At 40.7% G+C, this 72,089-nt stretch overlaps 2 non-coding genes across 2 annotated transcripts; one reads left to right on the top strand and one right to left on the bottom strand.

The window, feature by feature from the left end:
- Window positions 1-42,836: 42,836 nt before the first annotated feature.
- On the top strand, window positions 42,837-42,943 carry LOC131244920 (small nucleolar RNA R71). Its single transcript, XR_009170688.1, has one exon. It is a non-coding gene; the product is annotated as a small nucleolar RNA R71 (small nucleolar RNA).
- A 13,723-nt stretch (window positions 42,944-56,666) lies between these two features.
- LOC131244707 (small nucleolar RNA R71) lies at window positions 56,667-56,773 on the bottom strand. The gene has a single exon (XR_009170484.1). It is a non-coding gene; the product is annotated as a small nucleolar RNA R71 (small nucleolar RNA).
- Window positions 56,774-72,089: the final 15,316 nt, after the last annotated feature.

The raw sequence follows: 72,089 nt of genomic DNA, 5'->3' as shown, positions 1-72,089 counted from the left end.
TCAGGCAGTGAAGTTAAAGCCCTTGTGACTCTAGCCAAGTTCACTTTTTCAGATAATGATGATTCAACTAGTGAAGAAAATCTGAATAGTGATCATGAAAATGAAGATGATCTTCAAGATGCTTATAATGCCCTTTACAAGGAAAGTTGTAAAATTGTTGTTAAATTAAAACTTTAGAAAGAAAAGATTTTGAAACTTAAAGAAAATTTTGATACTCTTGTTTTAGAAAAATCCCACATTTTAGATTGTTTTGAAAAATTGAAATGCGATTTAGATTTCAAAACCTCCCTTATTGAAAATCTTAAATCTAAAAATGAAAAACTTAAACTTAAAGTCTCTTCACTTTTGAGTTTGAAGGATACATAGAGGTATGCCCAAGGTGATCCAAAGTTAGAAAAGCTTTTATATGGATTAAGAAAAAGTGGTGACCGATCCGGTTTGGGTTACGATAGAAATATTCCTCCTAAACAGAAGAATACTTCTCCTACATTTGTGAAAGGAGCGTCTTCAAACTCAAAAGGGAATAGTTTAAATTAAAATTTTTCTAAAAATAATAAAACTTTTCAATCTTTTAAACCTAAAAGCAACCATATCAACTATAAAAATCAAAACTGAAACCCTTTAGCTAAAAAAATAATTGATTTACTTAAGGAGCTCTTAAAATCTAACTCAGTAGGTCATTCTTACAACAATTACAAACATAAGAAGACCAACTATACTCCTAAACCCAAAACTGTAATGAAATGGGTTCCTAAGGTTACTTTCTTGGTTGCCCACATGGATTTTAAAGCTATAAGCCATTCAAAGTGGTACCTAAACAGTGGTTGCTTCAGGCATATGACCAGTAACAAAGGTCTATTCACCAATCTTAAAGACATGGCTGATGGATCAGTCACATTTGGTAATGGTAGCAACTGCAAGATTATTGGCCAAGGTACGGTTCAACTCTTTAACCTCCCCTTATTTGAGAATGTTTTATATGTTAAAGGGTTAAAACACAACCTATTAAGCATATCTCAAATATGCGATAACCATCATAGCGTAAAATTTACTAATCAAGGTTGTGAAATTTTAAATAAGAAGGGTTCTGTAATATTAACAGGGCGTAGAACTTCTAAAAACTGCTACATTGTAAGTGATTCTAACTCATCTAATCAATCGTGTTACATGGTCCATACCGATGAAACTGTGTTATGGCATAAACACCTTGGACATATACACTACTGCAATTTGTATAGATTGAGCAAAAGAGAACTAATAAGAGGTCTACCTAAATTACAGAAAGTAGACAAAATATGTGGCAAATGCTAGATCGGCAAGCAAACTAGGAGTACTCATAAAAAAGTGGACTCCAATGCCACATCCAAACCGCTCGAACTTCTCCACATGGATCTTATAGGACCAACCAAGATGGAGAGTCGAGGTGATAAAAAATACATACTAGTAATTGTGGATGATTTTACCAGATTCACTTGGGTAGCCTTCTTAAGGAATAAATTAGAAACCCTTGAGGAAGTAAAAAGGATTCTCAAATGGATCCAAATGAAAAAAGGTTCTCAAGTCAGTAAGATCCGTAGTGATCATGGATCAGAATTTGAGAATAGCAGTTTTGAGAAATTCTGTAGCGATCAGGGAATATCACATGAATTCTTTGTGCCCAAAACACCACAATAAAATGGAATTGTTAAAAGAAAAAATAGAGTGCTTCAAGAAATGGCAATTGTAATGTTGAATAGTATGAAGCTCCCTAGAAATCTTTGGGCTGAAGCCGTAAATACTACCTGCTATATAATTAACCGGGTTTATACAAGTTAGTTAAACAATAAAACAGCTTATAAAATGTGGTTTAATAAGAAGCCTACTATCAAATACTTTTGAGTTTTTGGTAGCAAGTGCTATATTTTACATGACCGTGAAAATCTGGGTAGGTTTGACACCAAAAGTGATGAAGGGATCTTTTTAGGATATGCTTTAAATAGTCGAGCGTATCGAGTACTGAATAAGAGGACTGGTGTTATTCAAGAGTCCATCAATGTGGTCATTAACAATCACTTGAATACACCTACTTCAAGTTCAGATAATGATGAAGTTCTCTTAATTGACAAACCAGATACTTCATCAAGTCAAAATAACACTGAACTGAGGACTGTTAAAGATCATCCAACCACTCAGATTCTTAGAAACCCTCTCACTGGTGTGCGTACTCGTAGACAACTAGAAGCTATATGTAATTACGTGTGCTTTACATCTCAGATAAAACAGGCTAACGTAAAAGAAGCTCTTACTAACGAAAAATGGATTGTTGTGATGCAAGAAGAGCTTAATCATTTTGTCAGAGATGAAGTTCGGTACTAGTTCCTAGACCTAAAGATAAACATATTATCGAAACTAAGTGGATTTTCAAAAATAAGTCTGACGAACTTGGTAATATAATTCGAAATAAGGCTAGACTACTTGTACAAGGGTACACTCAAATTGAAGGAATTAATTATGATGAAACCTTTTCCCCAGCAGCTCGTCTTGAATCAATCGGACTATTTATATTCATTGCATGTTTTTAGAAAGATCAACATATATCAAATGGATGTGAAGAGTGCTTTCTTAAATGACAATCTACATAAAGAAGTGTATGTTGAACAACCAACGAGTTTTAAAGACCCTAAGAATGTTGATCATTTTTATCGCCTAAAAAAGGCTCTCTACGGGTTGAAACAAGCTCCTAGGGCATGGTACGAAAAATCGACTAAGTGTCACGCCCCGAACTTGAAAACCGGGCTCACAAAATTCCTGATCGCCGAATCTGGGGCCGACAGCTTCCGTAGAACCCCATTCTCGGCTCCCGACACCCATTTACCAGGTTCCGATCCTAGGATCCTACAAGGAGGATTTCTAATATCAATTTAATTCATAATGAGCATAACCATAAGCATAACCCACGAACAATAACCACAAGAACACCATCACAAAATCCACTATGATAAAAAACTTTTAAGTACAATGCGTTTGAAGGGAATATAAGATAATCCAAAAGATAGAAACTCCAAAAGCTCGTCTGCACGCTCCTGCTGCTACTATGCTACGGCTGCGTCCTAGCGTCACCTGCATGCATCAATCATGCATAAGCTTATAGAATACTTAGAGGGTGGTGTAAGTGTGTACGTAATATAAGCGTGCTCAGAATGCAAGGTCAGAGTAATGCGGAATCATGCTAATGAGTACATGAATGCAATCAGCCGTACCAAAGCTATGTGGTGCACGATAAGAATGCTATTGGCTATAACATGGCCATGCGATGCGAGATGCAACTCAAGCATGCTAATCCTCATCATATATTAGTACAGTTCTCATTCTGGATAATCACCAGGGTTTAATACACTCCAAGTGGCACTGCCACTCTCCTAGCCACATGGTCCAAGTGAGCATAAGAAACCTCACTATCCTCCTAGCCAGTAGTCTACCAATACCTATCCGGCATGTCGATAGCGGACCCATTCGCGAGCTGGTCAAACTCAGCCTAGTATTGCCCCCTACCCTCGGGCGAGTAAGGCCACACCCCTTTCCAATCGACCATGATATAGTTGGAGATGCGGCCTCCTAGTATTCGGCCCTTGTGTGCTCATATATCCACTCGGTCTCAACATTGGAGTCATCCTCTGGTACCATCGGGTTTAGGGATTTTCACCCAGAGACATCTATGGCGCCCAGATGCTTAGTAATAATATTTTTAGTATCCAATCCAGCCACCTACGATGCGTCTGTGGAGGCTATAACCCTGATGTCACTAGGGTTACAGTAATCACAATCACACTAATGTAAGTGTATGAATCATACTATCAAACATGCAATGATCCCGCGCGTACCGAGTGCTCATGTGGGGCAACTTTGCCTGTCAGGGAGCCCATAAACTATTTGCTCGAAGGCATATTCTATGATCAGTCACTTCTCATATCAGGCATACATATGATGCGTATGATCATGAATCATGGATCTATACTATACATGTTATGTGGTGATGGGCTCTGATCAAAATGAAGATGGGCCTAGACGGCCTATATGCTATAGGTATGGGCCTATTAATGGGCCCTAGGGAGAGAGTGACAATGCGGACATTTAACCAACATCATCCTTACAATGTGGACATCAAACCATCATTGCTCCCAAGGCACGGCCTGCCATGAATCACACATTGTAATGGGCCTTATATAAATCTTGTTGGGCCTCAACCCAAGGGCCTAAATGCATCAAATGGGCCTCAAACCATGGACTTATATATCTCAAGTGGGCTTAGTGGGCGGGCCACAAATACATTAAGATGGGCCTCAACACATGGCCTTAAAATAATCTCTAAAATGGTTGGACAGTTTGGATGAAACTCATGCATCACGATAGGTCCATAGGGATGGAAGGCATAAATACATCACATACTTCATGGTGGAGGTCCACACTGATGAAAGGTGTGGACACAATCATACATAAGTGGGGCTCACCATAATGTTTATTTTCCACCCAACCTGCTGATGAGGTCACAAGGACCTAGGGCCCACTAAAATGTTTATTTTCTGTCAAACCTGGGGCCCGCCATAATGTTTATGCGCCATCCAAACTGTTCATAAGGTCACTTGGACCTTGGGCCCATTGTACTGTTTATTTGCCATCTAACTATTCATAAGGTCACGTGGACTAGGGTAGGGCCCACTGTACTGTTTACTTACTACCCAAACTGTTTATAAGGTCACATGGACTTTAGGCCCACCGTGTTATTTATCTGTCATTCAACCTATTTGTAAGGTCATGTGGACCTGGGGGTGGGCCTGGGGCCCACTGTAATGTTTATTTGTCGTACAACCTGTTGATAGGGTCACACAGTCAAGGAGCCCACCATGATATTTATTTTCACCCAATCCGTTGATTGGGTCACATGGACAGGGAGCCCACCGTGATATGGTTCCCAAATCCAATCCGCCCATTATGTGTGTCCCACTTGACTGAGGGTTCAGACCAAGTTTCAGCCGCATCCAAATTTTAGGTAGGCCCCACCAAGTGATTTTATATGTTTTAGGCATGTCCTCACATGATTTTAGATGGTGTGGCCCACCTGAGTTCCGTATACGACTGATTTTTTACAGGGAGGTCACTACCCTAAGGGCCCACCCAATGCATGGCATTGATGTTCGAAACGCATTACGGTGGGGCCCACAGCTGGGGCTGTGAGGCCCAGCCCGTCCATCCACCTGGTGCAAACCGCTCCTGTGTGCGTTCTAACAGCAGCAGTGCTGCTGCTGCTTATTTTATTTTATTTTTTTTGAAAAATCAAAATTCTACAGTTTTTCCCCTGTAAGGCCCACATTAGATAAATCCACTCCAGGCATTGGATTCCACAGTCCAAGACCGACCAAATGAGTCCAATATGCAATGTGTTTTTAGCGAATAGGAGGATCAAAGTGGGTTTCAATGGTAATAACGCTATTTCCTATGGTATGACCCGCTTGGTTATCAGATTGGTCTCAATTTTTGGCTCAACGGCTAAAATGATCTGGGTAACGAGATAGATGGTGTGGATCAGTCCCATATATTAAGGTGGGTCCTACATGAGTGGCCCACCTCAAAAGCACTCCTTTTTTAATTAGCTTAACAGTACACACCCATGTCAGTACACGCACACCATGTTAGCCATGGTCTATCCAGCGTCCAGGGATGCTGGACGACATGGATAGAACACGAGCATCATGGTGGGTCCCACATGGATGTGGCCCACCATGGATGTTTATATATATATATACATATATAAATATAATATAAATTTATTACATATGCTTAGATCTAGTGGGTGGGATTTCCATGATATGTGGTGGGCCACTCCGTCTGATGGATGGATTAGATTTAACACAATTCGGTGGGGCCCACAACATTTAAGGGAAAGAAAGAGAGAGAGAGAGAGAGAGAGAGAGAGAGAGAGAGAGAGAGAGAGAGAGAGAGAGAGAGAGAGATACGGTGATGGAGGGGGGCCTCGCCATTATGAGCCCCTCATGAACACAATACATACATCATAATGGGTCCCACTAATAAGTGGGCCCAAAAGTTGAAGTCAATGGTGGATCACCCACCTCTAGGCCTCCTCCTTGCTCCCTTAGCCTTCTATGCTCCTTGCCTTCACTTTTGGTGGTGGTTGATGGGATTTTGATGGTGTGGATGAGAGATGAGAGGGTGGGCCACACTTGATGTTTTTGGAAAAACTTGGAAATGCTTGGACGTGTGAAGCGTTGCTTGGGAGATTTGAGAAGTGAGAGAGAGAGAGAGAGGTGATGAGAAGGATAAGAGGTGATGGAGTGATGTGTGATGGGTGATGGGTGGAGTGATGGGTTGTAAGAAAGGGATGGGTAGAGAGAGAGAGTTGAATTTAGGTAGCTTGTGTAAGAGAGAGGTAAGGATAGGGTATGGGTTGCTTGTACTTGACTTACTGTGTGATGTGTACTTGATTGATGAGATTGATTGATTGATTGATAGGATAGGTCATAGAGATTCTCTCGAAATTTGTACGCGCGACGTTTTCTTCGAATTGAAAGTGGGCCTACATCTTCTACCTTGGGTATCAGTTCGGTGCGCGAGTCGCGGTGTTGGAACCGCGGCGACGGCACGATCGCCAAGGTACAGGTTTCGGTTCGAGCTGACTTCAGTAAGAGGGACTCAGCTTAGGATTGCGCGTAAATGTCGGATACGAGTTGAGGATTGCCGAAATTCGACTGGAAGGACCGCGGAAGCTAACGGAACGGTACGGACTAGGACACGGGTCTTACATTAAGTTTCTACTAAGTCATAATTTTCTAATGGGAAGTGTTGATAAGACTCTTTTTGTTAAGAAACATAATGATCATATCTTATTAGTGTAGATCTATGTTGATGATATTATTTATGGATCTACCTGTACTAACATGATTGTTGAGTTTGCAGATCTTATGAAATCTAAATTTCAAATGAGCATGGTTGGGGAATTGAACTATTTCCTAGGGTTGTAAGTGAAACAACAACCTAATGGTATCTTTATTTCTCAAACCAAACATGCTCTGAACTTAATTAAAATTTCAAATTTTAGAATGCGAAGAATTTTGATACTCCTATGAGTACAACGTTAAGAATCTCAAAGGACTATACAAGTAAAAGTGTGGATCTTAAATTATATCGTAGTATGATTGGTAGTTTACTTTATTTAATTGCAGGTCAACCTGATATTACATTTAGCGCAAGGATTTGCGCTAGATATCAATTTGACCCTAAAGAGTCACATTTAACTGTTGTTAATCAGATTATGCGACATGTTGCAAGCTCAGCTAATTTGAGTCTTTGGTAGACACATGATACTAGTGTTCAGTTGGCTGGTTACACAAATGTTGATTGGGCTGGTAACATTGATGATAGGAAATCAACTAGTGGTGGTTGTTTCTATATTGGAAACTGTTTAGTTTCTTGGTTTAGCAAGAAGTAAAGTTTCGTATCGCTCTCAACTGCTGAGGCTGAATACATTGCAGCAGGTAATGCATGCACTCAGCTTGTATGGATGAAAAGAATGTTAAGCGATTACAGAATTGCATAGGATTCTATGGTTTTATATTATGATAATTCCAGTGTAATTAATATATCTAAAAATCTAATCCAGCATTCACGAACCAAGCACATTGACATTAGATATCACTACATCTATGAATTAGTGGAAGAAAAGCTAATTTCTTTGGAATATATTCCTACTGAGACTCAACTTGCTGACATTTTCACTAAATTGCTCAATAAAAGCAAGTTTAACAACTTGAAATTTGATCTTGGGTGTGCAATTTAAATTGATTATTCATGCATTTCTGTATTATAGTATTTATATTTGTTAATTTATTTGTTTAAATTTCAAATTTATTTGAAAAATGCATATTGTTGGCTGTGCACGACCAGTCGAGGACGTCCCACGACCAGTCTTGTAGTGCACTGGTGCTTTTAATTTGGGGGAAAATCCTTTTTTCCTCATTTGCTCTTCCTCTCCAACGAGTCTAAGCTTGACCGGTCATACCCAACTTCTTGATTCTTCAAGGTTAGTTCGTTATTTCTATTTTTCTTATAGATTCAAGTGCATATCACTCCATTTTCTTACTTTGAGTGGTTTATTTCTTGTTTTCTTAAAAAAATTGGAGTCTTCTTCTCCAAAATCTATTCTAGAGAAACCCCACTCTATTTCTTTTGAAACTTCTTGATTTATTGTATTCTTAGTTGCAAATGGATGCTAGAGGTAGAAAGAAAAACACTCATGGTCCTTCAACATCTAGATCATCACCTATCACAAGGCACCACCTTCGGCCACCCGAAGATGATCCTCCCTATGTGTGAGATTTGAGGTTGTGCAATGTAATAGTTGAGCGACCTGTGTATGTTAAATATATTGCTCCTTTTGATCTCCTCCCTCTTCTCTAATCTATAGGATGGGCTAACATTCTACATTGGGGTGGACCGGCATACCGGTCTATTGCGCAGGCTATGTTTGCTTGCATTTCTAATTTTTCAGCTGAAAATTTAACGTTTATAATAGCAACTAGAGAAGGTCCATTTGAAGTTGATCGACATTTGATTTCTGGCTTAATGGACATACCTGTCAATGATGAAGGTATTCCAATTAGCTCTCTAGTTGATAAACCTTCTGTATCAGAAAAACGTGTACTTACTAGAGCACTATGTAACATAGATGTGTAATGGAGTCAAAATGGGAATGTGCTCACTTCAAAGTACTTGTTACCCAGATATAGGGTTCTTCACAGGATATTTATTTCAAATCTGTATCCTCGTTCTGGGAACAAAACTAAACTTACCTCTTTTATGGTTCAGATTTTGCATTCTATCATCACTCGTACAAATGTCTATCTTCCTTCTTTAATCTATCATTCCATCATACAATTCTGTATCCATCCTGGACGCAGTGATATCCCCCGTGTATATCTTATGACTGTGTTAGCCACTCATATATTAGTAGCTATGCCTATTGAAGAGGCTCCTATTCATCACCTTATTTTCAACAATTCCAATATTAACAAAATGAATTTGAGGTTGGCTGATGGCCAAGTAGATGTGGGTGATGGAGCTGGAGCAGTGAATGAATAAGAAGGCAATTTACCTCTAGATGATATCTTTAATGAGATTGAATCGGATTTTGAAGCTGACCCTGACTATCAGCCCTTTGATTTTACTGATAGGTTGCATACTCTTATGGAACAGGTGGCTCAGATTCGTGTAACCCAGGATTCTCAATTTGCTTATACGTGCAAATATATGAGGCATATTAACAAGGGTTTATTCCAAATTAATCCATTTATTCCTGCTCCCTCTTTTGGAATTGATTAAGTATTTTCTCATATGGCCCATAATAACTCTTATGATACTTTGCTTTCTTTCAGTTTGTGAGACTGACTTTGGATGAACTTGGTTCATGTTGCTTACTTTTATGTGAACGTTATTTTCTTATATCTTGCCTAGTTTGCTCCCTTATTCCTCTTTTATTTATTTTTCTCTTCCATATCTTAGTTGCTTCCTTTGTCATATTATAACAAAAAGGGGGAGAATATTTTGTTTGTTATGATTGCTCATGGGTATGGATATGGATTGTGAGTAGTAGCATTTATTTTTGATGTGTGCTACTCAGGGGGAGTAAGTAAGAAGGTATTTTGAATATTTCGTGATAAGTGGGTTCTGGTTATTGTTACTGGTGCATTATACTTTCTTGTGTATATATGGTGCATGATTCTTTATTGAGCATGAAATGTGTCTCTTATTTTTAAGGGAGTGTGTTTTGTCACAAATTTGATAAAGGGGGAGATTGTACGTGCTATGGTTTCTTGCTCCTTTGATTGTCAAATTTTGTAGTGCCAAAACCACAATATATTTCTTGTGTAGCACATTGATATATCTGTTCAAGGTAATGCATCACCTGTACAAGGACAATGCTTCAAGTCAAGAACAAAGATCTACTTCAATAAAGGCAAGATCAAGTACATTGTTCACTACTTTAAGCTTTAAAGTTCAATGTTTTAAATCGACATCGAAAGACAAGTCAACTGTTCATACTCAAGACTCAAGGTGAAGTACAACTCATGTACTACAAATTCAAGCTTCAAAAGATCTCAAGTATAAGCTTCATCATGTATCGAGATCTCAAGCTGTAACATCCCAGAAAATTTTATGCAAGGACCCGACCACCACCTCAATCAGGATTCTCTTGGGACTCAAGCCTTTAGAAGTTAAATGTGAATTAACTAGCGCTAATCTCGATTGCCTGTGAAATTAGCACCAATCACTTTAAATTTGATCTGCAAGACCCAAAACTTGTAGAATCATAAGCGCTATGTTACCCTGAAATCTAGGATTCAACGCTAAATCCAGTTACTTTCGGGAGTACTTAAAAACTTTGTATTAGACTTGGACCACGCGTCGAAAGTCCGATAGCGATGATCTTAGACAATTATGATCACCTTGTTGGGCTTGACAATCACCTCAAAAATCAAGTCCAGATGATGTCCTGAGATGATTTGCTTGAGTTTGGAGTAAAGAGTGTGAGAAATGAGAAATTATTTAGAAATTAAATATGAATTTAAGAAATTTGAGTCATGTCGCTTGCGCGGTGATTTTAAGCATTCTGACCGTCAGAATCTGACCCAAATTTACCCTCGGATCAGGGAAGATGGCCCAGACATGTCAAAGTGCCAGTGGACCTGATCGAGTTTCGATGACCGTTGAATTGAAATTTGTCTGCCACAACTGATCTGTAAATCTGATAGGTACAAAAACTCAGCCTGACCTAGATCCATGGTTAGTGAGCTTAAGTCCGACCGCAAGTGGAAAAGGGACCACCAAAAGTGCTCCGTTGGACCGAAATAGACCCGAATTGGTTATAACCTAAGTATACCTTGGCCCTGGGGCTATTTTCATTAATATTAGGCCTATATAAAGACCTTAAACCCTCACTCTCAAATTTCATACGAATTTTCCAAACCCTATCTAAGAGAGAGAGAGGAAAAGAGAGAAAGTGAGAGAGAAGTTGGTGAATCATCTTGAGATTCTTCCCTGTTACTCTGCGTACCTAAACCATCGCATCTGAATCATTATTCCGGCAATTTTAAGTTCATTCTTAGGTAAGTCAATCAAACCATAACCTATTTTGGAGCTTAGAATAGTCTAAGTGTTGATGTAGCTCATTTCATTCATGCCTTAGGTTATCTAGTCGCCGTTGACGAAGACTTATCGTCTGAATTAGATCTATTGCGCACTTTCTAGTTTAAGGTGCGGACTATATTCGTATAGGTTATGGTTTTCAAGGCTTTCAATGTTGGTTAATGGTTTATTATTATTGTGGGTGCAATTTCACATACCAAATGCGATGTTTGTATTGCGTTTCTGATATATATGAACAATATTGAGATTTGTATTCCATGTATATGTAGAAAGTATTGTATACGTATGCAATATGAGCATGTGGTTGCCATGATTAATTATCGCATGTTTGTGCTAGTTGTATGTGTAACAACTCCTTGGCAAGAGGAATCGTCTTATGGTGAGCTATCACCACCATACGTCATGTATGTTGGAATATGTAGCCTAAGTGTTTGTAGAAAAGTCTTAATGAATAAGTGTGTCATATATTGTACTTTTATGGGTGTTGAGAAGAGATTCTCGACTATCTTAATGATGTGTATGATTTCCTCCATGCAATCTATATTCTTTGTCAGTTTAACTTAGACGTTACTTACATGTGAATTCATGTAAAGTTGATATTCAACAAATGCTCACATGCTTGTATGATTGGTATTGTCGATCCATTACTATTCTGAATTGCTGGTATGAATATCTATTATACTTGAATGTGTTTGGGACTATGAAATAGTCCAGGGAATCGGTAGTAAACCTTGAGTTCATGGCCAAGGTTGTTTTAACCACGAAGGACATGTTTGACCAACCCGAGTCGTATTAGGGTTGTCGACAGTGGTTTGGCCACACGAAGTGTTTGCGCACTCTATGTCGTTCAAATCAACGTGCGCTCGTGCTAGTCGAGCTCGTCAAGTAACCCGATTATCCCGGTGGATGTGCACCATGTATGGACGATATTATTTGAATATAGGGTACCAAACTTACCAGTGCAATCCCGTTAACTATGGTACTTCGATCCACTAAGACTCATGAGCTGGGCTTGGTGGTATGGGACACCGTGGTTGAGCTGTCTGCCTACGGTGGGGTGACGAGCCTCCCCGTAGTGACTAGTAAGCAATTCAGACTCGTGAGCCAATTATGGTGGTATGGGACACTATATTCATGCTGTCGGCCTACATTGATTGGTGACGAGCCCTTTGTAGTGACCTCGAGCATACCTTGATACTACGTTGAGGCGATGAGCCTTAGGGTAGTAATTAAGGTATGATAGGCATGCATTGATTGGTGACGAGCCCTTTGCATCGACCTAGAACCATAATATTGTATGAGATTGTCTAGGACTGACGACCCTAGAATGGATCACCGTTTGGAAATTGATATGAGAAACGTAATTTAGCTTCCCAATCCTGTTGTATGAAAAGGACTAATAACAACTTGGTAATTATGTTCATGCACCATATTGCATGTGCTTTGGCGTCGTGGAGGACTGCGGGAGGTTGTCATGCGTACCGTAAGATGAAGACGCTGAAGGAGTGCAGGCGAGAGCATGCATCATTTGTACATACATCCTTACATTAACAAGAGTAATTAGGACATGTTTATCATTATTGCTTAATTGAATTGATAATATGTTAACTTTTACTGTATAGTTCCATTGAGTTTATCACTCACTCCCACATTCTGGGACGGTGTTTCAACACCAACCAGACTCTGTCTTAGATGCAGATGATGATGCACCCTCGAGGCAGAGCAGGAGTATGAGGATGACGAGGACGCATTTTCTTTTATGTAGTTCTCAGGCGAGTTCATGTGAGCCGTGTCCTGAGCTACGGGGATTCTAGATTTATTTTGTAATGGATGATTTCATTTTGATACTTATATTTTGAAACAAACACTTGTAATTATGACCTGGCAGAGCATACATATCTCAGGGACTTATATAGATATACATATATGTTTCTTCAGTCTTCCGCTTGCAGATTTCACTTATCCCTAGATTATGTTTGCAGTTTGGCTTAATCTACTCCATGTTTTATACACTAATACAGACAACATACATTCATCATTTCATATATTGCATAAGTGATGTTTCTGAAACTCGGGAGCTGAGTTATGCTCAACCCCTGAATTTCAGGGCGTTACAAGTTGGTATCAAGGCATGATCTGGATTAAAATGGACCTGGGTTATGGTCACACAACGCACGCTGACGCCACCTTATTGTAGGAGGGTGTGAGATAAATCTAGAATTAGTATAGGTTTTCTAGTTACACCTGTTGGCGAAAGTTTACTAAAAATGATTGTCGAGATCGAGTCTGTACACACTCTTGATTACACATAGCGACCTCAAATCTCTTATAGACCGTCCATCGACGGGTTTAGACCATGTATCATCCCATCCCAACCATTAAAAACCCAGTAAACCTGAACCTGTATCAGATTCTAGTTGAGGTAACCCGAATTAAGTCGAAACGGACTAGGGGCCCAATCGGGGCAATTTCAGGGGGACCCACATCATTTTTGAGCTTAGGGAGGGGGTGGACCTCACTCCACCAGCGATCCATCGCCTGTTAGTCCAGAAACCGGGGAGGCCCCTGCCGGTTCGGTGAGCCCTCGCCACCGAGTAGGCCCGAACGGGCTGGGCGGGTCGGGCCGACGCCGTTGGGGCCTAGTGTGGCCCACTCCTCCATGGTGGGTCGAATAAAACACCTCCCAAACCCTCTTTCCTTCATAAACTACCCTACCATGCTTCCCTTTTCTTGAAGTTTCTCTCAAAACCCCATAAAAACCCATCTCTAAACCCTTTCTTCTTCCATTTTCATGCATCCCCATTCTACCATCTCAAAACCCACCTTCATTACTAATTTCCTTTCCTTTTTCATTTCATTTGAGCACTCAAATCCCTACTTTGAATCTCAAATTCGTGAAAGCCCCATCATTCCTTTCATTTTCCTCTTTTCTCTCATTTTTTATGACCTTATTCGAGCTTGTTACGGCCATATTTTTCATTTCCACCATTCTCTTTTTCATGGGGAAGAAAAGAGCTCCCATTGATGAAGCCGGCCTAGCCACCCAACCCGTGCACGGAGGGCGAGAGGTGCCGCTGCGAGCACGACCGCCACTCGAGAGTATTAGACAAAGCGGGACCTCGATCCTCGGGCTCCCGTTGGCAGAACTTTGTTGGCGGAGCTATCTCATGGAATCTATGAGAGCCGTAGGGTCCTTTTTGAAGCTCATGTAGATGCATGGCTATTTGTAGAATATCTCTTGTTTGAGCACTTGTAGGAGGCCAGGTGGGGTCTGCTATTTGAAGGCAAATACTGCGCGAATGTGGGTACTGTCTGAGCTTTCTATGCCCACATTCGAGATCCTATGGTGGAGCCATTGCAGTTCAAGATCCCTTGCGGAAGAGATTGGGAGGCCACGGTCGACGTTGCTTTGATATCTCGACTTCTGAACGTGGCACTTGGCGAGGTTCATGCAAGTGAGAAGAATCTGAATAGTGCGCGTGAAAGGGATCCCCGCATGCAATTCATGTGTGGTCGTCTGGTCGAATGACAGCCAAATAGAAGCCTCTTAGTGACCAACATGACGGACGATTTCTACTTGCTTCACTATGTTTGCACATTCAGCGTCTATCCTAGGTGGAGCAATCGCAGTGAGTGAACGCGCCTGATAGTGAATTTCTTGTATCAGGTGGGCCAAGGAGAGAAGCTGTGTATGCCTACGTACATCTTGTGACAGATGGTCCTTATTGCACTTTCGAATAGAAGGACTGAATCGCTCCTATTTGGCCGACTCATCTGTAAGCTTGCACATGAGTTTGGCTACAGACTTGGGGTGAAAAAGCTGATACTTGTCTGTTATATTAATGAGACGACTCTTAATCAGATAGACATTGAGCCTCATCGACGACAAGCCTTACTTAAAGAAAGTGAAGATGAGGCTGAGCGCGAAGAGGAAGAGAGTAATGAAGAAGGTGGAGCTGAAATAGAAGAAGAAGAAGATCAGGATAAGGAAGAAATGGAGGCCCAGGACACGAGTGAGAGTTCTCCTCCTACGACACCGGAGTAGGGCACAGATCAGGCCGCCAGGGTCAGCCGTATAGCTCGGCTTGAGGAGGGTCAGGCTGTCCCACGGCAAGACATTATGGACCTTTAAGGTCTCGTGAAACATAAGTTTAAAAATGTGTCTCGCACTCTGAAGTTTATCCTATGTTGCCTGTAGGATAAGGGTGCCGCTCCTCCATCTCCTGATTCCGACGAGTAGTTGCAGATGTAGTCGTCCCTTACTCTGTTTTGTTGCTAGTTATTGTGTGTAGCCATTATAGGCATAGTAGTTTGGAAGTTATTTTGTTGTTTGAAGCTTAAGATGTATTAGCTTATATGCTTTCTCTGTCGCGATCCATGTAATGCTACACTTCTTGTATTACGACAATTTTGTTAAATGAAATGCATGTTGTTTTTCCTTAAGTTGTATTATAAATGCTATGTGGGTGGATTATGTGGATGTTGAATCTCACAGGTTGCATCCTCTGTTGAATGTAGGGTATGCCTCCTAAGGGCTTGAAGACTTCAGCCCGTCTCTCTTTGGGCGAGTCGCTTGTCGGGGTTTCCCTCTAGGAGATAGCTAGACGGATCCACAGTCGGGCCCTTCTAATTTTGGTGCTGGGCCGGACTCTCAGCCAGCTACTGGCCCTGCTGTTGGGCCGACTCCTGTGATACCACCCATGGCTCCACCAGTCACGCCTTCGATTCCTGAGCCGAATTGTGCATCTGCGTCAACACGTTATGCATCTTCATCTGCTCCACCTCCTGGTAGGCTTGAGCAGATGATGCTGTTGATGCAGCAGCAGCAACAATAGTTTTTATCTTCCATGGCTGGTATCTTTGCTCAGTCGATGGGGGCGACTCCACCTGCTTCACCTATGCACCCATCTGAAAACATTAGTGCTAGCGGCACATTTGAGCGATTCCAATGCTTACAACCTCCCACATTTTTGGGTTCTCATAGACCCGAAGAGGCCGAGTACTGGATTGACTACATCTCTAAGATGTTGAGGCCGCTTCACTGTTCTGAGGCCGAGCAGGTCGAGCTTGCCTCCTTCATGTTTGAGGAGGCCAGTTTATGGTGGGACAGTGTTCTCCACATAGTTATGGAGGGTTTTGTGTGGATGTGAGAGGCGTTTGAGGCTCGCTTCCACGAAAAGTATTTCCCAGTCACTTACCGACATGAGAAGGAGAGTGAGTTCCTTCGCCTCCATCAGGGAGGGATGTTGGTGACAGAGTATGAGAACCGGTTTACTGAGCTGGGTCGGTATGCTCCATTGCTCCTAGGTGATCAGCCGATGCAGATGTGGCATTTTTCTGAGGGGCTAAGGCCTGAGATTCGATCGAAGATGTGCTGTGCTAGCATCTCTTCTTATGCTGAGTTGGTGAGCATGTCCCTACGAGCTGAGGAGGACGGGGACAGGTCGCCCCGTATGCGAGCAGTTATGGTTCCCAGACCGCGACCTGACTTTCTGAGTACACCATTTCTGGGCAAGAGGCCGCAGGCAGATTCTCCTCTGAGACGTGCAGCGTTACCAGCTCAGTTGATGCGTTCTGACCTGCGCTGTTCATACTATAAAAAAATTGGGCATTCGGATCGTAATTGTTTCACGCAAATGCAGGACAGTGGATTTTCACCACTACAAAGGATCAGTCGTCCGATGCCTCAATTCATATCAACTCCACCCCTTCGTTCAACGCCAGCTCACCTATCCTTCAGACCTTCTATAGCACGCTTTAGGCCACCTCAGCAGCCCATAGTACCACCGTCGAATCGCCCACAGCAGGCTCGAGTTCACGCACTTACAGCTGAAGTGCCTGGGGCTGACTTGGCACAGAGATCTTTTGAGGTTACAACTCACATCTAACGTATTCCCATTCCTTGTTGGTGGATACCGGGTCCACTACCTCTATTATATCGTATGCGGCAGTTCAGCACCTGAGTTTGGGCACTATTACTATGAAGGGAGTGACACTCACTACCGCTACAGGGACCTCCTCTGATATTACTAAGATTTGTATGGGTTGTTTGATTGATCTAGGGAGCAGATCGATTCTAGTTGACCTGTTTGTCGCACCTCTATATCATTACGACGTCATTTTGGGCAAGGATTAGCTCACGAAGATGCGAGCAGAGATTGATTGTGAAGCTAGACTGGTGACAGTCCAGGACCTGAGGGCGAAACATTTACTTTCCCTATTCAGGTTAGTTACCCTTTCCGTTTTAGTTGTTATACTTCTCTATTGGAGAGTATTGCTGGTTCGGCACTTGAAAGTACGCCAGTAGTTCAAGATTTTAAAGATGTATTCGAGTCGATTCCTGGATTACCCCCTCGGCGCGAGATTGATTTTACTATCGATCTCATGCCTGGTGCGACACCTATTTCATTACCCACCTATCGCATGCCTCCGAGTGAAATGGAGGAATTGAGGAAGCAGATAGATGGCTTGTTGAATTTGGGCTTTATTCGACCTAGTGTGTCCCCTTGGGGAGCACCTATTCTGTTTGCCAAGAAGAAGGATAGTTCCTTGTGATTATGTATAGATTATTGCAGGTTAAATCAGGTGACAGTGAAGAACAAGTATCCCTTGCCTAGGATCGATGATCTGTTTGATCAGTTGAAGGGGGCACGGTACTTTTCGAAGATTGATCTACAGTCAAGGTATCATCAGTTGCACGTCAAGGATGAGGACGTGTAGAAGACCGCATTCAGAACTAGTTTCGGCCATTATGAGTTCCTTGTGATGTCGTTCAGTCTTACGAACATACCGGCCGTGTTCATGGATCTGATGAACAGGGTGTTTTAGCCATTTCTGTTCCAATTCGTCATTGTCTTTATCGATGACATTTTGATATACTCTATGAGTCAGGGAGAGCACGAGGAGCACTTAAGAGCAGTCTTGGATGCTCTTAGGAAGAATCAGCTTTTTACATAGTACAAGAAATGTGACTTCTTGAAGGAGGAAGTCAAGTTCCTAGGACATGTGGTGTCCAAGGAAGGGATAGCTGTTGACCTCGCTAAGGTAATTGTAGTTCAGGACTGGAACCAGCCTGGTTCGGTTACTGAGGTGAGAAGCTTTCTGAGTCTTGCAGGCTATTATCGACGCTTCATACGAGACTTCTCGAAGATAGCCAAACCATTGTCTCAGTTGACACGGAAAGACTTGAAGTTTGCTTGGAATGAAAGGCAAAAATAGCTTTTCAGGAGCTGAAGGACAAGTTGATGTCCGCCCCTATGCTAGTATTGCCAGAGCAAGGGGTTAAGTATACGATATATACTGACGCCTCTTGCATTGGTCTGGGTTGTTTCCTTATGTAGAAGGACATGGTGATTGCATATGCCTCGAGTCAGTTGAGGAAACACGAAGAGAATTACCTTACACACGACCTAGAGTTAGCAGCTATCATTTTCGCATTAAAGCTCTGGAGACATTACCTCTATGGAGAGGAGTTCGAGCTCTTTTGCGACCACAAGAGCCTTAAGTATATCTTCACTCAGGGTGACTTGAATATGAGGCAATGCTGATGGATGAAAATATTGAAAGACTTTAAGTTTGATGTCTCTTACCATCCGGGCAAGGCAAACCTTGTGGCAAGCGCGTTGAGTCGCAAAAAAGCTGTAGAGTTTGCGGCTCTGCTAATGATAGCAGAATGGGTCATGATGGAGTTTGTGCAAGAATTTGAGCAGAAACTCACGATGGAAGAGCCGTTTGAGGTTATCGCACACACTCGAGTACTGCCCCTCATTGATGAAAGGATCATTGTAGCTCAGGCAGATGATAAGCTATTGGCGAAGATGAGAGAGCAGGTTCATACAGATGAGGACTCCGAGTGGAGTGTTGGTTCAGATGGGGGCCTACGATATCGTGGTCGCCTATATGTCTCAGACGTTCCTGACTTGAGACGGGAGGTTCTCAAGTCAGCCCATAATTCAAAGCTTACAATGCTTCCAGGTAGTATAAAGATGTATCAAGATATGAGGAGATCTTACTGGTGGGACAACATAAAGGTTCACATTGCTGAGTTCGTATCTCGTTGTCTTAGGTGCTAGCAGGTCAAGGCAGAGCATCGCCAACCTCCTGGACTGCTTCAGCCCATTCCCATAGTAGAATGGAAGTGGGACTTCATCTCTATAGATTTCATTTCAGGGCTACCGAGAACGAGGAAGGACGTGACTCTATTTGGGTGATCGTCGACCGATTGACGAAATCGGCTCATTTCTTACCGATCAGAGTCACAAACTCTGTAGATGAGTTGGCTAGGTCGTACATCAGGGAGATTGTACGTCTGCACGGAGTTCCCTTGGAGATTGTGTCTGACAGCGACACGCGATTGACATCTATCTTCTGGACTCGTATCCAGGAAGTGATGGTTGTGAAATTGAAGTTCAGTACCGCGTTTCATCCATAGACAGACCAGCAGACGAAACGTGTGAATCAGATTCTGGAGGACATGTTATGAGCTTGTGTTTTAGATTTTAAGGACAGTTGGGATGACTGTCTCCCTTATGCAGAGTTTATGTATAATACAGCTTCTAGGCGAGTATCAGCATGGCTCCCTACGAGGCATTGCATGGTCGCCCGTGTAGAGCACCGTATTGCTGGGCAGATGTTGGCGAGCGTAGTTTGATTGGCCCAGAGTTGGTATAGGTAACTTCAGAGAAAGTTAACATTATTCGACGCTGACTGCTGACTGCCCAGAGCATGCAGAAGAGTTACACTGATACGAGGCGGCGACCGCTTGAGTTTGAGGTTGGGGACCATGTTTTTCTTAAGGTTTTCCCTATAAAGAGAGTCCTGCAGTTTGGTAAGAAGGGAAAGCTCATGCCGAGATTTATTGGTCCATTTCAAATACTGGATCGATGGGAGCAGTAGCGTACTGTCTTGCTTTGCCCACACCACTTGCTGGCATACATAACATATTTCATGTTTCTATGCTGAAGAAATACGTTCCTGATCCTTCGCATATTATCAGTTGGGAGTAGGTGCAGTTGAGCGAGGATGCCACATATGTACTGTGACTGACACGTATCTTAGACAGGAAGGAGCAGGTATTGTGTAGCAAGGTCATCCCTCTTGTGAAAGTACTGTGGACGCATCACAGTGAAGAAGAGGCTACTTGGGAGACTGAAGCTGAGGTCAGAAAGAACAACCCTCAGATCCTCGAGGAGTATGAGAAGGTACTAATTTCGAGAACAAAATTTTTCTTTAAGGGGGTAGATTGTAACATCCTGAAAAATTTTATGCAAGGACCCGAGCACCACCTCAATTAGGATTCTCTTGGGACTCAAGCCTTTAGAAGTTAAATGTGAATTAACTAGCGCTAATCTCAATTGCCTATAAAATTAGCACCAATCACTTTAAATTTGATCTGCAAGGCCCAAAGCTTGTAGAATCGTGAGTGCTATGTTACCCTGAAATCTAGGATTCAACGCTAAATCCAGTTACTCTCGGGAGTACTTGGAAACTTTGTATCGGACCTGGACCGTGCGTCGAAAGTCCGATAGCGATGATCTTAGATAATTATGATCACCTTGTTGGGCTTGACAATCACCTCAAAAATCAAGTCCAGATGATGTCCTGAGATGATTTGCTTGAGTCTGGAGTAAAGAGTGTGAGAAAGGTGAAATTATTTAGAAATTAAATATGAATTTAAGAAATCTGAGTCGTGTCGCTTGCACGTCAATTTTAAGCATTCTGACCATCAGAATCTGACCCAAATTTACCCTCGGATTAGGGAAGATGGCCCAGACATGTCAAAGTGCCGGTGGACCTGATCGAGTTTCGGTGACCGTTGAATTGAAACTGGTCCACCACGGCCGATCTATAAATCTGATCGTACAAAAACTCAGCCTACCCTAGATCCATGGTCAGTGAGCTTAAGTCCGACCGCACGTGGAAAAGGGACCACTAGAAGTGCTCCGTTGGACCGAAATAGACCTGAATTGGTTATAACCTAAGTATACCTTGGCCCTGGGGCTATTTTCATCAATATTAGGCCTATATAAAGACCTTAAACCCTCACTCTCAAATTCCATACAAATTTTTCAAACCCTAGCTAAGAAAGAAAGAGAGGAAAAGAGAGAGAAAGTGAGAGAGAAGTTGGTGAATCATCTTGAGATTCTTCCCTGTTACTCTGCGTACCTAAACCATCGCATCTGAATCGTTATTCCGGCGATTCTAAGTTCATTCTTGGGTAAGTCAATCAAACCCTAATCTATTTTGGAGCTTAGAATAGTCTAAGTGTTGATGTAGCTCATTTCATTCATGCCTTAGGTTATCTAGTCGCCGTTGACGAAGACTTTATCATCTGAATCAGATCTATTGCGCACTTTCTGGTTTAAGGTGCGGACTATATTCATATAGGTTATGGTTTTCAAGGCTTTCAATGTTGGTTAATGGTTTATTATTGTTGTGGGTGCAATTTCACATGCCAAATGTGATGTTTGTATTGCGTTTCTGCATATATGAACTATATTGAGATTTGTGTATTCCATGTATATGTGGAAAGTATCGTATACGTATGCAATATGAGCATGTGGTTTCCATGATTAATTGTCGCATGTTTGTGCTAGTTGTATGTGTAACAACTCCTTGGCAAGAGGAATTGTCCTATGGTGAGCTATCACCACCATACGTCATGTATGTTAGAATATGTAGCCTAAGTGTTTGTAGAAAAGTTTGAATGAATAAGTGTGTCATATATTGTACTTTTTTGGGCGTTGAGAAGAGATTCTCGACTATCTTAATGATGTGTATAATTTCCTCCATGCAATCTATATTCTTTGTCTGTTTAACTTAGACGTTACATACGTGTGAATTCATGTTAAGTTGATATTCAACAAATGCTCACATGCTTGTATGATTGGAATTGTCGATCCATTACTGTTCTGAATTGCTGGTATGAATATCTCTTATACTTGAATGTGTTTGGGACTATGAAATAGTCTAGGAAATCAGTAGTACACCTTGAGTTCGTGGCCGAAGTTATTTTCGCTACGAAGGACGTGTTTGATGAACCCGAGTCGTATTAGGGTTGTCGGCAGTGGTTTGGCCACACGGAGTGTTTGCACACTCTATGTCGTTCAATTCAACGTGCGCTCGTGCTAGTCAAGCTCGTCAAGTAACCCGATTGTCCTGGTGGATGTGCACGATGTATGGACAATATTGTTTGAATCTAGGGCACCAAACTTACCAGTGCAATCCTGTTAACTATGGTACTTTGATCAGTTAAGACTCATGAGTCAGACATGGTGGTATGGGACACCGTGGTCAAGCTGTCAGCCTACGTTGGGGTGACGAGCCTCCCCGTAGTGACCAATGAGCAATTCAGACTCGTGAGTTGATTATGGTGGTATGGGACACTATATTCGTGTTGTCGGCCTACATTGATTGGTGACGAGCCCTTTGTAGTGACCTCGAGCATACCTTGATACTGCGTTGAGGCGATGAGCCTTAGGGTAGTAACTAAGGTATGATAGGCATGCATTGATTGGTGACGAGCCCTTTGCAGCGACCTAGAACCACAATATCGTATGAGATTGTCTAGGACTGACGACCCTAGAATGGATCACCGTTTGGGAATTGATTTGAGGAAGGTACTTTAGCTTCCCAATCCTGTTGTATGGAAAGGACTAATAATAACTTGGTAATCATGTTCATGCACCACATTACATGTGCTTTGGCGTCATGGAGCACTGCAGGAGGTTGTCATGCGTACCGTAAGATGAAGACGCTGAGGGAGTGCAGGCGAGAGCATGCATCATTTGTACATACATCCTTACATTAACAAGAGTAATTAGGACATGTTTGATTGTATTGCCATATGATTACTGCTTGATTGAATTGATAATATGTTAAATTTTACTGTATAGTTTCACTGGGTTGATCACTCACTCCCACATTCTAGGATGGTGTTTCAATACCAACCAGACTCTGTCTTTGATGCAGATGATGATATGACCCCCGAGGCAGAGCAGGAGTATGAGGATGATGATGATGCATTTTCTTTTATGCAGTTCTTAGGCGGGTTCATGTTAGCCGTGTCCTGAGCTACGGGGATTCTGGGTTTATTTTGTAATAGATGATTTCATTTTGATAGTTATATTTTGAAACAAACACTTATAATTATGACCTGGCAGACCATACATATCTTAGGGACTTATATATATATATATATATATATATATATATATATATATGTTTCTTCAATCTTCTGCTTGTAGATTTCACCTGTCCCTGGATTATGTTTGCAGTTTGGCTTAATCTACTCCATGTTTTATGTACTAATACAAACAACATACATTCATCATTTCATATGTTGCATAAGTGATGTTTCTAAAACTCGGGAGCTGAGTTATGCTCGACCCCCGAATTTCAGGGCCTTGCACAAGCTTCATGAACTTCGAGGATCATCTATCATCGAAGAAAAGAAGGTTTAATGTTCATATGTCATGGTTAAGGTATGATAAACCTTAGATTGACCTTAGGGTATGTCATTTTGAATACATAATTTAAATTGAATCATTTTATAAGTGTTTGGAATGTTCTTCGACTAGTCTTGGACTCTGTTCGACTAGTCCTAGCTCTGGCTGACCAGTCTAAGAAATTCCAAGACCAGTCCTAAGTTTGTTGTAAATTTTTAGAATTTTTTGTTAAGCAACGACCAGTCCTGGAGACTTCTCAACTGGTCGTGTGAACAGTGCACGGCTCGTTTACAACCAGTCCTATAGCCACGACTCAAACTCTAACAATTGTTTCTGGTTCCACACGACCAGTCGTAGACAGGTCACGACCAGTCGTAGAGTTCCCACGACCAGTCGTGGAATGACTTTATCTTATCGCACTCAAATTTTTAAAAATCCGTTTGTCCTACGGCTAGTCGTAGTGTCCACAGGACCAGTCGTGAATGTGATTTCTTCACCTATAAATAGAGCACGATTTTTAAAGTTTGATATTCAATTTAAGTATAATTAAGACATCACTCTGACAGATAAGCTAATAAACTTCTTAAGCTATATTGTGCATATTTAATATTCTCTTTTATTAGCTTTGTTATATTTGATTTTGTATTATATATTCCAATCTGATTTGAAAGAGGGATTGAAGTATTCTTACTTCTTGGAATCAAAATCAAATAGAGCTAGCCCAACTTGATTTAATTTAAAATCAATTTAGAACCTAGAACCATTTCATAAGTGAGTGTGGACATTGAACTTCTTTATTTGAACTTCTACTCCGATTTGGTTCTTCCGGGCTGCAATAAAAGGAGAATATCGAAGTATTTTACATTATTGTAATTTCCTTTGTTTTGTTTTCTTTTGAGATTGAGGTAGAAAAATCTTAATCTTTTGGTTATCTGAGGAGATCCAGAAAACTCAAAGTGTGTGGTTTTTTTTAATTGTATATGCCCACTTGAAAGACACAATTGTGAGGGTTTTAGGTGAACCTGGAAAAACCTATTTTCATAGTGAACGCTAATATCCACTGTGTGAGGATACTAGGAGTGAAGTAGTTATGTGGCTGTTGTTTAACAATTGGTATACACATAGGTGAACCACTATAATTCTTTGTGTTTTGTGGATGTGTGGTTTATTTTCTATATATTTTATCATTCAAGATTGTGGGATGTATTTGTGGATGTGAATGTTGTAATCCTTACATTTCAGTGTTGTGGGGAATGTTGTAATAGCTTAGATTTCCATTCTTGCTATTTTCTTTTTATTCCTCTTCTGTTTGAGTTTTTGATATACAAATCGTTCTAGTAAGGTTGTCCTGCCATAAACCCTTGGTTTTTATGGTGAAAGGTTGTCCTTAGAACAACATTTGTATCAACCTCTTAATACTAGAATTTTGAGGTTGCTTTACATTTACGTATTGTGGATTGTTTATAGTGCTATCTTTCCTTTAATTGTTTTATTCCATTGTTATTGTTAAATTTGGCATAGTCCTATTCACCCCCCCTCCCCTCTAGGACATATAGCTCAGCCTTTTTATATGTCCGATATGGTTGCTGCCTGTTGCTGTAGAGGCTGCTGAGGTGCTCTCGGTTACTATTGTGGGGATGACAACTTATACTGCTGTCGCTGGGGTCTCGGTAGCTGATGTGCCTGTTGCAGATGGGGACACTCATACCTACGATGCCCCGTCCTACCACATCCGTAATAAACACCTGTGAACGGTCTTAGTGGTGGTGATGGAGGTGCTACTGGTGCTCGAAAGGATGAACGGTTCTTGTGTCTTCGCGGTGATTGCTGCTGCTGCAGGGAGCTATCGGAGGGGGCCTTCCTCTTCCAGTCTCCTTTTTGATAGTGCATCCACTACGCATCAGTCCAATCTACTTCATAAATCTGGACCCGCTCTACGACCTCCTAAAACATCGGGAGCATGTATCTAATGACATGACTCCAGAGGCTAAGCCGTAAGCTGTTCTTGAAACGGCGGGTGAAAGGCCCGTATCCTAGACTGTACTGTTCTGTAGACTTCAGCGATCCTCCCTGTCAAATTCTGACAACCCGCGACCTGTAATCAGTGTTTGCACGCGACCCTAAGTCGCATCCTATAAATCTGAGTTGACTTAATCGTTATATCATTGCGACCGCACCATCGCCACGGTTCCAATATAGTGCCTTGCGCACCGATGCTGTACCTAGGACAGGAGGTGTGGGCCCGCGTTTATCTCAAAGAAACGCCGCGCGTTGCAAATTTTGAGAGAATCTCTACAACCCATCCCATCAATCAATCAAATCAAGTTAAGTACACATTACATCTCTAACCCTTGCTTCCTTTCTCCCCAAGATAAACAATCTACAATAAGTCAACTCTCAGGTCAAGTACATCCATCACTCACACCCATCACCTCTCTTACAACCTCTCTCTCTCACTCTCATTTTCCACCATTCTCCCAAGCAAGAGAAGCAAACGTCGAAGCATTTTCAAGGTCTAAGAGCCAAGTGTGGCCCACTTCTTACCCCTCTCATCTCCCAACTTAACCCTCCAACTTCATCAACCTCCATCAAAGTGAGAGCCAAGGAGTTTGGCATTCCATCAGACCAAGAAGATCCAATGGTAGGTGCTCTTTAGGTAGATCTTTTCGTTTTCTTACATAGGGCAAGTGGGACCCACCAATCAATGGTGGGAATCCCATCTTGGTCCCTAGGTGTGGCCAATGGCCCACCTTGATCGTATGTATGTCTTGTAATGCATGAGGGGCCCATAGTGGCGGGGCCTCTCCCACAACTGTTTTCTCTCTCTCTCTCTCTCTCTCTCTCTCTCTCTCTCCTCCTTTTCCTTGATGATGTGGCCCACCCTGGTGGACCTTCTCTTGATGTATGTGATCATACCCTCGCCGTCCATCAATCAGCTCGCCTAGACTATGGGCCAGGCGGGCCATCTCCAGCTGGCCAGTTGTTGTCTAGCAGTAGTCGCAGATGGAGAAGAAAACACAAACATTAGCTTTCCCTATAGAGGGTGGGCCACAATGATGTGGACCCCAACTTGATGATGTATGTATCCATGCTTTCCACATCTCACATGGACCCCACCTGGATGGATGTATGTATTCACATCGTCCGTTCAGATCAGAGAGGCCATAGGCCTGGCCGTTGAAGGAAAAATGGAAATATCAGCTTAGTCCAAAAAATTCTGGTGGGCCACTCACATGGACCCCACCTTGATGTATGTATCTGATCCACACCGTCGATCCTATTTCCCAGCTCGTTTTAGGTGTTGAGCCGAAAAAGGAAGCCAAAACGAGTTTCCGGCGGGTCACATTGAAGAAAACAATACTTTTGGGGATATAAACTATTAAGGCCTACTGCGATGTTTCTATACACTGAAAAATATTGCATATTGGACTCGTTAGACCAGTTATGAGCCGAAGAGACCAATAGTCAGCATGGATTCCCCTAGGTGGGCCCCACCTATGAAAAACCTCACAAAAATAAAAAAATATATGGGACACTGTTGCTGCGAGCGTCCTCTGGACGCCGCAGCAAGCAGCGCCCTTGATGCTTATTTGAAGGGTGGGATGGTGGGCCCACCACAGGCCCCACCATGATGTATGTTGTACATCTACATCGTGGATTTGATGGGTCCCCTTTTGGAAGTAGGATTCCCCAAAAATCAGCCGTTCACAGAAGTCAGGTGGCCCACACCATTAAAATCAGCAAGGGATTGAACATCTACCATTAAAACCTTTTTTTTTGGTCCCAAAAGTTTTGGATAAAGATGAAATTTGTTTTTACTCTTTATTTAGGTCTGTGTGACCTTATCAGCAGATGGGATGGAAGATAAACATTATGGTGGGCCCCATGTGGGACCCAGCTGCAAGAGGGTTGGCTAGTGTACGCATACACCAGCTATATAGTTGTTGTATTGACGTCCCAAGTTATGTGGGCCCCACTCATGAGGTATGTGCTATTTCTACACTGTCCATCTGGACGGTGGGACCCCTGATATACAGCTGTTGTACGTGCAACAGCAAAACTATGGGTCACACGGTGATGTATGGGTCTTATCCACACCGTCTAGATGACTGGACGGTGGGACCCACACCATGATGTATATATTTTATCTACGTCGTTCATCTGTTTCATGTCCACACCATGCATCCATAGTGTGATGTATGTGCTTTATTCCAACCATTTATCAAGTGGACCACATCGTAAAAATCAGTGGAGATTGTACGTCCACCATTGAAATCCTCTTGGGAGCAACGAAGTTCTAAATCAATATGATATTTGTTTTCCCTCTTAATTCAAGTCCTTGTGACCATATGAACAGATTGGATGGAAAATAAATGTAATGGTTGGCCCTATGGAGTTTTAACAGTAGAAATTATTATCACCACTATAAGTTGTAGTATGGTACAGATGATCTTTCAATATGATTCATTTTGGGAATGTATGAGGCCCATTGGTGCGGCGCATTGATGCAGCCCACTTAATGTATATGAGGCCCATTGGTGTGGCTCATGTGATGCAGCCCACTTGATGTATATGAGGCTTATTGGTGTTACCCATGTGATGCGACCCACTTGATGTATATGAGGCCCATTGGTGCGGCCCATGTGATGCGGCCCATTGCAATGTAAAAGGCTCATGAGATGCAGCCCATTGTGATGTATATGTGGCCCATGAGTGAGGGCCATTGTGATGTATATTAGGCTCATTTGATTCGGCCCATTGTGATGTGTATTAGGCCCATGAGATGCGGCCCATTGAGATTGTATGTGGCCCATTATGATTGTGTAAGGCCCGTTGTGATTATATGAGTCCCGTTGTGATTGTATGAGACCCACTGTGATGTATGTGTTATACATATGCCATCTACCCATTTTAGGCCATAAACCCTGCCAACTTATGGAGGCCCACCTTGTATGAGTGATGGGCCCATGCCGTCTATTCATCTCTTAGATATAATTTTTTTTTTTGGGGGGGGGGGGGGGTTGAGGGCCCCGTTACGATTCCAATTTCCAAATGGACCACACCTTGGGAGGAACAGTGGTTAAATGTCCACCGTTGGGAACCATCTTAGGGCCCACCATGAAGCCCATCTCCCCATCCTCTCTTTCACCCCAACCTTGAGTAGAGTCCTACCATAATTTATGTGTTATTTATATGTTGTTCTTCCATTCTTCTAGATCTCATAGGGTTGTGGACCCCATTGAGAGTTAGGTCCAAATCCCTAGTGGACTGCATTATAGGAATAGTGGTGGTTAAACATCCACCATTGAAAATTATACCTTGTAGGGCCCACTGTGATACGTAATTTTTAACCCATCTTTCCTTATAAGGTTATCCCAAATCATTGGGCCCCATTAATGCTAGTGATACCCATCCTTCTCTTATTGGGTTATCCCAAACCGTTGGGCCCCCATCTGATATTGATGCTTTCCACCATACCCTGTAGGACCATTTAAGCCTTGGAGCCCATCTTGTGTTCGTACCGGGCCTTCCATAAAGAATGTGGCCCACCTAGATGCATGTGTTTGTCCTAGCTTAGTAACTCAAACCCGAGGCCCCACTTAGATGATAAGCATGACCGTTTATAGGGTTACATAGTCCTAGATGTGTGGATCATACCAAGACCCACCTTGTATTCGTATCAGGCCCTCATAGGAAAGCCCAGTTGTTCATGATAAAGGGAGCAAGGAAGCCCACTTGTTGTATACTCGCTTAACTCAACCCGTGAGATGTATCCTACCTTATAATTGATTGTTAGGACCTCGTGTTATGTATGTATCATCCCCACTGTCCATTTACCTTCATAGGACGAGTGTGAGGCCTATCTTTGACATTAGTACATCATCATCACCTCCCTTGTCGTGGATGGAAGAATATGTGGGACCAAATTTAGTATATCCACTATGTAGAGCCTATCTCGATGTATGTGTTAGATCCATCGTCCCTTTGTGGACCCTGCCTTAGGATATATGATATGTTAGTACCTTAAATAGTTTATGATAGTTTATCATGGACCATCCCATATAGACTTTTACACGTCTAGTAGGGCGTATCGTTCAGCCCCTACTCTCGTAAGTGACATACCAGTTATGACTGGTCATTGCCTGTTATATCTGATAATCATACTAGTATACTTAGCCTAGTAAGACACACTAGGATCATGCTTAGTGCATCATGATACATGTCCATACGCATCATTTGTATGCTTGCTGTGAGGAATGGTTGATCATAGCATTGCCATTGGGCCGAGTTATTTAGGGGACTCAAGAGGAGTTGCCCCATGTTATCGCGCAGTATGTGCAAGTTTGATGCATGATTAGATGGTATGACTCATGCATCTCGCATTTGTGTGACATGATCACTTGACGCTATAGCGATATCAGAGTTGTGGCCTCCACAGGTTCATCGTGGAGGGCCAGATGAGATATCAAAAATATTTTAAAAGCTCATTTATGTCATGAGTTAAAGAATGAGTTAGATCTAAAGTTCAAGTGGACCCCACTATTTAAAATACTAGACAGTGACCTCCATCATTCAAACATCTTAAGAGCCATGGCAGTTTCCACTCATCTTTGGGTATGGCCCATTTGATATGCATGGGGCCCAATTGGTGTGGCCCATTTGATATACATATGACCCATGCGAGGTGGCCCACTTGTCATATTATGGCCCATTGGTTGAGGCCCACCTTGATGTGTATGAGGCCATTGTTGAGGCCCACCTTGATATGAATGTAAGGCCCATGTTATGAGGCCCATCTTGATTTATTTTTGGCTGTCCATTGAAGCCCACCTTGGTATATATATGAGGCCCATGTGATTAGGCCCATCTTGATGTATTCGTGGCCCGATGATGAGGCCCACTTTGATATATATAAGACCCATGGTATGAGGCACATTTGACGAGGCCCATGGGTCGAGGCCCAATGAGATGTACATAAGGCCCATTGTAATGTGTTTCCACCGTAGTTTATGTGATGATCTCGATAGCAGGCTACACCTTGGGAGCAATGATGGTTTGACATCCACACTGTATGGATAATGTTGGTTAAATATCTACATTATCACTCTCCCTAGGGCCCATTGATAAGCCCATACTTGTAATGTGTAGGCCGTCTAGGCCCATCTTCATTATGAACAGAGCCCAACACCACATAACTTGTTTAGTATAGATCCATGATTCATGCTCATACGCATCGATTCATATGTATGCTTGAGATGAGGAGTGACCGGTCATAGCATATGCCTTTGCGGAGATTGTTTATGAGCTCCCTGATAGGCGGAGTTGCCCTTCATGGGTGCGCGGTACCCGCAGGACTGTTGCATGACTGGTAGTGTGATTCATGCACTTCACATTTGTATGACATGATTTCTATATGCCCTAGCGACATCAGGGTTATGACCTCCACAGACATATTGTGGATGACAGGATTGGATATTGAAAATATTGTTATTAAGTATAGGGGAGCCATAGATGTCCCTGGGTGAAAATCCCTAAACCCGATGGTACTAGAGGATGACTACAACGTCGAGACCGAGTGGATATATGAGCGCACGGTCTTTTTCACTCACTGGTTGTGCAGTTAGGGAGGCAGCAAGCATTGTGGAGTGTACTGGACCCCGGTGATATCCCAGAGATGAGCCATACTAACATGTGGATATACTGAGTATGGGATTACGTACTCACCATTTGACTCATTCATTCATTCATTTACTATCCACTCAGGCGGATGGTGCGTAACTAGATCATTACATGTACCTTCACAATGGCCATGATTTCGGTTGGGTACGCAACCAACCTGAGATCAGGAGTTTACCACGTTACGTCTAGCTATCCAAATTTAGGTATGTGACTAGTTTGGATAGAAGTCCCTTGTGATGAACCCCAAAGCTTGAGATATTATGTGCTATCATCTTGATTACACACTTTAGCTTTATCATTTCTTTTCCAATTGCATATTACACTACATGCTTAGCTTATGACATTGGGTTTACTATGGTTCTGCACTGTATGGCCTAGATATGACATTTGACTTACTATATCTCCGCATTGCGTGGGTGATTTACATTGCTTTCTAAGTATATGACGTTTTCTTATTATGTCTTCGCATTGCATAGCCTGGACAAGGTTGATGGTATTTATGGACTTGCTAGTATTTTTGCTTACTTTGATATTTATATTGCTGGCACATGTATTATACACACATATACCACCCTCTAAGCTACTTGTATGCTTATGCACGACCTTTGCGTGTAAGTGTCGTTAGGTTGCAGTAACATTAAGGTAGGAGTGTGTAGGCTGAGCTTTGTGGAGATTTTATTATATTCATATATTTCCTTTCAATACTGTATTCAATTGTTTATAGTATTTGATATGTGATGATGATGTTGCATTTATGATTTAGGTAAAACTTGTAGTTATGCTTTTTACGAGATAAATGTACATTCAAAAATCCTCCTCATAGGATCCCAGGATTAGAATCTGGTGTATGGATGCTGGGAGCCAAGAATGGGGTACTATGGAAGCTGTCAGTACCGAATTTGGCGATCAAAAATTCTGTGAGCCCGGTTTTCGAGTTTGGGGCGTGACAGAAGTTGGTATCAGAGCATATCTTGGGAATACCTGAGGATAACATCACATATCTGCTGATAGCTACCCTACACTGTGTGATTGTTGCGAACTTACAATGATTAGATCCCCGAGTTTGAATAACTTAGAAACTCCCTGATATAGCTCTATATCGTGTGTGCATTTGAGAGTGCTCATGGATAATAGGTCCTTGTTCCTTCCTGTAGGACATGACACCCAAGCGAGTGACCCGATTGACTTCCACTCCCCTGTATGAGATTCCTGTTCCCCCACCTGAGACTTCTGCACCCCCGTTTGAGTCTAGTGCAACACCGACCGTGTCCGTGAGTGCGGAAAAGTTATAGCAGACGTTACAAGCAATAACCACCCTTCTTCAAAGAGGAAGCCATAAGAGGTGGGCCCCCTCCGGTAGCTCTTGGAAGCATCAATAGTGGGAGAGGCATACAGCCTACCAAGCCGCTAGAGCACTAGCAGCACCTTCAGCACTACCTCAGAGGCCGTTTACAGGCACTTGTTATGGATGTGATGGGGTAGGACACCAAAGGCATGAGTGTCCCCACCCTCAGCAGCAGGAGCAACCGAGAGCACTAATTGTACCTCCAACACCTCCTCTACATCAGTTCACAGGTGCTTGCTTTGGATGCAGTGGGGTAGGGCATCTTAGGAGTGAGTGTCCCTGTCCTCAGCAGCAGCCTCCATAGTAGTAACAGCAATGACAGTATCTATTGCTGAGACCCCAACAGCGGCACCAGCAGCCACATCAACCACCAAGGCACCCATAGTAGCATGGGTCGCCATAGTGGCAGCAGCAACAGCATGATCCTTAGGCATCAGGAGTCGTCGACGATTCGTGCGACTTGGCCCCTACACCGTCTTGTTAGATTAGTCGTTGATGGGAGTGTGAGGTTGCTTAGTATCCCAGTTTCAATCGTTTCTGACCGGGATCCGAGGATTAGTGGGGTCATCATAGTGTAGATGAGGCATCTTAGGAGCGTGAAGTTGAGATTCGCGAGCGTTATCCCCATCTCTTCGATGTTTGATGATATGTTGAATTTTTTTATTATATATGATGTCATGGTTTCTCTCTTTGTTTATGAGTTCTGTTTAGTAGCAATGATAATGTAAATTTTGAGGAAAAAATTTTTATTAGGAGAGGAGAGTTGTAAGGGCTGTATCGTAGACCGTACCATTTCGTAGACTTCCGCGATCCTCCCCATCAAATTCTAGTAACCCGCAACATGTAATCAGCATTTGCACACAACCCTAAGTCACATCCTGTAAATCTAAGTTAACCCGACCCGAGACTTGTACCATTGCGACTGCACCGTCGCCGTGATTCTAACATCGTGGCTTGTACACAGATGCGATACCCAGGCCAGGAGATGTGGGCCCACATTTATCTCGAAGAAACGCCATGCATTGCAAATTCTGAGAGAATCTCTACAACCCATCCCATCAATCAATCAAATCAAGTACACATCACATCTCCAACCCATGCTTCCTTTCTCCCTAAGACAAGCAATCTACCCTAAGTCAACTCTCAAGTTAAGTACATCTATCATTCACATCCATCACTCACACTCCTCACCTCTCTTACAACCTCTCTCTCTCTCTCATTTTCCACCCATTCTCCTAAGCAAGAGAAGCAAACATCCAAGCATTTTCAAGGTCCAATAGAGCTAAGTGTGGCCCACTTCCTACATCTCTCATCTCCCATCTTAACCCTCTAACCTTCATCAACCTCCATCAAAGTGAGAGTCAAGGAGTTTGGCATTTTATCGGACCATGAAGATCCAACAGTGGGTGCTCTTTAGGTAGATCTTTTCATTTTCTTGAATAGGGCAAGTGGGACCCACCAATCAATGGTGAGGATCCCATCTTGATCCCTAGGTGTGGACAATGGCCCACCTTGATCGTATGTGTGTATTGTAATGCATGAGGGTCCCATAGAGGTGGGGCCCCTCCCACAACCATTTTTTCTCTCTCTCTCTCTCTCTCTCTCTCTCTCTCCTATTTTTCCCTGATGATGTGACCCACCCTGGTGGACCTTCTATTGATGTATGTGATCATACCCTCATTGTCCATCAATCAGCTTACCCAGACCATGGGCTAGGCGGGCCATCTCTAGCTGGCCAACTACTGTCCAGCAGCAGTCGTTGATGGAGAAGGAAACATAAACATCAGCTTGCCCCTATAGAGGGTGGGCCACACTGACGTGGACCCCACCTTGATGATGTATGTATCCACGCTGTCCACATCTCACATGGACCCCACCTGGATGTATGTATGTATCCACATCGTCGGTCCAGATCGGAGAGGCCATAAGCCTGGACGTTAAAGGAAAAATGGAAATATCAGCTTGGTTAAAAAAATTCTTGTGGGCCACTCACGTGGACCCCTCCTTAATGTATCTATTTGATCCACACCGTTTATCTTATTTCCTAGCTCATTTTAGGTATTGAGCTAAAAAAAATAAGCCAAACCGAGTCTCTGGCGGGCCACATTGAAGAAAACAATAGTTTTGGGGATATAAACTTTTAGGGCCCACTGCAATGTTTTATACACAAAAAAATATTGCATATTAGACTTGTTAGACCTGTTATGAGCTGGAGAGACCAATAGTCAGCATGAATCCCCTGATGTGGGCCCCATGTATGAAAAACCTCATAAAAACAATATATATATATATGGGTCGCTATTGCTGCCATCGTCCTTGCTGCTTGTTTGAAGGGTGGGATGGTCGGCCCAACCACAGGCCCCACCATTATGTATGTTGTGCATCTACACCATGGATTTGATGGGTCCCCTTTGGGAACTAGGATTCCCCAAAAATTAGCCGTTCACGAAAGTCAGGTGGCCCACACCATCAAAATCAACAAGGGATTGAACGTCTACCATTGAAACCTTTTTCTTTGGGTCCCAGAAGTTTTGGATAAAGATGAAATTTGTTTTTCCTCTTTATATAGGTCTGTGTGACCTTATCAACAGAAGGGATGGAAGATAAACGTTATGGTGGGCCTCACATGGGACCCACCTCCAAGAGGATTGGCCGGTGTATAGATACACCACCTATATAGATGATGTATTGACATCCCAAGTTATGTGGGCCCCACTCATGAGGTACATGTTATATTTACACCATCCATCTCAACAATGGGACCCCTGACGTATAGCTGCTGTACGTGCAGCGGCAATACCGTGGGCCACACGGTGACGTATGGGTCTTATCCACATGGTCCTGATGGCTGGACAGTGGGAGCCACGCCATGATGTATATATTTTATCTATGTCATTCATCTATTTCACATCCCCACCATGCATCCACAATGTGATGTATGTGCTTTATTCCAACCATTTATCAGGTGGACCACATCGCAAAAATCAATGGAGATTGTATGTCCACCATTGAAATCCTTTTGGGAGCACTGAAGTTATGGATCAATATGATATTTGTTTTCCCTCTTAATTCAAGTCCTTGTGACCATATGAATAGATTGGATGGAAAATAAATGCAATGGTAGGCCCTATGGAGTTTTAATCATGGAAATCATTATCACCACTGCTAGTTGTAGAATTGTACAGATGATCTTTCGATATGATTCATTTTTGGGAACGTATGAGGCCCATTGGTGTGGCCCATTGATGCAACCCACTTGATGTATATGAGGCCCATTAGTGTGGCTCATGTGATACGGCCCACTTAATGTATATGAGGCCCATTGGTGCGGCCCATGTGATGTGGCCCACCTGATGTATACGAGGCCCATTGGTGCGGCCCATGTGGTACGATCCATTGCAATGTAAGAGGCTCATGAGATGCGGCCCATTGCGATGTATATGTGGCCCATGAGTGAGGCCCATTGTGATGTATATCAGGCCAATGTGATGTGGCCCATTATGATGTATATTAGGACCATGAGCTGCGGCCCGTTGAGATTGTATGGGCCCATTATGATTGTATAAGGCCCGTTGTGATTATATGAGTCCCGTTGTGATTGTATGAGACCCACCGTCGTCTACCCATTTTAGGCCATAAACCCCGCTGACTTATGTAGGCCCACCTTATATGAGTGATGGGCCCATGCCATCTATCCATCTCTTAGATATTTGGGGGGTCGAGGGCCCTATTACGATTCTGATTTCTAAATGGGCCAGACCTTGGGAGGAACGGTGGTTAATGTCCATCGTTGGGAACCATCCTAGGGCCCACCATGAAGCCCATCTCCCCATCATAGGGAATGTGGCCCACTTAGATGCATGCGTTTATCCTAGCTTAGTAACCCAAACCTGAGGCCCCACTTAGATGATGAGCAGGACTGTTTGTAAGGTTACATAGTCCTGGATGTGTGGATCCTACCATGGCCCACCTTATATTTGTATCAGGCCCTCATTGGAAAGCCCAATTGTTCATGATAAAGGGAGCAAGGAAGCCCACTTGTTGTATACCCGCTTAAGTCACCCCGTGAGATGTATCCTACCTTATAATTAATTGTTGGGACCTCGTGTTATGTATGTATCATCCCCACTGTCCATTTATCTTCTTAGGACGAGTTTGAGGCCTATCTTTAACATTATTACATCATCATCACCTCCCTTGCTATAGATGGAACAATATGCAGGACCAGATTTAGAATATCCACTATGTAGAGCTTATCTCGATGTGTGTGTTTGATCCACCGTCCCTCTGTGGACCCTGCCTTAGTTTATATGATATGTTAGTACCTTAAATAGGTTAGGATAGTTTATCATGGACCATCCCATATAGACTTCTACATGTCTAGTATGAAGTATCGTTCAGCCCCTACTCTCATAAGTGACATACTGATTAAGACCGGTCATCGCCTATTATATTTGATAATCATACTATTATACTTAGCCTAGTAGGACACATTGAGATCATGCTTAGTATTACATCATGATACATGTCCATACGCATCATTTGTATGCCTATTGTGAGGAAGGGTTGATCATAGCCTTGCCATTGGGCTAAATTATTTAGGGGACTCTTTAAAAGATGGAGTTACCCCACATGATCGCACGGTATGCGCAAGTTTAATACATGACTAGATGGTATGACTCATGCATCTCACATTTGTGTGACATGATCTCTTGGCGCCCTAGCGATATTAGGGTTGTGGTGTCTGCAGGTTCATCATGGATGGCCAGATCGGATATAAAAAATAATTGGTTCTAGCACTGTGGGCACATAGGATGTCCTTAGGTGAGAGTCCCAGAATCCTCTAGTATTGAAAGAGAATCTAACGTCTAGATCGAGTGGAGACATGAGAGCGCTTGGGTGCCAAATACCAGTAGGTGGCGTCTTCCACTGTGTCATGTTCGGTTGGAAGGGAGTGTGGCCTTATCCTCCCGAGTGAGGAGGCTGTAAGCTAGGCTGAGTTTGACCAACTCATAAATGGGTCCGCTATCGATGATCCGGGTACGTATTAGCAGACTACTGGCTAGGCAGATAGTGAGGTCTTTCCCACTAACTGGTTATGAGGTTAGGGAGGTGGCAGCCATTGTGGAGTGTACTAGACCCCAGTGATATCCCAGAGATGAGCCATATTGACATGTGAACGTACTGAGTATGATATTACATAATCACCATTTGACTCATTCATTCATTCATTCACTATCCACTCGGGCTAATGGTGCGTACCTGGAACATTATGTGTACCTTCGTAATGGCCATGATTTCGGTTGGGTACGCAACCAACATGAGATCATGAGTTTACTACGTTGCGTCTAACTATCCAAATTTAGGTATGAGACTAGTTTGGATAGAAGTCCTTTGTGATGAACCCCACAGCTTGCGATACCACGTGTTATCATCCTGATTACACACTTCAGCTTTACCATTTCTTATCCATTTTCATATTGTATGGCACCCTTAGCTTATGACATTGGGTTTACTATGATTCCGAACTATATGGCCTAGATATGACATTTGGCTTATTATATCTCTGCATTGCGTGGTCGATTTACATTGCTTTCTTAGTATATGACATTTCCTTATTATGTCTTCACATCACATAACCTGTATGAGGTTGATGGTATTTATGGACTTGCCAGTATTTTCGCTTACTCTGATATTTATATGCTTGGCACATGTATTGCACACACATACACCACCCTCTAAGCTTTTTGTAAGCTTATGCATGACCGTTGCGTGCAGGTGTCATTAGGTTGCAGTAACATTAAGGCAGGAGCATGGAGGCCGAGCTTTGTGGAGATTTTATTATATTCGTGTATTTCCTTTCAATAATGTATTCAACTGTTTATAGTAGTGGATATGTGATGATGATGTTGCCTTTGTGATTTGGGTAAACTTGTGGTTATGCTTCTTACGAGATAAATGTATATTGAAAAATCCTCCTTGTAGGATCCCAGGATCGGAATATGGCATATGGGTGCTGGGAGCCAGGAACGGGGTACTACGGAGGCTGTCGGCACCGGATTCGGCGATTAGGAATTCTGTGAGCTCGGTTTCCGAGTTTAGGGCATGACAGCGGGCCTTCCACCCCTCGTCATCAACATGGTAAGTCACGAATCTTGACAGAAAGATGAAATGGGCCTCATACTGGGACACCGACATGTCCCCTTGCACAAGAGTATCGAACTTAAGAGCGCGCTGCTGATAGACGTGGTCAGGGAAGAACTTCTAGTCAAACCGGTCAACAAAATCCTCCTAAGTCCACTCGAACTCGATCCCTGCCACTCGGGAGACCGATGTCCACCAGTGTTCGGCCACACCCTGAAGAAGAAACATTGCCAACGGAACCCGCTGCTGGGTTATGCACCTCATAGTATCAAAGATCTTTTCGACCTCAATCTCCATCTCTTTGTAGTTTTTGGGTCAGGCTTTCCCTAGAAATGAGGGGGATCGAGCCGCGTAAAGTCACGTAGAGGGAAGCTTGCATGCTCCTGCTTAGTCTAGGCTGGTGTAGCAGTGGGTCATCTTTCCTACCTCTGAAGAATAGCAATCATCGCCTGCAGCATCTGTTGAAGCTAATTTGCGCTCATAGATACAGTCGGGGCCGCACTCATCTCAGACGTGGGAGCCCCTCTGGTCGCTCTCTTAGGTGTCATGTCCTAAAGAAAGGAACAAGGGACTTATTAGCCTTGAGTGCTCTCGAATGCACAGAATTGACAAGTTATTCGAATTCGGGGACCTAATCGTTCTAAGTTCATAGCAGATATATGATGTTATCCTCAGGTATTCCTAAGTTATACTCTGATACCAACTTCTGTCATGCCCCAAACTTGAAAACCAGGCTCACAAAATTTTCGATCGTCGAATCCGGCACCGACAGCCTCCGAGCATCCCATTCTCAGCTCCCGGCACCCATATGCCAGATTCTGATCCTGAGATCCTACAAGGAGGATTTTTAATATGATTTTTTTGTAAAGGAGCATAACCACAAGCATAACGAAGTCATAAAACAACATCACCACATATCCACTATACTAAACCATTTGAGTATAATGTGGAAAGGGAAATACATAAATAACAAAATCTCCAAAATGATCTGCTGCAAACTCTTGCCTTAACACTATTGTGACCTAACGTCACCTGCACGCAATGGTTGTGCATAATCTCACAACGAAGCTTAGAGGGTGTGCACGTGTGTGCGCAATGCATGTACCAAGCATGCGATATCAGAATAAGTGGAAATATTGGTAAGTTCATGAATGTTATTAGTCATACCAAGGCTATGTGATGCAAGGCCTACGTAGGTAAATGCAATATTCAAGATGCAACGCAATCATGCCAATCCTCATCAAGTCCACATGTCAATACAATTCATCTTTGGAACATCACCAGGGTCTAGTACACTCCACAATGGTTATCGCCTCCCTAGATGCACAACCAGTAAGTGAAAAAGACCTCACTATCTGCCTACCCAGTAGTCTATCAATACCTACCTGGGTTATCAATACGGACCTATTTATGAGCTGGTCATACTCAACCTAGCTTACAACCCCTCATTCGGGTGAATAAGGCCACACCCCCTTCACAACCGACAATGACATAGTGGGAGATGCGACCTATTGGTATTCGGCACTCAAGCACTCATGTATCCACTTAGTCTAGATGTTGGAGCATCTCCTAGTATCAAAAAGTTCTGAGACTTTCACCCAAGGACATCCTAAGGACATGTGACATCAGCTTTTCCTGATATTCAATGGCTATCTCTATCTGATTACAGCTCGTATACCTGTCAAGGAAGCAGTAGTAAGAATGACAAGCTAGCCTTTTCCATATTTGATTGATAAAGGGAAAATGGAAGTGGTCCTTCCGTGTGGCGGTATTCAACTTCCTGTAGTCAATGCACATTCTTCAACCAGTAGTGAATCTAGTTGTCACGAGTTCATTATCGCCATTGGCTACGATGGTGATTCCAGACTTCTTAGGAACCACCTGAGTTAGACTCACCCATTGGCTAGTGGATATGGGGTATATAATACCCACATCCAATAACTTAAGTACCTCATCCTTAACTACTTCCTTCATGTTTGAATTTAATCTACATTGTGGTTGCTGGGAGGTTTTCACATAATCCTCAAGATGAGTGCAGTGAGTACAAATCAAAGGGTCAATTCCCTTAAGGTCTGCACTTGACCATCCATAGGCTTCTTTCTGCATAATGAGAGTAGAGATAAGCTTACTTTCTTATTCTTGCTCAAGATGGGAAGAAATCACTACTGGGTATGTTTCATCTTAACCTAAATAGACATTTGATATCAAAAGGCAAAAGTTTTAGGTCAAGCTTCAATGCTTTGAAGCTAGACGGTAGAGGCACAACATCATTTTAGGGTAATTTCTCAAATTGTGGCCTCCATCAAGTAACTTCAAGTATCAGCGCAATATCAAGCATGACATCCATCTCCCTAATCGTGTCACCATCCAAATTGGGGGAGTGTGCCAAGCACATCTCTAAAGGGTCAGAGGATAAGGTCATTGGGGCTCTGTCTTCCATGAAAGCGCCTATCATATTAATGTCGTGGGCCTCGTCATCATCCTCAACCTATCTACTCATGTTGAAAAAGATATTGAGCTCCAATATCTTATTTACAAAAGATAAGTTCATGACCCCATTTTAAAAATTGATGGTAGCAGTGGATGTAGCAAGGAATGGGGCAGCCAAGTATGACAGGGATTTGTAGATGATAAAATCTACTGCATAGTAGAATTTGTCAACCTGGACCAACACATCCTCGATCATTCCTGTTGGTATACGAACTGAGTGATCATCAAGTTGTAATGTGGTCCAGTTGGGTTTTAATTCACATAGACCCAGTTATTCGTAGACCGAGTAGGGGATCAGATTTTCGCTCGCTCCCAAGTCAAGAAGTGCAATCTCAATCTGGTGATTCCCAATTATACAAGTGATAATTGGACTACCAAGGTCTTTATATTTTTGTGACACATCTTGCTTGAGGATGACACTCACTTTTTCCATCAGAATTTTTTTAATACTCTATTGCCTTTTGGTGGTGCATAGGTCTTTCAGAAATTTGGCATATGAAGGAATTTATTTCACAGCATCGAGCAGAAGGATATTAACTTTCACTTGTTTCAACACCTCTAAAATGTCCTATGAGTTGGCTAGAGGTTTTGGTGTAATCAACCGCTGGGGGAATGGAGCAATTGGCTTGCTTAGAGTTTCCAGTTCTAATCCATGTAGAGTAGTGCTAGGTCTATCATTTGTGTCTTCTTCCAAGTCCTTAGACATTTTAGTACTTACCGGAATATATTTGTCAATTGTTTTTCCATTCCTAAGAGTGGTGATAGACTTAGCTTGCTCGATCGGATTTAAAAAGCTTGGTCCACTAACTCCGTATTGCGGTTTAGGATTGGGGATAGGTTGAGCTGGAAGGATCCCTTTCTCAATAATCATAACGCGTGAGTCTGCCTTTTGGATAGCCTTAGTAAGTTCTTGTAAGGCTTAGAGAGTACTTTGCTAGATAAGCTCTTGAGTTTGTGTGGGGTTTTAAACCAATTCCTCTTGAGGTTTCCCTTGATTCAAGAATTGGTTAGGGATTCCTTGAGGAGTAGCAGTTTGTCCATTCCTCCAACTGAAGTTTGGATGATTTCTCCAACTTAAATTGTATGTGTTTAAAGTGATTCCTTTGAAAGGCCATTGGTAGTTGTTCACGACATTTGATTGCTCATTCAATATTTCTTGAAAAACAGGTATTACTAGCCAATTTTCAGTTGTATGAATATTTTAAGTACAAATACTCTAAACAACTTCCTTAGCCTTATCCTTCTTAAGTTTCATGGGCTCGAGTTTCCTTCTGAGGCTGGTTACTTTAACATTTATATCATCTTCCTCTTTCAACAAGTATAATCCGCCCTTCTCCTTTGATTAAGTAGGCTTAGAAGTGGTGTTCGGTCTTGGAAAGATGTCCCATGATTGTGCGGTTTTAGCGAGTTTGTCAAAGTATTCCCACACATCGTCAACATCTTTGTTCATGAATTCCCCTTTGCACATCGTCTCGATGAATTGGCACATAGAAGATGTCAGTCCTTCATGGAAGAAACTTGTTATACGTCACGTTTCAAAACCATGTAGTGGGCATGAACTGACAAGATCCTTGAACTGCTCCTAACATTGGAAGAATGTTTCGTCTTCCTTCTGGGTGAAGTTCATGATCGACTTTCTAATTGTGTTCATCTTATGATATGGGAAGAATTTCTTTATGAACTCTCTCGTCATGTCATTTCATCTGCCAATAGATCGTGGACGTAGTGAGTGCAACCATGTTTTAGCTTTTTCTTTTAAGGAGAAGGGAAAGAGTTTCAGCCCGATCATGTCCTCAGACATATTAAGAAAGTATAAAGTGGGTATTATCTCATCAAACTCTTTCATGTGTAGATATGGACTTTTAGATTCAAGTCCATGGAACTTCAGAAGGAGTTGGATCACCCCTAGCTTGATATCCATATTTCCTGTATTTTCTATAAAAATCATACAGGAAGGTGTGCTCACCCCTGTCGGTTGTAAATATTCTCATAGTATACAAGGTGGGGGTGCATGATGCACCTCATTCTCATCCTAGGCTTCCTTAATTGGAAGTTGAGGTTGATTTGCAGGTTAATTAGCAGCCATTACTTCTATCAATTTAGAGGATCTCTGGTGATGTCTAATCCTATGATGGATAGGCAACCCTTCGACCAATCCTCCTTTACTTAAGAGAAGTCGAGTGTTGTCCCGAACCTACTTGGGCATGAAACACTTGAAGCCCTCAAGTTCAAAATCTAACCTAAAATCTAAGAATTGAAAACTACAACAAATAAGAAGTAAGAGAGAGAGTTACAATGAGGTTACTAGATATGAGATGCTAGGTTAGGATCCTACAAAATAGAGAACAAAGTAGTTTTTAAAAACAAAGCAGAAAAATTCCTAACCTAAGAATAAAATAGAAAGTTAACCTAATCTTATCTTAATTCTAAAACTAATTAGATTAAAAAAAATGCAACCGTAGTCCCTAGCAACGGTGCCAAAAACTTGTTCACAACCCTAAGTGTAGGGTCGCGATGTAATAATAATCTCAGTAAGATCGAGGTCGAATCCACAGGGACTAAACTCATGTGTATTCTAAAAGTAATTAGAACTAGAAGAAGAAAAAGATGTAAATCTAAATTTTGGAATAATTAGAATAATTATTATGTTGTAAATTGAAACTTGTGAATTTAAAGGTGGGAACTAGGGTGTCAAGGATCCACTTGTAGCTATTGGGATGCTACCTTACTTGATTCAAGAGATCCAACTGGAATCAGAGTCCTATCTTATCCAGTTAGAGAAAAAGATGGTTAAGTCTTTGAACTTCTCATTGATCCAGTCTCAAGGAAGGAGAATTGTAGAGATTTGGAAGAGATTCCATCACCCAACCATGCTTAGGAGACTAGTAAACAATAGGATTTACCAATCCGATAATCTCAAATAAATAAGAAGATATTCAAAGATATCGCAACGCCTATTGTAATTTGAGTCACAATAAACCATTGAAAACTAAAAATATTCCTCAAAATCTACTCAATGAAGTTTAACATAAACATGAATAAAAGCAAGATAAATATCCCAATCATTCTACAAGCTTCACCTCTTAGCCCTAGCTAAGAGATTTATCCAACCATAAACATGATTGAACTAAGAAGTCATAAGAAAACATAAAAACAAATTAAGGAAGAAGAAGAAAGACTCTTCGCAGTGGTTCTCCACCCTTTGGCTCCACTCCTCAAACCTTATATGATCCTAGGCCTATTTATACTTATGGGGCTTCGCCTTATGCACCGACTTGGAATTTTCTCAATCCATTCACGAAATCGCCTCAATTTATGCAGTCCCTAGCTTTTTGCGTTATGCTTCGGTCGAACTGAAGTCGAATCTGAAGTTGAGTCTGAATTTGAAAAGGATTCTATTTCTTCTGTTGCTCGATTTCGGTCAGTCCGAGCTAGGTTTGGTCGGACAGAACTTAAGTCATCAGTCAGACCAAATTAATCTTCTGTCAAATTGAATTACCTCCTCTCAACGCTGGAGCTTTTTGTGCACTTTTGGTAGCACAAAATCCTCCCTTGACTAGGTTTCAATTGGACTGAATTATTTGTCAGCAGAACTGAATTAGCTTTTGAATTCCATAGTTTATTGCTAGACTGAATTATTTGTCGGCCGATCTGAATTACCTTCTGAATACTATCGTTTATTGCTGGACTATTTTGTGCAAGTTCGGTCTGACCGAACATGGGTTCGGTCGGACTAAATCTGTCTGTTTTGTGCTATAGATTCTGTGGTCTTTTGAGTCCTTTCTTTAGGTTTTGTACTTGGTTTCCTTGTATCTTTAGTACGTGAACTCTTCATTCTTGGTCTCCTAAGATCCCTTCTTTGCCTTGGTGACTCTTGAGTATTAAATCCATACTTTTAGCATTCTTTTCAATCCAAGCTCTCATATTCAACTTCCAACACAAACATGTATAAAATATACCATTAAGAATTATCATGTTCATAAAATCAAGATATAAATAGGGGAGAATATGCAATATTTGACACTCAACATCCACCCTTTTTCTCTACTTCTTAACCCTAGAAGATACCTAGGAATGTCCTAGGGACTCCTATTTATAGCTGTGAAGCCCCATCTTATGTAACTCCTTAAAATTTTCAAAAACCGTCTTGAATTTACGCACTCCGCATAAGTCCCGTGTTACACTTTCGTCGGACCAAAGTTGGGCTCGGTCGAACTGAAGTTGTGTTCAGTTGCACCAAATTAAGGTTGAAAATCACACTTTCTCGCTGGACAATTCTACACGATTTCGGTCAGACCGAAGTTGGCTTTGGTTAGATCAAAGTTGATGTTGAAAATTCTTGTGCAGAAAATCTATCAAATTTAGGTCTGACCGACTCGGATCAAATTTCGGTCAAATTGAAGTTGGGTCAATCGGATCGAATTGTCCTATTTTCTGTTGTTGATTCTGCATTCTTTCAAGTCCTTTCTTTATTCTTTATACTTGGTTTCCTTGGATCTTTGGCATGTGAATTCTGCATTCTTGGCTCCTAAGATCTGTCTTTTACCTTGGTAATTCTTGAGCATTAAATCCAGGCTTTTAGAATTCTTTTCAATCCAAGCTCTTAGATTCACCTTGAAACACAAACATGTATAAATATACCATTAAGCCCTATCATATTCATAAAACCAAGATATAAATAGGGAAAAATATCAAATATTTGACACTCAACACACTCCCCAATCAACATTTTACTAGTCCCGAGCAAAAAACATGCGTGAAGCAATTCTCATTTGTCCATGTTCAAACCCTTTTTTAGAAATTAATCCTTTGTGTAATGAGTATAGATGAGTAGAATTAAGATGAGAAAATGGGATTTTGAAAACCTAGAGCCGAATCATATAAGCAATCCATCAAATAGGTTTTTTATGGATTAAATCAGAGCATAAGTTCATATATCAAGTTTTTCAATGTGCTCAGTGAAAGTCAACTTACATTTTATAAAAGTACTATTATTTCATTAACCATTCTCATCACCTCAGATTAATTGAATAACTAAGTGTTGATTCCAAACTTATCCCCTTCTTCTTCTTTTTCTAGTTTTTTTATTTTATATTGACGGTCTCTTTTTATTCATTTAGTCTTCTCATCTTTATTCTTTTAAGATTTTTCATTCTTTTTCTGCCTTTTCATGACCTTTTTGTCGATCTCACTATTTTTTAACTGGTTCTTTTCATCTTTTAAGGTGGATAAAATTCTCCAAACTCAATTCTCAACATCTATTAATGATTCACTTGACAACAATCAGAAATTCTAGAATAACTCATAGAAAGCAACTTGAACGTGTATTGTGACTTAGATTAACATGACATTCAAACTTCCTCTTAATCAATTGAGTGTAAGAACTGTAAGTGACAAGCGAATTAGTTGATCAAACTCCTATAATTCAAAATTCAATTGTTATCTTATCATTATACTTAAAACATTCTTTACATGCATAAATTATTGTTTTCTAAACAGATTTCTACTTAAAACATTGAAAATTTAAAAAAAAATTCTTAGAACTAACAAAATAAGAACACACTGATTAGTTTACCTAATCCACACCCCCAACCTAAAATCTACATTGTCCTCAATGTAAAAAATTATAAACATGCAATACATGTGAAATAGCGAAATAAGGGCTAAGTGATGGAAAGGTAGTACCTGAAGAAGATGAATTACAACTCTTTTAAAGTTCTCAATGTGAAGACAGGTTAGCATTGAAAGTGCCCTAGTTTGTCAATTAACATGAGTGTTGAGTCAGCCAGACAAGTAAGCCCCATAGGAAGATCATTCAAGTGTCTACCTCAACAGGATGTGTGCTCGAACTCATTAAAGGTAAACTTAGCCTCACATCCTCTGTCCCAAAACACCAGGTATATAAAACCCTTAAAAAATGGATTTAAAAATGCATAGAACAACTTAGGGTTTAAGGTGAGAAAACTATTTTGCAAAATCAGGAACATCACTAAGTTTTCTGCCTTTGTTAATTTATCGATAAGTGGGTCGATGAAATCGAACTCTGTTATCGATGTCCTCGAAACTCACTCCATGTTATCGAAATGAGCACTTCAGATGTCCAGCAACCACAATGAATCCTGGACTGAATTAACGATGAATCGTTGGCATGCTCGATATCATCGACTTTTGAATCTCGAGTTCATCAAGACGGCCCGATAAAATTGACATCTGGTCAATTGTGCCCAGAAAGCAGTTAAGGAAAATCATGTGATTTTCAATATCTAGAAGACATCCTCGATATCATCGAAATTCAAACCTCGATGATATCGACTGACCTTCGATGATATCGGATTAGGACACAAATCTGACCAACAAGCCTTTAGGTAAATTCATTTAAGTATTGAGGAGTACACGATGATATGAATATTCAAATATCGATCATATCGAGGCCAGGTCGATTGTATCGAAATAGGACACAAACGGTCTAGCAAGCTTATAGGAAAATTCCTTAAAACTATTGATGAATTGAAACTAGTATCGATATCATCAACATTCAAAATCAGATGATATCAAGGGATGCTTGATCATATTAATACCTCTTAACATTCAAAGGCAAGTTTGCTCTCATGTTTTCAAATGTCAAGGAATCAAACCTTAAAATGATGCAATCGGAGTTCGAAATTCGATGACATCGAAGATTGTTCAATATACTCGAACTATTGGCAAAAAGGTTCAAAAGTGTTTGACAGATTGAGTTCATGTCATCGAGCGGCCATTCGATGGTATTGAGAGTATATGCTTGATGATACCGAACTCTGTTAAAAATATGACTGTTTTATTTCCATTGAAACTTTTTATTAATTTAAAGAGAGCTTGCCTTTAGTTATGAGAAGAGAAAATAGATAGAGCTTTTAAGTGTTGAATTCAAATCATATACCCTAAGCCTTTTTCTCTCATGGTAGTTCATCCTCCAATCCACCCTCATCATTGATATTCAATAAAGTGGATTGGGGAATGAACTTTTACATTCAAGGATCTTATAGCTACCACCTTAATGGTAAATCATTGAGCTGGGATATCTTGAATGCATAGATGATGGGAATCACTCTGTTTCTAATATAGGAAAAGTTTTAATAGAGTAGGATTCCAACATAACATTAACCCAACCCAATGCCTCACATTGGAGCATCATCTGAGTTGCAGTTCAAGGGAGGTGAAGATTCTTCATCATCAAAGGAGGAGATCTTCATCAACGTGCTTAATGGGGCTCATCTACTTATCTATAAGTCATTAGAGTCCAGAGATCCTTTAGATCATTCCTTTTGTGGGATTGGGTCAAAGGTGCTTCTCACCCCTTTCAAGTCCTTGTAGGAGGCTTCCGATGGGAGAGTACAGGGGGGTGTTGTGTGTTGACCCTTGCTCTGGGCAGAGCATAAATTTATGTCCTTCTATAGGTCCTTGACCTATGTGGTCTAAAACCTAAGTGCTGTGTGTTGACCTTTGCTCTTGTCTAGGGCTTAAACTGTTAGGTTCCTTGTGTGGATCCTTGGCCTGTGTGGCCTAAAATCTGGGTGTTGTGTGTTGACCCTTGCTCTTGTGTGGGGCATAAACTTATGTCTCGTGGAGACATGTTAGGTACCTTATCTAGGTCCTAGAGTCAGCCTTATGTAGGTTGTACTGGTTTGAAGTGAACCTGATTTGAAACCTCCATTAGTGAGATCTGGTACACTAAAGGGTTGAGTGTGTCTGCCGGAAGTGGAGTAGACACGTAGTCAAACCACTATAAAAATGACTGTGTTTGGAATTGTTATTTACTCTTACTGCTTATGTGATATCTCTGAATATTCTCATAATGCATGTTTACATGATTACCTGAATCACATCTCACACACGGTCACATCCATCATGAACTATGTTTTATAGCTTATTTATGTTTTGAATAGTCTTATGATTGGATCCTCTATTTAGCTTGGAAGCCAATAGAGTTACATTAAAGAAATCTTGTTATTTGCATATTACTACAAGATAGGTTTGATAGGTTCTAAATCATCATAAAATTTTAAAAAGCCCTATTCACCTCCTTCTAGGACATCTTGGTATATTTCCACTTCGACTGAAGTGGTCATTACCGCAATTTCAATTGGTATCAAAGAGGGTCTCTCTTAAGGGCTTCACTGCCTAGAGAGTGATCTTGACTGAAGTTGGTAACATGGCCAAAGGAGAGGGCTCATCTGTAGCTAGACCTTCGGTATTTGATGGATCAAAGTATTTGTACTGGAAGGCTAGGATGCACTACTTTCTGAGATCTTTGGATCATGATGTTGAGGACATTGTTGAAAAAGGATATGTGTCACCAACTGAACAAATAGTACTTGAAAATGGCACAACTATCACCAAACCCAAATCTAAAGAAATGTGGATGTCATGCGATAAAGAAAAACAAATGTCTGAAGCTAAAACAATGAATGTTATCTACTGTGTTGTGTCTCAAGAAGTCTTTAATCAAATCAGTATGTGTGGTATAACTAAAGAAGCATGGGACTTGTTGGAAACACTCATGAAGGAACCAACACAATAAAAAGATCCAAGCTGCAACTCTTAACATCACAATTTGAAAGTCTCAGAATCAAAGAACATGAGACCTTCATGGAGTTTTTCACAAAACTGAACATCATTTGCAACTCCATGGGGGGATTAAGAGAAAAAGTTCTAGTTCCAAAAATCTATAGAAAAATTCTGAGATCCTTACCAGAACGCTTGAACTCGAAAGTTACAACTATTGAAGAATGTAGAAACGTGGATGAAATGAAAGTAGAAGAACTCGTAGGTTCCCTACAAACATTTGAACTATACTTCAAGCAAACTCCTAAACCCAAAAATATAGTTCTCAAAACTTCAAAGAACAATACAAATGAGGAAGATGAAAGTGAAAGGGAGAATGAAGATGAGGAAGTGGCTCTATTGGCTCAACAGTTCAGAAAATTCTTCCATAGAAACCGTGGCCGACCATTTAAAGGAAGACAGTTGGACAACAAACATTTTATAGGTAAATCTGGTAAAAATTCCAAAGAGCCATAGTGCTACACTTGCCGAAAGTTTGGACACCTGTCCACTGAATGCCCAAATAGGAAAACTAAAGGAAAGGCAATGACAACCATATGGGATGATACTGAAGAGTCAAATTCAGAATGTACTGACTCAGAGAGTGATGGAGACTAAAAATCCCTGAAAATTCTTATGGTCTCTATAGCCTCGAGCACTCCTATAGAAACAGAGAAAATTAAAGACCCTTAAGCCACTAAATCATTCCCAGCTGATGATGAGGAGATAGAGAAAGAAGAAGAAGATGAAGAGAAGGATAAACTGTAAGATGCCTATAATCAACTTTATATCCATAACATCAATATTCTTAAAGACTTAGGATTAGTGAAAATAAAAATAAATTCCTACAAATGGATCTAGATAAAATTTCAGAAGCCAATACACACCTAATCAATGATCTACAACAATATCACTCTGAAAATGATAAGCTAGAAAGAATCAATCTGTCCCTTAAATCTAAATCATCAAAACTGACAAAACAGATTGATCTATTGAAAGAAGAAAATGTGCATCTAAATAATGAGAATCACACACTCATGTTTGATGTAGAGAAATGCCAAAAATCTGTTGAACTGAATTATAAATTTTCCCAGAGTAGTGAAAAATTAGAAAAACACTTAGGGATGGGAAGACCTGGGAAAGACAAGAGTGGACTAGGATATGACAAATTCAAATCAAAATCTAAAAATGCAGCACCAATGTTTAAGAAATCAGCTACATCAAGAAGTAACACAAAAGCTACTTCTATCTGTCATTCATGTGGAGACTCCAGCCATTTCAAATTTAAACGTATTGCTCCTAGGTGGACTCAATCCAATTCCGGTCTGAATCATACTAGTAAATATAGACAAACCGGAAAATCAATACAGAATACCAAAAGTCCACTAAACAATATGGCAAAATAAACCCATCCATCTCCACCCAAAATGACCAAGAGAATGAAGGAGCTATTGTATCAAGTGGTTGAACTAAATCAGAAAACAAATGAATTTATGAAACAGCGAAACGTGGTTCAATTACCCAACATGCCTACCAAAATCCTTTATGAAGCAAAAACTATCGTAATCAGAAATCCAGTCACAAAATGGGTAGTGAAAGAAACGAAAATTTGTCTTGTTATTCACTCAAATCATTTAACAAGCAATAGTACTAAATGGTATCTAGACAGTGGGTGCACAAGGCACGTCATAGGTGACAAATCCCTTCTCTCAAATATATTTAGATCTTGATGATGAGATAGTCACTTACGGTGATGGAAGCACCGCTAAGGTAGTAGGGTGTGGAACCATAGAAGGAATGGAAATGCTCAAAAAGGAGAATGCTTTCTGCATAAAAGGATTGACTCATAACATTTTAAGCATCTCTTAAATATGTGACAACAAACATGTGTTTACCTTTGACAAACTAAAGTGCAAGATCCTAGACGTATTAGGAAAATCTGTTATGGAGGGTCTTCGCAACAATGACCACTATTATGTTATTAAAGGAAATGGAAAGTTTGATCCATATGCTTTGTAATAATTGAACATGCAAAACATGTCCAGGCTATCGCATTTAACTCTGAATGAATACATGATAATGATGCATTTTTGATGATTATCATGATATATCAGAGGTTTTTATACCTCAAGAACTTCTTTTGTGCATAAACATTACTGATGTTTATAATTTTGGATGGTACAACATTTGTACAAATTTTAATGCGTATACAGACTGATATGAAAATATTCTAAGTTATACATATATGAAAGAACATCAAAATACTAAAATGAATCTTATACACCTTTCCTTCGATAAGTCTGTCAATAAATCGTATGAATCCTCGATTAGATCAAACAAATATCGATATCATCGATGCCCCTTTGGAATCAGAAGCATCACATGTTCTAGAATGTTATCGAGGACCTCTTGATAACATCCAATGGGGTATATCGATCTCATCGAATAAAACTTCGATGATATCGAAGTCACCACCTGAGAAATAGTGGGCGAGTGGGAAAAATTCATTTTTGCTTCCCTAATCGATTTCTCTGGAAATTTCTCCCATGTTTCTCATCTTTTGTCATCCGTCTACCATTTAGGGTGACTTGAATCAGGTAATCTCTTACACATACTCTTGAATCCTCAACAAATACTTCATTGTGTTATGGCCTTTCTAGATTGATTGACAATCTTCATTTGAAAATTTTGGGTTGGTCCTCATAATCCTCAGTCTTGTCAGATTCCTTTTCTTTGACATTTCCTTCCGAGTTATTCAAATGAGTAGGGAGAAAGGAAAGTCTCCTGACATCGGTGAGTCATCCAGGCCTACTAGAAAGAAATCCATAGCCTTAAGAGAAAGAGGAAGGGCTTTATCTCAACGATCCCCTGCACGCCCTCCTCTACTCAGCATTCGTCTCGTAGGAAAGTTTCGGCTGCAGCACCTGGACCCCCACATAATGTTGTGGGTCCTCCTCCACATATTCTTGAAAAATACACAGGGAGGCACTTGGTGTATGAACGTAAAGTTAACAGGGAATGCATCAAACCCTATAATGTGGAACCTCTGTTGGATGCAATCGATTGACTGCCCCTTCTTGATTTCGGTGGTCCAAGTCATGATGACCGAACCTACCATTTTCTTGCATATTGTCATTCTCCAGTCTTAGATCCACCGTCCATTACAGTGACTGTCGGGAATGACAGTATTGAAATCAATACGGAATCCATTGCCAGTATGTTCGGTCTTACCATGTCTCCAGTCGGGTTGTATGATCTTGACCTTGAGAACCCTATCACTCGCTCCACAATTACCAAATTCCTGTGTTAAGATAGAGATATTCCATGGTACCAAGGGAATGCACTGAAAGTCAAAATATATGCACCTTAAGTACCAAGTACTGCATGGAATATTATGCTGCAACGTTTACCCTCGAGGACTGATGAGGGTCGAATATTACATATCAGACCCCAATTATTACCTGATTTTACGGATATGATAATGTTTAACGGAGTATTTTAATTATATTTTTGTTACAGGATGAAATCAGGAGTGTTGATGGAAAAAGAGTACTGCACGCATGGATTTGACACTCTGAAGTCACCAGAGCAAAGGACGCACTCCAGAGAACTAAGACTGAAGAATTCACATGCCAGGGACCTGAGGAAATCAAGCCGTTCACATTAAAAAGGCCCGAAAATGGTCCAGAATGCAAGATCACATGGTTTCTGCCATCCGATTGACTCGAAACTTCATACATGGGATGAGGGCCATAAATAAACCGCACATATTAAATTTCAACCATTGAATATCTCGAGAAGTGGCCCAACGGCCAGATCAGCCCTTTAATTCCTTAAGTGGGGCCCACCTGGTCCCTGGATATGGCTCATCTTTGGTATCAATGCTTTAAATTATATGGAGAATCATATGGATGGAGGAGATTTGGTGCATACATCATGATGGACCTCACATGTGCACTGCATGCACACAGTGCAGACGCACACCGGCAGTGCATCCATACACATAAGGTCGGTCAGCAGGCGCTGACCGACGAAATTAAAAAAAAAAAAGGAAACTGCCATTCCCGGCTTCGCAGAAACGGAAACAAGGACTTGCGGTCCCCTGTTGTGGGCCACCATCACGGCTCGTAGGTCCAATCTGGACCGTCTATTAGATCATGAAGGCCCATATTACCATCGCCTAGGAGGCGTTATTTCAGATGGCAGTAGAGATCAGTTTTTAACCGTTTAAGAACAGAATGGATGGCAAGAAGCAAAATCACGTGGGCCGCATCAGCAGATAGTGAAAACAGTTCATTCTCGATCGAAATTCCATCCTGCATCCAATGGACGGATTGGATTTACCAAAATAACGGGAGAATGGGTCCCACCAGCATCACAGCAGACCGGATCCGCTACTCTGTTTACACACGCCGGACGCTGTCTGACTTTTACAGCAGTTGTGGCCCACCTCTACGGTTCGTATGAACAATCCAAGCCGTCCATCATGTAGACAACTTGAAAACGTCCTAAGGGACGATGTTTATATGGTATCTGAGCAAGGAAAGATGTGTGGGTTTTGCATCTAAACTCGGCTGTGAAAAGGGATCCGTACGCGGCTGTTACTGCGACAGCGTTTCCACCGTCATTCCAGCAAGTCTCTCCACCGCCTACACTGCTATAAGAAAGAGGAAAGAAGGCTCGTTTAAGGGAGAAGAGGGAGAAAAGGATCGAGGTTTTGAGGGGAATCCAAGGAAGAAGTTTGTTTTAGAGAGAAGAGAGAAAGAGAGAAGATAGGAGTGTGTGGCTGGACGTGGATCTGAGAACAGAGAGAGAGAGAGGGTGGCTGACAGATCCAGGGCAGATCCAGGGAGAGCTTGAAGAAAGCAAAAGAGAGAAAGCAAGAGGGAAGAGAGGATGGAGTTTTTCTTTTATAAATATTATTTTTCTGTCTTCCTACTTGATTCCATGAGTTGCTAATCTTTTAGCTAGGGCTGAGATGAAGCCCCTAATTTGAATGACTCTTGTAAGTGTTGATTTCATCTGAATTTGATTGGTTTGTTTCTTTCTCTACTGTGCTTAACTGAAATATCCGTACTCCTCCATTCTAAGAGCTCAACCAAAGTCTAGTTATGGATGTTGTTTGGATTACTATTCTAGGTGCTTGTGTCTGACCATGAACAGGTACCTATAGAGGAAGAAACAGGAATCTACATCTCTTCATGCCTGACCATGGATGGAAAGATGTAATCCATATGCTTTAAGGAATTATACATTCTGTGTGCCCGACCAAGGACATAGAGTGCGCTTTATTTATTTTTGATATCAATCTGAATTAGGGTGAATCAACAGGCAGAACAAGGTTTATGATAATTAGGGGTGGATTCGAAAGTCCTAGTATTCTCCTTGATTGAATTTTCCTCATTATTCTTGGTTATTTTTCCATTGATTTTTATTTAGTTTACTTAATTAATATCGCAAATATTTGTTGGATTAGTTAAGAAGAGTCTTTAATTTTGAATTGTGACAACCAGTCCTCATGGGAACGATCTCGTAATATGTACCATATCTACATCTGATTCGTATACTTGCGAGTTTAAAATCATTTAAATCAAGTTGGTTTAAATAAAACATCAAGTTTTTGGTGCCGTTGCCGGGGACTGTTTCGGTCCAATTAGATTTAGGATTCTCTCTTATCATAATTCATAGTCTTAGGTTTTTACTAACTTAAGCTAAATTTTTTTTTTTTAGAAACTAACCTATTTCCTGTTTTGTTGGGTCCTGACATAAACTGCTAATTTGGTAATCTCTTTCTAAATTCTCTGCTTTTTCTAATTTCTATTTTTAGAATTAGGGTTTTTATTTTTTTTTATTTTTAGAAATTTTCTATTTCTAAGCTTTCTTTTTTAGAAATTTCTTATTTTCTAATTTTAGATTTTGATTCTTCTTTCAAGTAACTTTCTATTTTCTAGTTTTAGAAATTTTTTCCCTTTTTAGAAACTAACTTTGCTTTTATTTCTAAGATTAGAAACTTTCTTTTTTAGAAATTAACCGTTGCTAAGGATTTTTCTAGCATTATTTTAGGAATTCAATTTATTTTTTTGTTATATCTACAGGAATTGAGGAAGGAAGCTGCTAAATAAGATTGTCTTCAAAAGGAGGAGCTCTCAAATCTTCGGACATTCATCATCGCCTTTTCCGGGTTCTTCCTTCCAATTCTCGTTTACATAGCTTTCTCTTATTTTTAGGAATTCATAACTTTTATTTTTTGTTTTATTCATCTTAGGTTGCATCTTAGTTTAGTTTTCTTTCTTATATTGATAACATGGTTTATGCTAGGACGTAGATCTCTGAACATAGAACTAGCACCTTTCGATCCTGAAATAGAAAGAACCTTTCGTAGAAGATTTAGAAACATCCTATTTGAAATGGCAGAAGAGAATGGAACTAAAGCTCTTAGAGATTATTCAGCTCCTATCCAATTCAATGCGCCTTCATGTATAGTGTTGCCTGCCACCACGGCAGCACACTTTGAACTTAAACCTGGGGTCATACAATTGTTGCCCTCCTTTTATGGTTCAAATAAGGAGGATCCATATCATCATGTAAAAGAATTCTTAGACATTTGCTCCACCTTTAAGTTCCAAAACTTTTCAGATGATTCAATCCGTTTGCGCCTTTTTCCTTTTTCTTTGAAGGATAAGGCGAAAGCATGGTTGAATTCTCTAGGAGTTGGATCTATCACTACATGGGACCAACTGTCTAAGAAGTTCTTAAACAAGTTCTTCCCGGTTCACAAAACTAATGCTCTCCGTAGAGAAATTACGAATTTCACACAAAAAGAGGGTGAGCACTTTCATGAATGTTGGGAAAGATGGAAGGACTTACTTCTTAAATGTCCACACCATGGTTTTGAAAAGTGGCAACAGGTTCAATACTTTTATGACGGTCTGACATCCCAAAACCGTCGCATGGTTGACGCCACCAGTGGAGGGTCATTCATGACCAAAAGTGATGTTGAAGCGTGGAATTTCTTTGAAACCTTGTGTGAAAATTCCCAGCAATGGGACTACTCAAATAGAGGTGAAAGGAGTCCCCAATCACAGAAGAAAGGTGGTATATATGAGGTAGGAGTCACGCCAGATCTTTATGCCAAAATTGATAGCCTGACAAAGAAAGTGGATGCTTTAATGTTAAATAATGGACCTCCACAAACAGTTCAAGTCGAGTCATGTGCCACATGTTCTAGTCCCGCCCATCCTACGCCGTCTTGTCCATCTAGCTCAGCATTTCCAGAATTTCTATCTGAACAAGTACATGCTATGAACACCTTTCAGAGAACTGAGAATAATCCTTACTCGAACACCTACAATCCAGGGTGGGCTAGGCATCCAAATTTTTCTTGGGCAAAAGGACCACAACAAGGAGGACCATCTGGAAATCCTCCTATGCAACCTTACTCCCAAGTTGGCAGTCAACAACCTCAGCAGTTCTCACAGTATCAACAAGTGCCTCAACAATCTAGGAAACCATCTCTTGAGGACACACTCAATCTTTTTATGCAGAGTTCACTTCAATTTCAAAAACACACTCAACATACCTTACTAGCTAACCAGCAGAGTTTACATGCAAATGTGCAATCCATTGCCAAGCTGGAAGTACAGTTGGGTCAACTTGCTGCCACATTGAGTGAGAGAGAGAAGGGCAAGTTCCCTAGTCAACCTGTGGTAAATCCAAAAGGACAGTATGAGATTGGCTCTAATTCAAACCAAGAACAATATCATGAGCAAGCCAAATCAATCATACCCTTAGGTCCGGTAAACAGATCGAGAACAAAGTAGATATGCCTAGGGAAGAATCAAAGTCCAATGCGGAAGATCAAAATGAAATAGAGAGACATACTAGTGCATCCAAAGTCCAACAACACTCTGACTCTCTAGGAACCACTCATGTGCCATCTTATGTGCCTAAAGCACCTTTTCCTCAACGTCTGGCACCGGTTAAGAAAGGAAACAACTTTAATGAGATATTGGACATGTTTAAGCAAGTCCAAATCAACATTCCGTTGCTTGATGCTATCAAGCAAGTCCCTGCTTACGCTAAGTTTCTTAAAGATTTATGCACTCAAAAGCGTAAGATGAATGTTCATAAGAAGGTCTTCCTTGCAGAGCAACTCACCTCCATGATTCAAAACAACACTCCTCCTAAATTTAGGGATCCAGGAGCTCCTACCATTTCTTGTGTCATAGGAGAGCATAAGGTTCAGAAAGCGTTGCTTGATTTAGGGGCCAGTGTTAATTTGTTACCATATTCGGTCTATAAGCAGCTAGGACTTGGTGAGCTGAAACCAACTAAAATAACATTACAACTAGCTGATAGATCTATCAAGGTGCCCTATGGTATTATTGAAGATGTGCTAATCCAGGTTGACAAGTTTTATTTTCCAGTGGATTTCATCGTTCTAGATACTCAACCTGTCCAGAATCCTACAAGTCAAATCCCGGTTATCTTAGGACGTCCATTCTTGGCTACATCCAATGCTATCATAAATTGTAGGAATGGAGTTATAAAGTTATCCTTTGGTAACATGAAGATCAAGCTCAACGTTTTCAATGCTGCACAACAACCAGCAGACTCGGAGGATATATGTGAAGTGGACATGATTGAGAGTCTAGTGCATGAATCTTTCCTTCAATCTTCCGAAGACGCACTTGAGACTTGCCTAGCACATTTTGGCATGGATTTTGACATAGAGAATTCCATCCAAGAAGTCAATGCATTGCTCGATTCTACTCCTATAATAGAGACTGTCAAATGGAAAGCGAAAGTGGAACCTCTTCCACCCTCTGAGTCTAAACTGGTCCCATCTATTGAGAAACCACCTGAACTTGACCTTAAACAATTGCCTGAAAACCTCAAGTATGCATTTTTAGGTCCGTCTGAGACCCTACCTATCATCAGAATGTCTAACCTTGAGAAGGAACAGAAGAACAAGTTGCTTAAAGTGCTTAGAGAATATAAGGCAGATATTGGATGGACGATAGAGGACATGAAGGGAGTAAGCCCCACTTTGTGTATGCATCGTACTGATCTTGAAGAAAATGCAGAAACATCGCGTGAAATGCAATGGGAGCTTCACCCTAACATAAAAAAGGATGTTCGAGCGAAGGTGCTTAGATTGTTAGACGTTGGTATCATTCCAACGGAGGTGCTTAGGGTGTTAGACATGAAAGAAATCATTCGAGCGGAGGTGCTTAAATTGTTGGATGTCTACCCCATCTCAAATAGCATGGTTCAAGTTGTTCCCAAAAAGTCTGGGATTGGTTAATCAAGATGTTGAGGAAATTTATTTGGCGGACCCAGGTTATCAAGATTGATTAGTTCATGGTCCATTCTTGTCTGGCTGAAGACGTTAAACTTAGCGCTCCTGGGAGGCAACCCATCTTTTCATTTCATTTCATTTTCCTAGTTAGTTAGTTCAATGTTTGTGGGTAACATTACTGCAAACCCTCACGAGACTACAACTCGTCCACTAGGGGCAACCTAGGGGTTTAAAGGCTTGTTGCATACGCTAAATGCAATCGAGAACACCTGCGAGAGTGGTATAGGTAGGATCTTCTTTTTGTGATGTTATTTTTGTTATTTTGTTTTTGTTGATTTCTCTCGTGCTGACTCGCTCTTGCATAGATATTTTTTTTGGAAAGCCTCTAGATTCTTTCATTCCTGTACTATTTGTCCATCTCTCCTCTTTTATTTTCGTTGTCCCATATGCATTGCATGCTTATTTCTTTTACATTGAGGACAATGTAGATTTCAGGTTGGGGGTGGGAGATCAGGTTACCTCATCAGTATTTTCTTGGTCTTGAGCACAAATTGTGAAAATTTTTAAATTTCTCTGGAATTTCTTGTGCATTTGAAGTGATTTTGAAGGATAAGGGTGATTCTAACATTGCAAGGTACAGAATGTCGGTAATTTATAACTCTTGGATTCAGCCATCTATTAGATTTCACAGTTAAGTTTAAATTGTTAGCCCATGATTAGAACTTTTAAACATTGATTGAGTCATGACCTCGCATATCACATCTCGGTTGCACATTAAGGTTCCGTTTCAACATTGAATGATTAACTTGGTAATCACTAAGCATGAAAGGAACCAGCCTGAAATTTTTAGCTTCGGTCTATAACTAAGAATTGAGAGAAAGCATAAGTCATATAATCTTCACCATAGGTTTGCTCCCTATAGGTGTAGATTCGATTCCCTATGGTTGTCATTTGAAAAAGTTAGGCGAAAAGTTTTCGCCATAGGTTTGCTCCCTATAGGTGAGGACTTGATTTCCCTCCTTGGCGTTACTATTCATAAAGAAAATCAAAGGCTAGTAGAATGAAAAGTTAACTTATCAGGCAAGTGTTGGTTTCAGTTGTCATGCATTTCGTTGTTAATTACCAACGATATCATGAAATTGACAATTGGATCTCTTAATGATAGTAAGCTGAGATTACACTATACACTCATGGAACTCAATGTTTAGAATATTCTAATTAATGGATTAATATTTTGAAATTGATTATGAAGTTTACCGTGAGCTTAATTCTAGAAAGAAAAATTCTGTGCACCATTCATGAATCTTAGAATTCTCGCACCTCGACGATTTGTTCACAAGTCACTTGGGTTTACAGGAATTGTCAAGTATTTCTGAAATTATTTTTCGCATGTTTTGCTCGGGACTAGCAAAATGCTGGTTGGAGGTTGTGATGAGGGTCGAATATTACATATCAGACCCCAATTATTACCTGATTTTACGGATATGATAATGTTTAACGGAGTATTTTAATTATATTTTTGTTACAGGATGAAATCAGGAGCGTTGATGAAAAAAGAGTACTACACGCATGGATTTGACACTCTGAAGTCACCAGAGCAAAGGACGCACTCCAAAGAACTAAGACTGAAGAATTCACATGCCAGGGACCTGAGGAAATCAAGCTGTTCACATAAAAAAGGCCCGAAAATGGTCTAGAATGCAAGATCACATGGTTTCTGCCATCCGATTGACTTGAAACTTCATACATGGGATGAGGGCCATAAATAAACTGCACATATTAAATTTCAACCATTGGATATCTCGAGAAGTGGCCCAACGGCCAGATCAGCCCTTTAATTCCTTAAGTGGGGCCCACCTGGTCCCTGGATATGGCTCATCTTTGGTATCAACGCTTTAAATTATATGGAGAATCATATGGATGGAGGAGATTTGGTGCATACATCATGATGGACCTCACATGTGCACTGCATGCACATAGTGCGGACGCACACCGACAATGCATCCATACACATAAGGTCGGTCAGCAGGCGCTGACCGACGAAATTAAAAAAAAAAAAGGAAACTGTCGTTCCCGGCTTCGCAGAAACGGAAATAGGGACTTGCGGTCCCCTGTTGTGGGCCACCATCACGGCTCGTAGGTCCAATCTGGACCGTTTATTAGATCATGAAGGCCCATATTACCATCGCCTAGGACGCGTTATTTTAGATGGCAGTAGAGATCGGTTTTTAACCGTTTAAGAACGGAATGGATGGCAAGAAGCAAAATCACGTGGGCCGCATCAGCAGACAATGAAAACAGTTCATTCTTGATCGAAATTCAGTCCTGCATCCAATGGACGGATTGGATTTACCAAAATAACGGGAGAATGGGTCCCACCAGCATCACAGCGGACTGGATCCGCATACTCTGTTTACGCACGCCGGACGCTGTCCGACTTTTGCAGCAGTTGTGGCCCACCTCTACGGTTCGTATGAACAATCCAAGCCATCCATCATGTAGACAACTTGAAAACGTCCTAAGGGACGATGTTTATATGGTATCTGAGCAAGGAAAGATGTGTGGGTTTTGCATCTGAACTCGGCTGTGAAAAGGGATCCGCACGCGGCTGTTGCTGCGACAGCGTTTCCACCGTCATTCCAGCAAGTCTCTCCACCGCCTACACTGCTATAAGAAAGAGGAAAGAAGGCTCGTTTAAGGGAGAAGAGGGAGAAAAGGATCGAGGTTTTGAGGGGAATCCAAGGAAGAAGTTTGTTTTGGAGAGAAGAGAGAAAGAGAGAAGATAGGAGTGTGTGGCTGGACGTGGATCTGAGAACAGAGAGAGAGAGAGAGAGGGTGGCTGACAGATCCAGGGCAGATCTAGGGAGAGCTTGAAGAAAGCAAAAGAGAGAAAGCAAGAGGGAAGAGAGGATGGAGTTTTTCTTTTATAAATATTATTTTTCCGTCTTCCTACTTGATTCCATGAGTTGCTAATCTTTTAGCTATGGCTGAGATGAAGCCCCTAATTTGAATGACTCTTGTAAGTGTTGATTTCATCTGAATTTGATTGGTTTATTTCTTTCTCTACTGTGCTTAACTGAAATATCCGTACTCCTCCATTCTAAGAGCTCAACCAAAGTCTAGTTATGGACGTTGTTTGGATTACTATTCTAGGTGCTTGTGTCTGACCATGAACATAGAGGAAGAAATAGGAATCTACATCTCTTCATGCCTGACCATGGATGGAAAGATGTAATCCATATGCTTTAAGGAATTATACATTCTGTGTGCCCGACCAAGGACATAGAGTGTGCTTTATTTATTTTTGATATCAATCTGAATTAGGGTGAATCAACAGGCAGAACAAGGTTTATGATAATTAGGGGTGGATTCGAAAGTCCTAGTATTCTCCTTGATTGAATTTTCCTCATTGTTCTTGGTTATTTTTCCATTGATTTTTATTTAGTTTACTTAATTAATATCACAAATATTTGTTGGATTAGTTAAGAAGAGTCTTTAATTTTGAATTATGACAACCAGTCCTCGTGGGAACGATCTCGTAATACGTACCATATCTACATCTGATTCGTATACTTGCGAGTTTAAAATCATTTAAATCAAGTTGGTTTAAATAAAACATCAAGGACCCAATCGAGCGGATCTTACTGCATTCATGGTTATGGTTATATATTGTGTTTCCAATGGAGTCAAACTGTGTCTAGCTACCTTGATCCTTCACCAAATGGCAAGTGTCATCCTCTAGTCCAGAGAAATTCATTTGCCCTTTCCTCACATCATTCATGTGATATGCGATACAATCGATATTCCTCAGACAGACGATCCTGAGTGTCTTCTCAAGCATTTTAACAAAGTCAATATTCAAAAACTGGACCTTAAATTTCATTCCTATCTGGAAGAACAATCTAAGGAAGCTATTCATGAAGGAGGTGAGATGGGAGAAGGTGCAGCGCCACCAGGTGGAGATCCTCTAGAACCATAACAAGTTCTAGCTCTGAGTGGTTCAGCTCAGACCCAACACTTCAAGTTTCACCAAGATAGGGTCAAGACAATGCAGCGTGGATTGGTTCGAATAGAGGATAAGATGGAGAGACATGATGCATGGTTCTCGGCATTGGAGAAATCGGTGTTTAGTGTGCAACACTCGGTCCAGCAACTCGTTGATTTGCTGACATGTCGTCGAGATGATATAACACCATCCTCCTTGGCTCCAGCACCTTAAAGTTGACAACTCTCATGCCACTACATACATTGACTACTCATTTGCACTTATGGGCATGGATATCTTTCTGAATGTCCTGCAGTCTTGTGTGTGTATGTGGTGGTTAGCTAACATGAAAAGTTTAACAATTTTTTTTTTGGCATGGTTTATGGATATCCTCTGTATGAGGAAAATACTTATTTTTTTGTAAGCCCATGGTTGGGCTAGATATTTGGTTGTGTTAATTTGGATGGATGATGAAATACTGCCAAGCTTGGGTAGTTTTTATTTTAGATATATTTTTTCATGGCTAGTTGATAATTTATATATCTTTGCTGCCATGTTTCTCTGCTCTCAATTATGCGTGGAATTCTATGAAATGCTGGTATGGAAGTGATTGTCTTCTCTTCCGTATACCTTAACAATTGAGAATTGGTATGTGATTTATGTCATTTAAAGCTACACTACTATTTTCTGTTAAAATCATAGCTCCCCTTTGACCTGGTATGCATAAATGGTTTTCATGCAAATAGTGATGTTGTTATCTGTTATACATCTGTCTCTTACTGAGTATGCATTTTAGAGATTTATCTGTTATGAATTGGATATCTGGATCTCTATTATTTCTCCCATATCTTTATGCTACAACTTCAGTAAACTAGTATTGCTATATTGACCTTTGCCAATGACTGATAAAAATGGGGAGAACAAATCCCACCATGGAGAAAATTTTGTGTATCTATGGATGAATGGTGGTACAGGTGTTAAGGGGAGCAGCTACATACTTGTGTGCTTAAACTTGCAGTAGCATTGTAAAATTGTGTAAAGAGTTATGTACACACAATTTAGGGTGTTAGTCTAGATGTTGTTCTATCACTTCAGGTGTTTCATTAAGTAATTGACAAAGGGGGCGATTGAAAGTGCCCCGGTTCTTCAAAGTGCCTTGGTTTGTCAATTAGCATGAGTGTTGAGTCAGCCAGACAAGTAAGCCACATAGGAAGATCATTCAAGCATCTGCCTCAACAGGATGCGTGCCCGAACTCGTTAAAGGTAAACTTAGCCTCACATCCTGTCCCACAACACTAGGCATATAAAACCATAAAAAAAATGGATAGAACAACTTAGGGCTTAAGATGAGAAAACTATTTTGTAAAATCAAGAACATCACTAAGTTTTCTGCCTTTGTTGATTTATCAATAAGTGTGTCGATGAAATCGAACTCTATTATTGATGTCCTCGAAAATCACTCAATGTTAATGTCCAGCAGCCATAATGAATCCTGGACTAAATTATCGATGAATCGATGGCATGTTCGATATCATCGACTTTTGAATCTCGAGTTCATCGAGACGGCCTGATAAAATCGACATTGGTCAATTGTGTCCAGAAAGTCGTTAAGGAAAATCATATGATTTTTGATATCTCGAAGACAACCTCAATGTCATCGAAATTTAAACCTCGATGATATCGATTGACCTTCGATAATGTTGACTGACCTTCGATGATATCGGATTAAGACACAAATCTGACCAGCAAGCCTTCAAGTAAATTCATATAAGTATCGAGGAGTACCCGATGATATCGATATTCAAATATCGATCATATTGAGGCTAGGTCGATTGCATGAAATAGGACACAAACTGTCCAGCAAGCTTATAGGAAAATTCCTTGAAAATATCGATGAATCGAAACTGGTATCGATATCATCAACATTCAAAATCGAATGATATAGAGGGATGGTCGATCATATCAATACCTATTAAGATTCAAAGGCAAGTCTGCTCTCATGTTTTCAAATGTCAAGGAATCGAACCTTACATCGATGAAATCAGAGTTCAAAATCTGATGACATCAAAGATTGTTTGATATCCTCGACCTATTGGCAAAAAGGTTCAAAAGCGTTTGATAGATTGAGTTTGTGTCATTGAGCAGCCATTTGATGGTATCGAGAGTATACGCTCGATGATATCGAATCCTGCTTGATGATATCGAACTTTGTCAAAAAATATGTCTATTTTATTTCCATTTGAAAATTTTACCTATTTAAAGAGAGCTTGCCTTTGGTTATGATAAGAGAAAATAGATAAAGCTTTTGAGTGTTTAATTTTGATCATATACCCTAAGCCTTTTTCTCTCATGGGAGTTCATCCTCCAATCCACCCTCATCATTGATATTCAATATAGTGGATTAGGGAATGAACTTCTATATTCAAGGATCCTTCAGCTACCACCTTAATTACAAATCATTGAGCTGAGATATCTTGAATGCATAGATGCTTAGAATCACTCTGTTTCTATTATAGGAAAACTTTTAATAGAGTAAGATTCCAACATTACCTTGACCCAACCAGAAGCCTCACATTGGAGCATCATCTGAGTTGCGGTTCAAGGAAGCTGAAGATTATTCATCATCAAAGGAAGTGATCTTCATCAACATGCATAATGGGGCTCATCTACTTATCTGTAAGTCATTAGAGTCTAGAGATCCTTTTGATCATTCCTTTTGTAGGATTGGGTCAAAGGTGCTTCTCACCCCTTTCAAGTCCTCATAGGAGGCTTCTGACGGGAGAGTACAGGGGGGTATTGTGTGTTGACCCTTGCTCTAGGGAGAGCATAAATTTAGGTCCTCATGTAGGTCCTTGACCTATGTGGTCTAAAACCTAGGTGTTGTGTGTTGACCTTTACTCTTGTGTAGGGCATAAACTATTATGTTCCTTGTGTGGATCCTTGGCCTATGTGACCTAAAATATAGGTGTTGTGTGTTGACCTTTGCTCCTGTGTGGGGCATAAACTTGTATCTCGTGGAGACATGTTAGGTACCTTGTGTAAGTCCTAGAGTCAGCCTTATGTAGGTTGTACTGGTTTGAGGTGAACTTAATTTAAAACCTCTGTTAGTGAGATCCTGAGTCAACTCAACCCGAGACTTGTACCATAGTGACTGCATCGTCGCCGGGTTCTAACCTCGTGTCTCACACACCAAGGCGATACCTAAGCTAGGAGTTGTGGGCCCGCACATATCTCGAGGAAACGCCACGCATTTACGTAGTCCAAGAGAGGAATCTTTACAAAATATCCCATCAATCCCATTAAGGGTCAAGTACATGTCAAGTACACACATCACTCAACACATCACCCAACACATCACTCACCCCATCACAACCCATACCTTTCTTACATAACAACCCCAGAAGTCAACATTTCCATCCCATCTCCTCTCTCTCTCTCTCCATCCCATCTTCTCACTCTCTTATTTCTCCCTTCTCTTCTAAGCAACCCAAGGAAAAATCCAACATCTAAGCATTTCTAGGCTCCAAAAGAGCTAAGTGTGGCAAACTTCCTAAACCCTCTCATCTCCCATCTTAACCCTCCATCCTTCATCATCTTCCATCAAGATCGAAGCCAAGGAGTTTGGCATTCCATTGGACCAAGAAGATCAATGGTGGGTGATCTTGGATCTATATATATTTTTTATTTTTTATGATTTAAGGGCCCACAGATGGTGGGACCCACTTGATGTATGCATTGTATAAGGGAGGGCCCAATAGTGGTGGGGTCCCTCCCCTTCATGTCTCTCTCTCTCTCTCTCTCTCTCTCTCTCTCTCCCTTTAATGATGTCTTGTGGCCCACCATGAAATAAGATGATTCTGACCGTTTGATCATGAGGCCCACCTTATTGTCAGTCCGTTCAGATGGCCCAAATGAAGGGAAATATAAATATTAGCAAGATGCAGTGTGTGGACCCACCCTTGTATCTGTTTTGATTGAGGGTCGTCCATTTGTTGGACAGCTAGCAGCGCTGGCTGCTGTATTGATGTCATCTAATGTGGAGGGCCCCATCATGCGGTATATTGTATACTGACTATCCATTAATGTGGACCCCACCGTTTACAGGTGTTATATGCACATCGTCTAGCAGCAGTCGCTGCTGGACATAGGTAAAACACGAACATCAGTTTTCTCTAAAGCTTCTGGGTCCACACGAGTGGACCCACCTCAGTGTGTGTATTCAATACATATGGGACCCACCTTACATCGTAATCGTCTATCCGTTTGAGAATGGTGGACCCCACCATGATATATGTGTTTAATCAATGCCGTCCATGAAAAGGCCTAGTTATATGTCCTAGAGGGGGGGGTGAATAGGACCATGCCAAATAAAACTTATAATAGCGGAATTAAAAAGAATATGATAGCCAAAATAAATCACAATGCAAGAAAGTAAAATAGCCTCAAAATTCAGATCTTGAGAGGTTGATACAAATGTTGTTCTAGGGACAACCTTACACCAAAAACCAGAGTTTATGGTAGGACAACCTTATTTCTAGAAAGATCTTTGTATCAAATCTCAAACCGAAGAGGAATATAGAAATAAATACAAACTGAATTAAAATAAATTGTAATCACAAATGTATTGTTCTAGGGACAGCCATACACCATAAAAATGGTAGGGCAACCTTGCTGGAACAACTTTTAAAGGAAATTGAATATCAAGCTGATAAAGGAATAGCAGAAAATAAATTCTAAACTATTACAAAATTCTCACAATGCTTGAATTAAATGATTACAACATTCACCACCATACATACATCCCACAAAAGAATAATTAAAGATCAGAAGTATAAATCATTCAACCACAACACAAGGGATTATAGTGGTTCGCCTGTGTGTTCACCAACTGTTAAACAACAGCCACATAGAATGCTATTCCACTCCTAATATCCTCACACAGGGGATATTAGCGTTCACTAACAAAATAGGTTTTCCCACGTTCACCCAAAACCTTTACAATTGTGTCTTTGTCTGTGGGCTTACACAATTAAAAAACCCCACTTCTGAGTTTTCCTGGCTCTCCTCAGATAACCAATACAACAAGATTTTTCAGGCAAATCTTGAAAGAAATCAAAACAGAAAGGAATTTACAATTAAATGTAAAATACCTGATTATCTCCTTCGTTGAAGCAGCCCGGTAGAACCAAATCAGAGTAGATGATTGAATGTCCAAGTTCAATGTCCAATACTCAATTACAATGGTTCTAATTCTAATAGATTTTAAATTAAACCAAATAGGGCTTGCCTTAATTGATTTTGATTCCAAAGAAAGGGAATAACAATTCCTCTTATCAAATTAGATTGGAATAGTAGAAACAAAATCAATTAAATAAAGCTAAGGAAAGAGAATATTAAATAAGCACACTTAGCTTAGATGGAGCACAGAATTATCTCTCAGAAGTTCGATGAAGATTGGCTTGAATGGATTACTTAATTCGATAATTTCTTCTGAGGTTCATGCACTATTTATGGGTGAGCAGATTGCGTCTTCGACTGGTCTAGGGAGCTCTTCGACTAGTCGAAGCAATAACAGATATTTGAAAGATCCGACGGGATAAGCTTTGACCATTCTACGACTGGTCGAAGGTCTCCTTCGACTGGTCGTAGGTCACCTTCGACTGGTCAAAGATCTCCTTCGACTGGTCGAAGAACTCCGAAGATTTTTGACTGGTCGAAGATGCTGTCGACACTGTTCCTTCAACTGGTCGAACAAATTCCTAGACTAGTCGAAGCCTAACAGATTTTATCCGAAATTTGTAACAAACTCACGACTAATCGAGGAATTTCTTAGACTAGTCAAAGCAACTCTAGGACTAGTCGAAGAAGGCCTAGGACTAGTCGAAGAACAGACCAAACTTATGTAAAATAAACATTCGATTTATGTATCTAAAATGACCTACTTCTAAGGTCAACCTAAGGTCAGTCAAACCTCAACCATGAAGTAAGGACATTGAAACATTAGGAACTAGTGACCTTGAAGTATGAGCCTTGAAGTCTTGATGTAGTTCAATCTTGAAATCTTGATGTAGCTCAATCTTGAAATCTTGATGTAGCTCAATCTTGAAAGTGTCTTGAGTTCTTTACAAACTGCCTTGTACTCTTCTTGAAGTCTTGCAACTTGAGTCTTGTCTTGTGAGCAGTTCATGCATTCAAGATTGATCCTTGTACTTGTGAGCTTTGCTTGTTGTGAGCTTAGCTTGTTCATGAATGTTGATCCTTGAGAGAGCTTCACTTATGCAAGTTATATATAACAGTGATTTTGGCACCACAAATTTGACAACAGACAGGGATATAAACTAAAGCACTTACAATCTCCCCCTTTGTCAAATTAGTGACAAAACACATAACCAAGATAAACATAAAGTAAAACAACTGGTTAAAGAGTTATGAACTAGGTCATATCAATTGGCTTACCTGCAAATCAATATTCAATATTCAATATTCAACATTCAACCAGTTTCATTCAACTAGTTCAAACATACTCCCCCTGAGTAACATAACCAATGCTACTCCTCTCACAATCACATCGTTAAGAACAAACCATTCTCTCCCTTTTTGTCACAATATGACAAAGGAAACAACAATAAAGGAGAACTAAATAAAGGGATATATGAGAGTAAACATGAGGAGTTATGAGAGTATAGCAAAACAGTGATAGAGATACTTAGCATAGCATCACATAGAATAAATATCCAGCATAAAACATAGATAGTATCCAACTCAAAATCAGTCAACCAAGTGCTAAGTTATAAAGTTATTACAGACCAGAAGTCTCATATAAACTAGTCAGAACCAGAACCAGATGACGGAGCAGGAATAAAGGGATCAAGATGGTGCATGCCTTTGTTCAATCGCCTAAGATATTTGCGCATGTACTTGAATTGTAAATCATGAGCAACAAACATGTTTTCCATCTTTACATTTAGATTCTCAACTTTATCCTCTAATCCACTAAGACGAGCATCAACATCAGATGGTACAAAATCTGGATCATTTGTTGAGTTAGAATCCAGTTCCTTAAAAATTTCATCCATATTAATGTCATCACCAGCATCTTCATGACCACCACCACTACCACCACCACCTTGTTCAGGAAGTAGATCCAGCTTCATCTTATTGATATTAGTATTGTTGAAAATCAGATGATGGATAGGTGCCTCATCAACTGGCATATCGACTAACATATAAGTAGCCAATACAGTCATTAAATAGGTAAAAGGAATGTCACTATGACCAGGATGGAGTCTAAACTGAAGAATAAAATGACAGATTAAGGATGGTAAACAAATCTGAGTACCATTGGAAATAGCATGGATAACACGAACCATAAATGAAGTCAAGTCAGATTTATTACCCGAACGAGGATACAGATTAGACACAAAGATTTTGTGGAGAATTCTATACTTGGGTAACAAATACCTTGCGGGAAGCGCATTCCCTTTTTGTGTCCATTGAACATCCATGTTGCACAAGTCTCTAGTGAGCATGCGTTTTTCAGACAATGAGGGTTTATCAGTTAAGTTATGGATAGGAATACCCTCATCATTCACAAGAATGTCCATAAGGGCAAAAATTAAATGACGATCAACGTCAAAAGGCCCTTCTCTAGTAGATATTTTAAAAGTTAAATTATCCTGTGAGAAAGCACTAATACATGTAAACATGGATTGGGCAATGGACCGGTATGCAGGTCCACCCCAATGTAATAAGTTAACCCAACCTACAGCTTCAAGCATAGTAAGGATGTCAAAAGGTGCAATATGATTAACATCAACAGGATGTTCAACAATAACATTACGTAATCTAATATCCCTAACACATGATGGATCATCATTGGGAGCAAGAAGATGACGCTTAGAGATAATGTTCGATCTGGAGGAAGAAGAAGGACCACGGGAAGTAGTTTTTCTACCTCTAGAAGCCATTTTCAACAAGGATATCAAGGAAATAAGAAGTTGCAAAGGATTGAGAAGTGGGTTTATACAAAACAGATTTTTCAAAATTCAAACCCCAAATCTCAATGAAATTCAAAATAGAAAGCTTAAAGCTTGAAAAGAAAACAATCTAGACACAAATCTGCAAGAAAAAAGTGATTTGGAACACTGACCTTGAAGAACATGAAAGATGGGTTCGACAAGTCGAAGCACGGCTCCTTAGAGAAGAAAACCAAAATGAGGAAGAAAGCAAAAATCCCTAATTTTAAGTGATTCATGAGTTCTATGACTGGTCGTGGATATCTACGACCGGTCGACGGTCGACTGGTCGAGTATACTCACGACTGGTCGAAGAATGCCCAAAAACTCATATTTCTTACAAATTATACAAAAAATTGGAATTCAATCTAGCAAATATATACACTATAATACAAGTAGGCATAAATAATCATTTTAAAATGCACATGCCAAGATCAAATTTCATCTTTTTGAACCTGCTTTTATCGAGAGGTTTTGTGAAAATGTCAGCTCGTTGATCTTCGGTAGGAATATATTCTAGAGATATAACTTTTTCTTCTACTAATTCCCTTATATAATGAAATCTAATGTCAATGTGCTTAGTACGAGAATGTTGAATAGGATTTTTTGAAATATTTATCGCACTGGAATTATCACAATGTAATAACATAGAATCCTGTTTAATTCCATAATCACTTAGCATTCGTTGCATCCAAACAAGCTGTGTATATGCATTACCAGCTGCGATATACTCAGCTTCATCTGTTGAAAGTGATATAGAATTTTATTTCTTACTAAACCAGGAAACTAGACAATTTCCAATGTAAAAACAACCACCACTGGTTGATTTTCTATCATCTAGATTACCACCCCAAGCATCCGAGTACCCAACTAATTGAACACTGGTCTCATGAGGATACCAGAGACC

Source organism: Magnolia sinica, chromosome 4, assembly GCF_029962835.1.
Source record: "Magnolia sinica isolate HGM2019 chromosome 4, MsV1, whole genome shotgun sequence".
Lineage (NCBI taxonomy): Eukaryota > Viridiplantae > Streptophyta > Magnoliopsida > Magnoliales > Magnoliaceae > Magnolia > Magnolia sinica.
This window is presented reverse-complemented; position numbering and strand designations above follow the sequence as displayed.